The 61,437-nt window shown below is 42.2% G+C and overlaps 1 protein-coding gene across 1 annotated transcript; it reads right to left on the reverse strand.

The window, feature by feature from the left end:
- Window positions 1-33,000: 33,000 nt before the first annotated feature.
- RSPH3 (radial spoke head 3) lies at window positions 33,001-52,621 on the reverse strand. The gene is made up of 9 exons (XM_040238756.1): window positions 52,535-52,621; window positions 45,985-46,694; window positions 43,303-43,390; window positions 40,502-40,643; window positions 38,206-38,351; window positions 36,950-37,153; window positions 34,791-34,953; window positions 34,013-34,099; window positions 33,001-33,496 (listed from the first exon to the last, which is right to left on the reverse strand). Exons 1-9 carry the CDS (start codon window positions 52,619-52,621, stop codon window positions 33,186-33,188), a joined length of 1,938 nt encoding a protein of 645 aa, XP_040094690.1. The 3' UTR covers window positions 33,001-33,185.
- Between the last annotated feature and the right edge of the window lie 8,816 nt (window positions 52,622-61,437).

Here is a 61,437-nt window from a genome sequence, read left to right on the forward strand (position 1 = left end):
TTAGCAGCATTAAATTAACTGTGAGTCAGAAGAGAGAAAAAAAAAATAGCCCTCGTTTTTTTGTGTGTCCTGTTAAAAGCTCAGTGCCTCTACGGTATAAAATTCATAAAAGTTTAATTTCCTTGTATAGTAAAACCATTGGATTTTCCAGGAAAATCCCCTTTAAAAATACTGTGTCATATTGTCTGACCACCCAGTGGAGAATGTGATCATGGAAGGTACGTAATCTTTTTTTTTTTTTTTTAGTTTTCCTCCATGTATTATAGCTGATTATAGTCAATAGCATTTTGCATTAACAATTCAGAAGGACAAAATGTGATTTTCCATTAGTATTCAGAGTCCTCCGCTGACATCATTGCCCAAGAATGTGCTCTGCCACTAATGACAGGAGAAGGACAGGCAGTTGGAAGTGTTCAAACTTCAAGTCTAAAGAATGGACTGAAAACCTCATTTATATTTCTGCACTTCACTTTTGGTTTCAGTTACGAATACAAGAGCAGCAACCTTCTTTACCAAAAGTCTATTGACTATTTTTATTCCTTACCAGAAACAGCAAGAACTCAAACTTTTTTCTTTAATGGTATATTTATAAAATTCCTGTAAAACAAAGTCAAGGATTAGACTGTCTTATTGGTAGGTCCGTAAAATTGATTCTATTATTTTTTAAATCTGGAGAGGCTCAAGTATTTATCAGAGCTTTATTACATCATTTCAGAACCCAATGCTGGCAGCAGTAAGGCTCACTTATCTGCGTTCCTTAAGCTGCCACGCCCTGGGACCCTTTGTCTAACATCCTAGGTCCTCTGACTAGGATCTCTGTGATGAAGCGGGTAACTTACACTATTTCTTTTGTTAACCTTGCTCTGTACACGAAATTGAATTCAACTGAATAATCCATCTGAGGCTTCCTTCTCAGAATCTGCTAATGGGTTCTGGGCTCTGCTAATGGGTCCAGGGCTGAACAGTTTATGGCGTCAGCCTGCTGCTCTGCTTCCGGACACTGTTGGGTCCACCGGAGGCAGTCTCTTGGGTCTGAAAGAGCTAATGAGTCGATCTTAGCACCCTGTTCCCAGTGAGTGTTTGGTGCAGTCTTAAGTGACTTTCAGAACATTTTAGCAGGCAGTTTACAGCATCTCTTAACACTGGTTTTTGAGTCAGTGAACCCACTGAAACTGATGAACATGGGTGAAACACGATGTCTCCTCTCACTAAGCTCCAGGGAGTATCGGGTTGTGGGTAATGCCATCAACATCCACAATATTTCTAAACACCATAAAGAACGCTCTCCTACTCCTGCTTATCTCCTAAACAGCACAGTGGCTCAAAGAACCAACCTCCCCTCCCTTTCTAAGTGCCGTTCAATTCAGTTCAGATCAGTTAGTTTCAGCTATTTAAACAGTGTAGTTTGAATTTTACAGTCTTTCCATTTGTTTGACCCCAGATGGACAATACTGCCAAATTAAAACTCTCTCCATTGTTACTTCATTTCTCCAGGCTAGACATTGGTTAAATCCCTGTCTGGACCCTGTTTCTGGTGTTGCTGGGCACACTGGCATACTCTCTTCTGCAGGAAAACAAAACTGAAGTAGTCTAAGCTCGGGAATGGAAGGGAGGGACCCTATCTGTCTTGTTCATCCTTGTACCTCACAAACCCAGGAGGGTGATAAATGTCTGCTGAAGGAATGAATGAATGAGGAAGAGGTATTAGTGTTCTCTGACAAATCCTAACAGATTCTAGAGGTTTTTATTGACTCATATTCTCCCTTTTGCTCACCCAGGCAGCAACTAAAATGTAAACTCAGTTTTGCGTCATTTGGAAGCTCTTGGAGTGTAGGGACTCTATTTTTATTAAAAAAATTTTTTTCCCCCGTTCTTTGGTTGCATGAAGCATGTGGGATCCTAGTTCCTCAACCAGAGACCAAACCCTTGCCCCTTGCGGTAGAAGCATGATGTCCCAACCACGGGACTGCCAGGGAAGTCCCAAGATTCTATTTTTAAAAGTACTGTATGGGCTTCCCTCACTGCTCAGCTGGTAAAGAATCTGCCTGCGATGGAGGAGACCCCAGTTCGATCCCTGGGTCGGGAAGATCCGCTGGAGAAGGGATAGGACACCCACTCCAGTATTCTTGGGCTTCCCTTGTGGCTCAGCTGGTAAAGAATCTGCCTGCAATGTGGGAGACCTGGACTTGATCCCTGGGTTTGGAAGATCCCCTGGAGAAGGGAAGGGAAGGGTACCCACTCCAGTACTCTGGCCTGGAGAATTCCATGGACCGGATAGTCCATGGGGTCCCAAAGAGTTGGACACGACTCTGTGACTTTCATTTCACTTCACATGCTTCATGGAGTATGTCCTGGGGCTTATAGCTTTAAGAGAACATGATAATAAGTTTTCAGTCAATAAGTTACATGTCAGGATTTTGAGACCACACTACGCTTACTGTGAAGCTTTCCCACCCTTCGAGGTTTATCACAGTTTACGGTATATCATCAACCTAAACCATAAGCCACCGTTAATTAAATTATATTGTCAACCAAAGCTAGTTACAGGACATGAAAGCACTGTAAGAATTATATATATGTGTGTGTGTGTGTAATCACACCAAGTAACTGATCAATTTAAACAGATAACCCCGATTTAAACTTGAAATGTTACTACTTCATTGATTTTTATTATGTAATGCTATTTTAATATTGTAGTATTCACTCTGGCCAATAGTCCCTGAACATAAATCCCTATGTTCTTTAAACCTAGATACCAGATACCTAGATACTACCTAAATTTCTGAGTAAAAGGCAATAGATGGTTTTTACATAATTTTGTAAGTTGCTTTTGCCACTCACCAAAGTAAGCAGGATACAATTTGGTTATGCTCATTTAATTATATGACAGACAGATTTTTGGCATTTCCCCCCAGCGGGCCTGGATTCTCACCTACGCTTCTAACTGAACCATATACCAGGTGGCTCAGGAGGGCGGCTGGGGTCAGTGATAGCCGTATCCCCACAGCACTGTGATTATGGCCCGCACCCCTCGCCCCCCTCAGCTGCTGTTCCCTGGGGGCTGAGAGGCTGGCCAGCATGGTGGGAGTCTAGTCATGCCATAATTCACTGGCTCCAACTCTACTTTTTCTGGAACATTGGGAAGTATATTCTGGGTCAAATGAGATAAAGAAACCACCGCTGAGGCAAGAACCCAGGGAAGAAACAATGGGGAGAGGTTTTCAACTTTTCAGCAGGGCATGTGGCTATACATCCCACTAACTTTGGGGAGCTTTAAAAAAAATGATACCCCCCCCCAAAAAAAGATACCCAGGCCCCACCCAGACCAGCTGAATCACAATGTACATTCACTGAAGAAAGTGCCGTTTGAAAACGTGCTTTGAGGTGTATCTCAGAATGATCATAGTGGGGCTGGTGGTGTTGCTGACAGAGGCTGGGGGTGGAGGGGCGTGGACAGAATTTTCCAGGAGATTCAAGAGTTGGGGTAGCCACTTTCTCTGATTGCTCACCATTGTGTTCCTCGTCACAAAGAAAGAGCCTGATACACAGTAGGGACTGGATAAATATTTGCTGAATAAATAAATGACACAGTAGAAAGATTAACTCTGTTTTCTCCCCGTGGTACAGCCGTGCACTCTCAATTCTTCCTTCAAATGTGCAGCTGAATCCTCTCTGATCATTCTACAAACAAGCTGTCATCTGTCTGACAGGCCATACTTACGCCTTTTCTTATTGAATCCTATCTTTTTATGTTGGCTTTTTGTTTACAGGGGAAAGGAGTAGACAGTGGTTTCTGTTTTTTTTCTGACTCACTAGAGAAAACAACAGTGTTAAGAAAAGGGTTTTATGAATAATTTATATTGAAGAGATGAACCAACCACAAAATAGAAATGTTCATATTTTCATTTATCCCTTCTTCCTCCATCCAAAAAATGAAAACAGATGATTCAAAATGTTGTGGCCAAAATCTTCTTGATGCAAAGGATGAAGCGGGATCTTGGATAAAGATCTGTGAAATTACATATACATATTACATACAAATACATAAAAATCACACTTAATATAAGACAGTTCTCTCACTGAAAAAACCCAGAACCCTCGTCCAACAATATGATTTTCCATGGGGCCCATTTTTCAGGAGAAGGAAGCATGACCCAAGTGACAGAGTCCAGAGGAGACTGTTAGCTGACATGGCCCCCGACAGAAAGCAATGCACGATGCTTTAAGGATTTACATGAATGTTATTAAAGGAATGACCAACACTTTATACATGAATAATGCTGAAGCATCTGTTAACACTGTAATCTCTAGATCTACTGAAATTACCTTATAATTTATGTAGCTATACCACCTAAACATATTTCACTTACTTTGACTTTGTTAGGAATCATTTTAGAGTGCATACAACACAAGAAAGAAAAAGTATTAGAAAAGAACAAACTTGTATATTTATAAGTCCTCTGTATAGTCTGTTCATAAGGTGCCTTAGACAGCTTTTGTTTGCCATTAAACTTTAAAAATTTTTCCTAAATAGAAGAAGTAAGATTTTTGAAACATTGACTAGAAGTAAGACGAGTCATTTCATTTCAGGGATATTTTGTTGTCCGTAGTAACTGAAGAAGGGGAGCCTGAATCTTAAAAAAAAATTAAACAATAACTTTTCATTAGAATTGGGGGCATGTTTGTTTACAAATATCTCTAGGGAAAAAACCCCATGCATAGCAACTTATTGGACACTCCAAAAAGAAAAAGAAGAAAAGCAGCAGCACGCACAGATTAACCAAACTGTTCCCTCCTGACTTCTTGGGAGACTACGCTATTTCAGCGTCATGTAAACTGTTCCTCCATTGTCCTCGTTTACGTGGAACTAGCTCTGTCATTAAGTAAATCCTGTGCGCAATGTGAAGACAGTCACTTTTTTAAAGTGATGCAAACTTTCTGAGCTTCTATATGGTCTAAATATGGCCAGAAAAGTAGCACTGGATTAATCTGAAAATGCAGCTGCTAATATACCTTTTTTTTTAAAAAGCAACATCAGGTCTCTCTGGAAAGTCAGCGTGTAAACTGAGCTTCTAGAGGTAGCCTCCTATTTGCTAATTCACTTACACGGTTAACTGTGGAGCTGGAACTGCCCAGCCTAGTGGAGGCGGTGTGGGAGAGGGGGCCTCTGGAGCCAGCTGGCTGGGTGTGAGTCCCAGCCAAATTCCTCAGCATCAGTGGTCTTACTTCCCCCTGGATCAAGGGAACAATGACAGGGCTCACTGGGTCTGGGGCGGCTGGGGGCTGCAGCTCCATGTTCAGTGCGGGGAGCTCAGCGTGGCTCTGAGTCTTACCCACCAGCTCTTAGTCTCCATGCTGACAAAGCCTCACATGCTCTTGGTTGTCTTTTTCTCGGAGCACTTGGTGCCCTTAAATGTCTGTTACAAATGTCTATGACTGCAGCAGCCAGGAGTCGACTCTAAGGAAAGCTGAGTGTCGAAGAATTGATGCTTTTGAACTGTGGTGTTGGAGAAGACTCTTGAGAGTCCCTTGGACTGCAAGGAGATCCAACCAGTCCATCCTAAAGGAGATCAGTTCTGCATATTCATTGGACGGACTGATGCTGAAGCTGAAACTCCAATACTTGGCCACCTCATGCAAGGAGCTGACTCATTGGAAAAGACTCTGATGCTGGGAGGGATTGGGGGCAGGAGGAGAAGGGGATGACAGAGGATGAGATGGCTGGATGGCATCGCCGACTCTATGGACATGAGTTTGGGGTAACTCCGGGAGTTGGTGATGGACAGGGAGGCCTGGCGTGCTGCGATTCATGGGGTCGCAGAGTCGGACATGACTGAGTGACTGAACTGAACTAAACTGATGCTGTGGCTGGAGCCCTGTTGCATGGCTTGTCCAAGCCCTGCAAAAAAGGCTCCTTGGAGAATGTTCAGGAGGCTCCAGGGAGATGACATTTGTACTGACTTTAAAAGTGGGCGCTGGCGGGAGGATTGTGATGAAAGTGGTGGAGGATTTTTGAGACAGTTCTTTTCCATCCCCCACTGCCTATGAGGAGTAAATGAGATGTGACGTAAGTAAGTGAGTGTGATGCTGGCATTTCACAGTCATCAGCAATTCAGAAGAGGCTTTGATAGATCGTCCAGCCAAAGCCCTTGGTGGACAGATGAAGAGAGTGAGATGAGAGACCTGAAGGGCTTTCCCCTTCCACGGCCACCAAGCAGGGGCCAGGACAAGAGCCGGTCCTTCTGTCGGGGCCTCGTACTGCTCATTTATTCAACGGATACCTACTGAGCACCCACTCACTGCCTGCAAGGCTGTCTGGACAAGTTGGGATGGCCCAGGGAGCAACCACTGACCTGGTGCTCGCTGGTATCCAGCATTTTCTACATTATAATGGGTCAAGTTCTTCCATAGTGATTGAATGTGGCAAAAGAAAAGGCATCCTATGAATCTGACAAAATGTGAAAAATAAAAAAAGTGTCATAAGTGTACAAAATTCTCCGGGAGAGGACTTGATGGTGGCCAGCATTATGCCATCAATAACAGCAGGACAGCAGGCAGGTCAATTATCAGTGCACTCCGGAGCACAGGTTTGTCTTGGCTTTTAGACAGTTTACTCAAGCCATCTCTGGAGTGTGAGGAATTTTGAAAATTTACTCATCTGACTGCTTTTCCACTAACGACATTTACTGAGTGTATTTGTTTCCTATTGCTGCCGTAACAGATGACCACGTAGCAACTCCAGAACAGCACACGTTTATTATCTCAGTTCTGAGCCATTGGCAGGGCTGGTTCCTAATGGAGGCTCCACAGAAGAAATTTTTTTCCCCCAGCTTTTAGAGGCTGTCCACATTCCTTGGCTTGTGGCCGCTCATCACTACTTCTATTGTCACATCACTTCTCTGACCCTGCTCAATACTGCTAATTACTAGAAAAATGCAAATCAAAACTACAGTGAGGCACCCCCTCACACCACTCAGGATGGCCATCACTAAAAAGTCTACAAACAACAAATGCTGGGGAGATTGTGGAGAAAAGGGAACCCTCCTATCCTATTGGTGGGAATGAGAATCTGTAGATAACAGTAAGAAGTTGTTTCAAAAAACTAGAATTGTCATATGATCTAGCAATCCCACTCCTGGGCATATATTCAGACAAAACTATAACTTGAAAAGATATGTGCACCTCTATTTTTGCACTAATTATGACAGCCAAGACATGGAGACAACCTAGATGTCCATCAACAGATGAGTGGATAGAGAAGCAGTGGTGGATATACACAACGGAACATCCAGTTCAGTTCAGCAGCTCAGTCGTGTCCGACCCTCCACGACCCCATGAATCGCAGCACGCCAGGCCTCCCTGTCCATCAACAACTCCCGGAGTTCACTCAGACTCACGTCCATCAAGTCAGTGATGCCATCCAGCCATCTCATCCTCGGTCATCCCTTCTCCTCCTGCCCCCAATCCCTCTCAGCATCAGAGTCTTTTCCAATGAGTCAACTCTTCTCATGAGGTGGCCAAAGTACTGGAGTTTCAGCTTTAGCATCATTCCCTCCAAAGAAATCCCAGGGCTGATCTCCTTCAGAATGGACTGGTTGGATTTCCTTACAGTCCAAGGAACTCTCAAGAGTCTTCTCCAACACCACAGTTCAAAGGCATCAATTCTTCGGCGCTCAGCCTTCTTCACAGTCCAACTCTCACATCCATATTTGACCACAGGAAAAACCATAGCCTTGACTAGATGGACCTTAGTCGGCAAAGTAATGTCTCTGCTTTTGAATATGCTATCTAGGTTGGTCATGACTTTTCTTCTAAGGAGTAAGCGTCTTTTACTTTCATGGCTGCAGTCACCATCTGCAGTGATTTTGGAACCCAAAAAAATAAAGTCTGACACTGTTTCCCCATCTATTTCCCAGGAAGTGATGGGACCGGATGCCATGATCTTCGTTTTCTGAATGTTGAGCTTTAAGCTCAACTTTTTCACTCTCCACTTTCACTTTCATCAAGAGGCGTTTTAGTTCCTCTTCATTTTCTGCCATAAGGGTGGTGTCATCTGCATATCTGAGGTGACTGATATTTCTCTCGGCAATCTTGATTCCAGCTTGTGCTTCTTCCAGTACAGCATTTCTCATGATGTATTCTGCATATAAGTTAAATAAGCACGGTGAAAATATACAGCCTTGACATACTCCTTTTCCTATTTGGAATCAGTCTGTTTTTCCATGTCCAGTTCTAACTGTTGCTTCCTGACCTGCATACTCAGCCACAAAAACAGTGAAAGAATGCCATTTGTGCCTACATGGATAGACCTAGAAATTGTCATATAAGTGCAGTAAGTCAGAGAGAAACACAAGTGTCATCTGAGATCACTCCTATGGAAATCTAACATGCAAGACGAATGAACCTGTCTATGAAGCGCAAACAGACTCACAGACAAACTTATGGTCGCCAAAGGAGATGGGCAGAGATAAATGAGGAGTTTGGGATTAAAATATACACACTACTATATATAAAACAGATAACCAACCAGGACCTACTGTACAGAACAGAGAACTATACTTAGTATCTTGCAACTACCTATAATGGAAGAGAACGTAATAAAAGAAGATATGTATACATGCATAACTTAGTCATTTTGTTGTACACCTGAAACTAACACAACATAGTAAATCAAGTATATTTCAAAAAAAATTTTTTAAACTCCATTTAAATTTTCTGATAGACTTAAAAACACAGGTAACTGGATATATCTCTTTGAAGATAAATATCAAGAGCTTTTTTGAGCTCTCTCAAAAAAGTTGATTCAGTTTAGCATTGTGCAACAGGGTATGGATTCTGTCATTACAAAAAAACTTTTAAAAGAACTCTTCTTAAAGGAATCAGAATAAAAGATGTGAAGTCACTACCTGATACCTTCTACTGATTACAGTGGCTTCCCTTACAATTCAGGCACCTGCTGAAACCCTGCCGGCAGGGCAAACCCTTGGTAAACTACCCAGTTTACCAAGGCGAGATGGCAACCTGGTTTACGTCTGCTTAGAAACACAATCGGCTATAAATGTGTGTGTTTGCATTCCCTTTGTATTACGTTTAGAGAAAGATAAATGGTTGTGAAACAGAACAAAAGAACCTATACAGGGCGGCAGTGTCTGAGAAGTTGACCTTCATAGCAGGTAATGAATGCCTTCTACTCCTACACAGTGTAAGCGGATGATTGAGCAAGCTGGTCTCGAGGCGGGGCAGGCAGAACACAAGCTCATTCTCCTTCCACTGGCTGGTTAAGCCCACGCTGTGGACTCCTGTGTGAAAAGCTTCTTGGATGAAATCTTGGGCAGATTTTAGACCTTTTCTGGTCACTCTTAATATACTTAAACCTCCAGAATAATTAACAATTGGGACTTCCCAAGGGCTTCCCTGAGAGCTCAGTTCTGGTTCGATTCCTGGGTCAGGAAGCTCCCCTGGAGAAGGGATAGGCTACCCACTCTAGTATTCTTGCGCTTCCCTTGTGGCTCAGCTGGTGAAGAATCCACCTGCAATGTGGGAGCCCTGGGTTTGATCCCTGGGTTGGGAAGATCCTGTGGAGAAGGGAAAGGGTACCCACTCTAGTATTCTGGCCTGGAGAATTCCATGGACTCTACAGGCCATGGGGTGGCAAAGAGTCCAACGTGACTGAGTGACTTTCACTTTGGTAGTCCAGCGGTTAAGATTCCAAGCTCCCAAAGCAGGGGGCCTGGGTTCAAACCCTGGTCAGGGAACTAAGATCCTACATATCACAACTAAGTCCTGGTGCAGCAAAAAAAAAAAAAAAATCTAAGAAATGAAAGTTTAATAATTGAGTCTTACTGTTGTTCAACGCTAACTTGTGTCCAACTCTCATCTGGGAGGAAGCTCTTTCCCTTCTGAGACTCCGCCAACTTTAGGTTTGGTGGTTTGCGGTGGGGTGGCAGAGGGCTGGGGCTGGTGTGCCAGGCTCTTCCTCTCTTTTCCCAATTCCCCCAACTTGCCGCGAATGCCTGTTTCTGACCCCTCAGAGCTGGGTCAGGGCGAGGGCGGCCCTGCCAAGGCAGGCGGCTGCCATAAGGGGGGCCCCTGGACCATGAGTGTAAGACCGTGGCTCTTTCTTTCAAAAAGGACTTTTGGGAGTTCCTCAAAGACCCCAAGAGGGAGGTGGCTGCGGTTCCTGTGACCTACACACTGATGAAAAATTGTGTGCGCTGACCTCAGCCACCAGGGAGGCTCTGAGGGATGGTAGGGAAGCCGCCGGATGCTCAAGTCACCGGGCTGTTGACCAGTAGGGCAGATGGGCACAAGGGGCAGGTAGGTCCTGCCCTGAAATGTCCTGAAGGGACTCTGAATGCACCTGTCATTTCTGACAGGCTGTGTAAATCCATTCTTATTTGGTGACACTTCTTTAAAGTTTGCTACAAACTCTTCAGCTCAGTTCAGTCACTCAGTCATGTCCAACTCTTTGCGACCCCATGGAGGGGTAGCACACCAGGCTTCCCTGTCCATCACCAACTCCTGAAGCTTGATGAAACTCATGTCGATCTAGTCGGTGATGCCATCCAACCATCTCATCCTCTGTCATCCCCTTCTCCTCCCACCTTCAGTCTTTCCCAGCATCAGGGACTTTTCCAGTGAGTCAGTTCTTCCCATCAGGTGGCCAGAGTACTGGAGCTTCAGCTTCAGCATCAGTCCTTCCACTGAATTATATTCAGGGTTGATTTCATTTAGGATGGACTGGTTGGATCTCCTTGCGGTCCAAGGGACTCTCAAGAGTCTTCTCCAACACCACAGTTCAGAAGCACCACAGTTCATAAATGCTTCAGAGGCAATTAACTCCAACTCTGGGGATCACACGTCAAACTCCTACATGGTTCCCTGGGAGTGTCTTTACTGCCTAGACACCACACAGTGCACCCGTCGCCCCCACAGGAGCCTCCCTCTGAGGTACTTGGCTCCCTGGAAACTTGAAGGGCGGTGGCAGCCCCTCTGAGCCCTGCACCGGGCGCCTCCTGCCTCCTCCTCAGTGGCCTCAGCTGAACTGCTGAGAAAGGACCCTGTTTTCCATCCTGCGGGGTGGCTGTATTACAGAGAACACAGACACCCAACCACGTGGATGCTTCAGTTTACCTTTAAAGCACTGAACTCCTTAGGTTTATCCAACAAGGTAACTAACAAAAATGAGGTGCTTAATTAACTTAACTACCAAAATTACTTCTGAAATGAGTTTTTGAGGTGATGTTAGTAACAGCAACTGAAATAATATATTTTAATGATTCATCTTATTTAAAAAAGGGATCAGATATTAGAAATTTAGGAGAAAAAAAACAAAGTCATGGGAGGCACGAAAACTAGGTTGATAACAAAAATATCACTAGCTATATGGAAAAGCGAACAAAGCATGGGTTATTCGGGCAAGCACTGTTTATACACTACAAGCATGATGACTGCATGGAGGTGAACTAGAATAGCTACTGGCAAACCAGGAGGTCAGAAAACCACAGAAAACAATGAAACGAATTGAGCTTGATGTAATAGCTTTGTTCAACTTTAAGCCAGATGAATGCTGGCTTGGCTTTGTTCACGCGGTGGACACTGGTTGATGCCCACAAGGTGGACAATGAAAATTCAAACACAAAGCACATCTCGGTCCTCGGGCAGCTCAGTCTGGTGGTAGAAACTGGCTGATGAACAGGGGTAATGCTGTGTAACTGGGGCTAGGTCTGAGGTAGGACTACCAGCAGCAATGGACCTTAGTTCCTGGGGCTGAGCAGGCCAGGCTCCATCTGCCAGGAAGACAGCAGTGCCATGGGGGGGTGCTGGAGAGCAATGCTGCCGAACGTGGTGTCTGTCCTCACGGCATCGTTGTGATCACCGCTGGCGAAAGCGGCCCCTGACTGACTGACCCCTGGGACCACACGTGGCATCGTCCAGACCGTCATTCTTCAGCCCCAGGGTGAGTGAGCTATCTTCCTGGGATGCTGGAATAGGCCGGTGGGAGCTCGGAGACACAATTTCTCAAGTGGCTTCATTCTTGGCTGGGGGTAACTGAACCGACAATGATTCCGGTCTGTCAGCTGTGCTGGTGAAAGAGCCAGTGAGATTTCCCAAGGCACAGAGATTCAGCAGACTGGCCTGCCTCCTTGGCCAGGGGGGGTCTAGATAAGAGGACCATGCCTGACTTTCTGCTGGCTCGCCAGTACACCGTGTTGTATGTGGTTCAACATGGATGGTGAGTTATAAGAGTCAGTCTCTCATATACAAGGATGAGAAGGATGGTTGTTTACGATAGGCCTGGCTACATCAATTTGTGGGCTTGTGCAAAATAAAAACGTGGGGTCCTTGTTCAAAAATTATTAAAAATTTCAAGATAGTGACAATAGAACATTAAATCAAGCTTGAGCCCCATAAAAGCTGTAGGACACAGGGCCACACCCGTGATGCTGGCTCTGATCCTGTGACCTCTTTTCCCTGGATCGGATCTGACGGCCTCTAGTCTGTTCTGCAATGCCTCTTCAGAGTCCGTCAAGGACTGGCCTCTTGGTCCTCATGGGTGAAAAGTGAAAGTGAAAGTGAAGATTGCTCAGTCGTGTCCGACTCTTTGAGACCCCATGGACTATACAGTTCGTGAAATTTTCCAGGCCAGAATACTGGAGTGGGTAGCCATGGGGGAGAGGTCTGACAGACGTGGTCCACTAGAGAAAGGAATGGCAAGCCACTTCAGTATTCTTGCCTTGAGAACCCCATGAACAGTATGAAAAGGCAATATGATAGGACACCAAAAGAGGAACTCCCCAGGTCATTAAGGTGCCCAATATGCTACTGGAGATCAGAGGAGAAATAACTACAGAAAGAACGAAGGGATGGAGCCAAAGCAAAAACAATACCCAGTTGTGGATGTGACTGGTGATAGAAGCAAGATCCGATGTTGTAAAGAGCAATATTGCATCAGTCAGTTCAGTTCAGTCGCTCAGTCGTGTCCGACTCTTTGCGACTCCATGAATCGCAGCACGCCAGGCCTCCCTGTTCATCACCATCTCCCGGAATTCACTCAGACTCATATCCATCGAGTCCATGATGCCATCCAGCCATCTCATCCATGGTCGTCCCTTTCTCCTCCTGCCCCCAATCCCTCCCAGCATCAGAGTCTTTTCCAATGAGTCAACTCTTTGCATGAGGTGGCCAAAGTATTGGAGTTTCAGCTTTAGCATCATTCCTTCCAAAGAAATCCCAGGGTTGATCTCCTTCAGAATGGACTGGTTGGATCTCCTTACAGTCCAAGGGACTCTCAAGAGTCTTCTCCAATACCACAGTTCAAAAGCATCAATTCTTCGGCACTCAGCCTTCTTCACAGTCCAACTCTCACATCCATACTTGACCACAGGAAAAACCATAGCCTTGACTAGATGGACCTTAGTCGGCAAAGTAATGTCTCTGCTTTTGAATATGCTATCTAGGTTGGTCATAACTTTTCTTCCAAGGAGTAAGCGTCTTTTAATTTCATGGCTGCAGTCACCATCTGCAGTGATTTTGGAGCCCCCAAAAATAAAGTCTGACAGTTTCCACTGTTTCCCCAACTATTTCCCATGAAGTGATGGGACCGGATGCCATGATCTTCGTTTTCTGAATGTTGAGCTTTAAGCCAACTTTTTCGCTCTCTTCTTTCACTTTCATCAAGAGGCTTTTTAGCTCCTCTTCACATTCTGCCATAAGGGTGGTGTCATCTGCATATCTGAGATGATTGATATTTCTTCCGGCAATCTTGATTCCAGCTTGTGCTTCTTCCAGTACAGCATTTCTCATGATGTATTCTGCATATAAATTAAATAAGCAGGGTGACAATATACAGCCTTGATGTACTCCTTTTCCTATTTGGAACCAGTCTGTTGTTCCATGTCCAGTTCTCACTGTTGCTTCCTAACCTGCATACAGATTTCTCAGGAGGCAGGTCAGGTGGTCTGGTATTCCCGTCTCTTTCAGAATTTTCCACAGTTTATTGTGATCCACACAGTCAAAGGCTTTGGCATAGTCAATAAAGCAGAAATAGATGTGTTTCTGGAACTCTCTTGCTTTTTCCATGATCCAGCGGATGTTGGCAATTTGGAACCTGGAATGTCAGGTCCATGAATCAAGGCAAATTGGAAGTGGTCAAACAAGAGAGGGCAAGGGTGAATGTCGACATTCTAGGAATCAGCGAACTAAAATGGACTGGAATGGGTAAATTTAACTCAGATGACCATTATATCTACTACTGCGGGCAGGAATCCCTCAGAAGAAATGGAGTAGCCATCATGGTCAACAAAAGAGTCCGAAATGCAGTACTTGGATGCAATCTTAAAAATGACAGAATGATCTCTGTTTGTCTCCAAGGCAAACCATTCAATATCACAGTTATCCAAGTCTATGCCTCAACCAGTAATGCTGAAGAAGCTGAAGTTGAACAGTTTTATGAAGACCTACAAGACCTTTTAGAACTAACACCCAAAAAAGATGTCCTTTTCATTATAGGGGACTGGAATGCAAAAGTAGGAAGTCAAGAAACACCTGGAGTAACAGGCAAATTTGGCCTTGGAATGCGGAATGAAGCAGAGCAAAGACTAATAAGAGTTTTGCTAAGAAAATGCACTGGTCATAGCAAACACCCTCTTCCAACAACACAAGAGAAGACTCTACATATGGACATCACCAGATGGTCAACACCGAAATCAGACTGATTATATTCTATGCAGCCAAAGATGGAGAAGCTGTATACAGTCAACAAAAACAAGACCAGGAGCTGACTGTGGCTCAGATCATGAACTCTTTATTACCAAATTCAGACTTAAATTGAAGAAAGTAGGGAAAACCGCTAGACCATTCAGGTATGACCTAAATCAAATCCCTTATGATTATACAGTGGAAGTGAGAAATAGATTTAAGGGCCTAGATCTGATAGGTAGAGTGCCTCATGAACTATGGAATGAAGTTCGTGACACTGTGCAGGAGACAGGGATCAAGACCATCCCTATGGAAAAGAAATGCAAAAAGGCAAAATGGCTGTTTGGGGAGGCCTTACAAATAGCTGTGAAGAGAAGAGAGGTGAAAAGCAAAGGAGAAAAGGAAAGATATAGGCATCTAAATGCAGAGTTCCAAAGAATAGCAAGAAGAGATAAAAAAGCCTTCTTCAGCAATCAGTGCAAAGAAATAGAGGAAAACAACAGATTGGGAAAGACTAGAGATCTCTTCAAGAAAATTAGAGATACCAAGGGAACATTTTATGCAAAGATGGGCTCGATAAAGGACAGAAATGGTATGGACCTAACAGAAGCAGAAGATATTAAGAAGAGGTGGCAAGAATACACGGAAGAACTGTACAAAAAAGATCTTCACGACCCAGATAGTCATGATGATGTGATCACTAATCTAGAGCCAGACATCTTGGAATGTGAAGTCAAGTGGGCCTTAGAAAGCATCACTACGAACAAAGCTAGTGGAGGTGATGGAATTCCAATTGAGCTGTTTCAAATCCTGAAAGATGGTGCTGTGAAAGTGCTGCACTCAATATGCCAGCAAATTTGGAAAACTCAGCAGTGGCCACAGGACTGGAAAAGGTCAGTTTTCATTCCAATCCCAAAGAAAGGCAATGCCAAAGAATGTTCAAATTATTGCACAATTGCACTCATCTCACATGCTAGTAAAGTAATGCTCAAAATTCTCCAAGCCAGACTTCAGCAATATGTGAACCGTGAACTCCCTGACGTTCAAGCTGGTTTTAGAAAAGGCAGAGGAACCAGAGATCAAATTGCCAACATCTGCTGGATCATGGAAAAAGCAAGAGAGTTCCGGAAAAACATCTATTTCTGCCTTATTGACTATGCCAAAGCCTTTGACTGTGTGAATCACAATAAACTGTGGAAAATTCTGAAAGAGATGGGAATACCAGACCACCTGACCTGCCTCTTGAGAAATCTGTATGCAGGTCAGGAAGCAACAGTGAGAACTGGACATGGAACAACAGACTGGTTCCAAATAGGAAAAGGAGTACATCAAGGCTGTATATTGTCACCCTGCTTATTTAACTTATATGCAGAGTACATCATGAGAAACGCTGTACTGGAAGAAGCACAAGCTGGAATCAAGATTGCCGGAAGAAATATCAATCATCTCAGATATGCAGATGACACCACCCTTATGGCAGAAAGTGAAGAGGAGCTAAAAAGCCTCTTGATGAAAGTGAAAGAGGAGAGCGAAAAAGTTGGCCTAAAGCTCAACATTCAGAAAACGAAGATCATGGCACCTGGTCCCATCACTTCGTGGAAAACAGATGGGGAAACAGTGGAAACAGTGTCAGACTTTATTTTTGGGGGCTCCAAAATCAATGCAGATGGTGACTGCAGCCATGAAAGTAAAAGACACTTACTCCTTGGAAGAAAAGTCATGACCAACCTAGATAGCATATTCAAAAGCAGAGACATTACTTTGCCGACTAAGGTCCATCTAGTCAAGGCTATGGATTTTCCTGTGGTCAAATATGGATGTGAGAGTTGGACTGTGAAGAAGGCTGAGCGCCGAAGAATTGATGCTTTTGAACTGTGGTGTTGGAGAAGGCTCTTGAGAGTCCCTTGGACTGTAAGGAGATCCAACCAGTCCATTCTGAAGGAGATCAACCCTGGGATTTCTTTTGAAGGAATGATGCTAAAGCTGAAACTCCAGTACTTTGGCCACCTCATGCAAAGAGTTGACTCATTGAAAAAGACTCTGATGCTGGGAGGGATTGGGGGGAGGAGGAGAAGGGGGCAACCGAGGATGAGATGGCTGGATGGCATCACGGACTCAATGGACGTGAGTCTGAGTGAACTCCGGGAGATGGTGATGAACAGGGAGGCCTGGCGTGCTGCGATTCATGGGGTCGTAAAGAGTCGGACGCGACTGAGTGACTGAACTGAACTGAGCCTTTCCCTTCTCCAGGGGGATCTTCCTGACTCAGGGACTGAACCCAGGTCTCCTACATTGCAGGCAGATTCTTTACCAGCTGAGCCACAAGGGAAGCCCAAGAATACTGGAGTGGGTAGCCTATCCCTTCTCCAGGGGATCTTCCCGACCCGGGGATCAAACCAGGGCCTCCTGCATTGCAGACAGATTCTTTACCAACTGAGCTGTGAGGGAAGCCCCCATGGGGGAAAGGGCATGAGATACTGATGGAACAGGGCTTCCCAGGTGGCTTAGCAGTAAAGAATCATCTGTCAATGCGGGAGATGTGGGTCTGATCGCTGGAGCAGGAAATGACAACCCACTCCAGCATTCTTGCCTGGAAAAATCCCATGGACAGAGGAGCCTGGCGGGCTACAGTCCATGCAGTTGCAAAGAGTCAGACACGACTGAGCATGCACGCACTGCTCACTTACTGCCTACCAATGGAACAAGGAGCGGGGCAGCCTTTGGATGAAGGAAGGTGGACCGTGAAGTAGGGGTCAACCTGCCCAGGGCACCTCGGCAGCACTGGCCTTTCAGAGCTGGAGCTACCTTTCCATGGAACGGGACCTGGGGCCTTCCGTCTGCTGTAAGGAAATGGATCATCGCCGAGTGCTTAAGGCTGTGTAGTCAGGCCTGACGGAATGCTGAGTGGCAGATCAGAGCTGGAAATCATGGGTCCCCCACATTACTCAGCTGCTATTACCACGCCTGGTTCCTAGACCCTGACTGTGCTACAGGAGGGCCTGGGACTCGCCCTGTTGTGCAGCTGATCATTGGCACATCATGACACAGGGCTGAGGGTTCTCTCCTGGAGTCAAATTCTAGCTCTGCTCAGCCCTGGTCAGCGGCCCCTGCCCAGCACCTGTGATGGAGAATGGGGAAATGGCTCGTCCCTGCTCCTGTTTCTAAGGTTTCCTCCCATGAGTACTATTCAGGCCTGGTACGTGCGCTACCACTGGCATCCCAAGGAAGGCCAAGTGGGAACATTTTAGCTGAGAACTGAAGGATGAGAAGTTTGCTAAATGGGCAAATGGTGTGTGTGTGTGTGTCTGTGTATATGTGGTGCAGTGGTTGGAGGAGGTTCATAGGCAAGATGAACAACAGGTGCAAAAGCAGAGAAGCCAACCAGAGGAAATAAAAATCAGGAAACCGTTAGTAATTTGGTTTGGTGAGAACAAAGGGTGTGTACGAGAGTCACAGGAAATGTGCCTGGACAGTTAGGGGCAGATCACAGAGAGCCTTCACCTCTATTAAGGAGTCTGGACTTTACACTTTGTACACAGTCGTAAGACAATGAAGGATTTTCAGGAGGAAAGTGATACAATCAGATCTAAAGTTCTGATGGACTGCCAGAGTAAAAGTGAGAGGACGGGAGGACTGGAGGCAGGTGGTTGCAATGGTCTAGAAGATGACAGAACAGGAAACCTTGCTGAATCAAAGGACTTCATGTACGATTAAGCCAAGGAGACCCTGAAGCCACAGGATCACGGGGCTACAAGACAGGAACAGCCTGGATATTTATTTTTTTGCTAGGGAGCTTCTTAGGAGAGTCACCATCCCAGGAACATCTGAACTGGGTTTTATATGAGCGTAACATAAAGTTTTGTTGTGCTTAAGCCATCGAGATTTTTGCATTTCTTTTACAAGTATTTTTTCAGCTTTTAAGCCCATATTGATGCACGGAAGTCAGGAAATCAATGGTGGGTAGCACTATTAATTCAATATAGTGAAGACAGAAAGGAAACAGTTCAGAAAATGATGATGGATTTGTTTAACGATGTCTCGAATTTGAGACGCCAGTGTGATAGCAAAATGAAACTTGAAACAACTCTCCAAGGGTTTCTGCCCATCTTGACAGCACGGCATGAACTGCCCTTTGTCTCATACTTTCTTTTCAGGGATGTTTGTATAGCAAACAGTCTTTGACGAAAACCTGAATAATCTCTGAAGAAAGACAGTGTCTCCCTCTGGAGCCAAGAGCAGGCATGCTTGCTGCCCACTACGAAAGACTGGAGCTCTCTGAGCTCAGGGTTCCTCTCCCCTACGGCCACTCACCACATGGGCAAGTTCCGTCTGGTCTTCTTCACTTTGCCTTGACGCAACGAGGGCTCCAGAACCAGCACAAAAATGCTGATATTCTGGGTACTGCTACCGCGGTGAGTTACACATAACCCCATGTCTCTGACTCAGGAGTCTTATGTCAAAATTTACCGGCACTCATGAATCTCTGGAGGCTAACTTGATAACTTGGAGGTAGATAAAATCTGAGGCTCTTCATAGTTCTGGACAGAGCGGTCCAGAGATGATTAGAGATAACAGATTTAGAGCCCAGGGCTGAGTCTCACCAGAGTGTGAGGGCGTTGAGTAGTGGGCAATGATGAGATGACCTAGGGGTGGGGGGTGCGGTTTCCGAGCACTAAGTGAGAGCCGAGCAAGATGAGGAAGAAGAGAGCCTGACGACTAAGGGAGAACGCTGACGACCAGCAGAGAAAGGAAGGAAGAAGAGCACACGGGACAGACCAAGACAGACAGCTTCGGAGAGACAGCTTTGGCTTCACCCAGGAGGGGTGAGGAATGTTAATTACTGCGAAAGTCAGTGAGATAAGCAGGTCTGGATCTGCAACTTGAGAAGTCACTGGAGACTTTCGAATGACCAGTTTCAGGGGAGTGAGGAAGACAAAATCCAGACTACCAAGCAAGGGTTTGAAAACAGTAGGAGGTTTAAGAATGGAAGGACAATGCAGTCCATGTCTTAAGAAGTAGGTGTGCAGGGGACTTCTCTGGTGGCTCAGGGTTGTAAAGAATCTGACTGCTGATGCAGGGACACGGGTTTGATCCCTGATCTGGGAAGATCCCATATGCTGAGGAGTGACTTTAAGTCTGTGCGCCACAACTACTGAGCCTGTGCTCTGGAGCCTGGGGGCTGAAACTACTGAGGCCCGTGTGCCCTAGAGCCTGCGTTCCCCAAGAAAAGCTACTGTGATGAGAAGCCTGAGCACCGCAACTAGAGTAGCCCCCACTCACCGCAACTAGACAAAAGCCTCTGCGGCGATGAAGACCCACCACGGCCAAAAATAAATACATAAAATGTTTTTTAAAAAGTCATGCCCACCACCTAGATAGCCACATCCCATTAAAGAAAAAAGAGAAGTATGAAGGAGAGAAGATTATACTAGTGAGGTGTCTAAGGTTTTAAAAAATGCCTCTGATATGATTTTATACATACGTATAATACACACACGACTATACCTTAATCCTGCTAAATCTAAGCTTTTCCATCCTTTTAAAGTGTACAAATCAGTGCAACAATGACCACTACTTAAATTTTAGAACATTTTCATTACTTAATACCCATTAGCAGGTATTTCCATTACACCCTCTTCAGCCTCTGGCACCTGGACATTTCATATAAATAAACTGATATAATGTGATTTATGACTGGGTTCTTTCCACAGTATAACTTATTTTCAAGGCTCATCCATGTCATAGCACATAAATAGCACCTCATTCTTTTTATTGTCAAATAATATTGCATTGTTAGGACAGACTAGTTTTTACTTATTCTTTGATGGGTATTTAGATTCTTTCTATTTTTTGGCTTTTATGGATAATGTTGCTATGAACATTCATGTACACATTTCTGTATGGATGTGTTTTTATCTCTCCTGGGTGGAGAAATGGAATACCTAGGAGTGGAATTGCGGGATAAACATGTAATTGTATTCTTGCTGGGACAATCCCATGGACAGAGAAGCCTGGTGTGCTAGTCCATAGGGTCCATAGAGTTGGAAATAACGGAAGTGACTTATGAAACTGTATGTTTAACATTTTAAGAAACTGCCAAACTGTTTTCCAAAGTGGCTGTACCATCTTACAATCCCATCAGTAGTGGATGAGATTTCTCTTTCCAACTTCTCTTTATCCTCATCATCTTTTGCTCCTGTCTGACTTTGATTTTAACCATCTTGGTAGTGGGTATGAAGTAGTGTAATAATGTGACTTTGATTTGTGTTTCCTTGTTGACTAATAATGTGGAATACATTTCATGTGCTCATTGGCCGTTTAAAAAAAATGTCTATTCAAATCCTTTGCTGATTTTAAAACTGGGTTGTTGTTTTATTGTTGTTTGGGAAAAACCTGAATGAACTTTTTGGCCAACCCACTATTTAAGTCTTTATTTTATCAGTTTTGTTGTTTTCATTATGTAAGTTTTGCACCTCTTTGATCAAGTTAGTACTTAAGTATTTTATCCAATTAGTCCATCCTAAAGGAGATCAGTCCTGGGTGTTCACTGGAAGGACTGATGTTGAAGCTGAAACTCCAATACTTTGGCCACCTGATGGGAAGAGCTGATTCATCTGAAAAGACTCGGATGCTGGGAAAGATTGAGGGCAGAAGGGGACAACAGAAGATGAGATAGTTGGATGGCATCACAGACTCAATGGACATGGGTTTGGGTGGACTCTGGGAGCTGGTGATGGACAGGGAGGCCTGGCGTGCTGCGGTTCATGGAGTGCAAAGAGTCAGACATGACTGAGCGACTGAACTGAACTAAGTATTTTATCCCTTTTGGTGCTATTATAAATAAAATTACTTTAATTCCCTTTCAGACTGTTAACTGTTAATATGTAGAAATATAATTGACTTTTGCATACTATTGATTTTATAGGCTGAAAAATTGTTGAACTCTGTTAATTCTAGTATTCTTTTTGTCAATTTTAAAGTTTCTAGGTGGCACCATGGTAAAGAATCTACCTGCCAAGACACGTAGGAGATTCAGGTTTGATCCCTGGGTCGGGAAGATCCCCTGGAGGAGGAAATGCCAATCCACTCTGATAGTCATGCCTGGGAAATCCCATGGACAGAGGAGCCTGGAAGGCTACAGTCTGTGGGGTCTCAAAGAGTCAGACACGACTAAGGAAGCATGAATGAATACACAAGGCATTGTCTTCTGCAGTTGAGAGTTTTACTTTTCGTTTCTAATCTGGATGTTAGACGTATTTTTTTCTGCCAAATTGCCATTGCCAGAACTTCCAGTACAATGTTGAATAGAAGTGGCAACAATAGATATTTTTGTTTTGTTTCTGATCTTAGGGGGAAAAAGCATTCAGTCTTTCACATTAGGCTATGATGCTAGCTGTGGGGTTTTCCTGAATGCCTTTTATAGGGCTGAGGGAGGTCTCTGCTTTCCCAGTGTGGTTGGCTTGCTGCTGCTGTTCAGTTGCTCAGTCATATCTGACTCTTTGAGACCCCATGAACTACAGCACGCCAGGCCTCCCTGTCCATCACCACCTTCCGGAGCTTGCTCAAACTCATGTCCGTCAAGTCGGTGATGCCATCCAACCATCTCATCCTCTGTCGTCCCCTTCTCCTCCTGCCTTCTATCTTTCCCAGCATCAGGGTCTTTTCCAATGAGTCGGCTCTTCACATCAGGTGGCCAAAGTATCGGAGTTTCAGCCTCAGCATCAGTCCTTCCAATGAACACCCAGGACTGATTTCCTTTAGGATGGACTGGTTTGATCTCCTTGCTGTCCAAGGGACTCTCAAGAGTCTTCTCCAGCACCACTGTTCAAAAGCATCAGTTCTTTGGTGCTCAGCCTTCTTTATGGTCCAATCCTTGCAAAATCCCCACTTTGTTTTGACCCTTCAATATTGTGTTGGCTCTTCTGGGTCTTTTGCCTCTCCACATCATCAGTTTGTTGATATCTGTAAGCTCACTAGCTGGGATTTTGATTGGGATTGCATTGAATCTATTGCCAATCTTGAGTTGCCCTATTCATCAACATGAAATGTTTCTCCACTTAGTTTGATTTCTTTCATCAGTTTTGTAGTTTTCCTCATATAAATCTTACATACATTTTGTTAGACTTACAACTAAGTATTTCATTTTGGGGAGGTTCTAATGTTAGTGATTTTCATTTTAAATTCCTTTGTCAATTGCTGGTATATATAGGAAAGTGATAAATTTTTATATTAATCTTCCATTCTGCCACCTTACTATTAGTTTCAGGAATCTTTTTGGTGATTCTTTGGGATTTTCTACAGCAACAAGCATGTCATCTGCAAACTAATAGTTTTATTTCTTCATTGTCAATCTATATACTTGTTATTTCCTTGTTTTATTGCATTACCTGGGACTCAGTATATTGAAAAGGAATGGTCAGAGAGGACATCCTTGCTTTATAACTGATCCTAGTGGGAAAGCTTCTAGTTTGTCACCATGGTGTTAGCCCTAACATGTCTTTTTTTTTTTTGGTAGCTATTCCTTATAAAATTACCCTCATTTCTACTTACTAAGGGATTTTTCTTTTTCCAAATCATGAATGGGTGTTGAATTTTGTCAAGTGCTATTCCTGCATCTATTGATATGATCATGTGGGATTTCTTTTTAAGCCTGTTTCTGTAATGGATTACATTAATTGAATTTGAAATGTTAAACCAATCTGGCATTCCTGGGATAAATCTACTAAGTCATGGTATATAATTTCTATTATACATCGTTGAATTCAATATCCTAGTATTTTGCTGTAGATTTTTCCAACTAGGTTCACGAGAGATACTGGTCTATAATTTTCTTGCAATGTCTAATTTTTATATTTAATGTTGGTCTAATAGAGTAGGTTAGGAAGTATTCCTTCTATTTTTATCATGTGAAAGAAACTGTAGAGAACGGGTATAATTTGTTAAATGGTGTTCGGTAGAATTCACTAGAGAACTCATGTGGACCTGGTGTTTTCTGTTTTGTAAGGTTATTAATTCAATATATTTAATAAAGGCTACAGATGGTGATTGCAGACATGAAATTAAAAGATGCTTACTCCTTGGCAGGAAAGTTATGACCAACCTAGACAGCATATTGAAAAGCAGAGATATTACTTTGCCAACAAAGGTCTGTCTAGTCAAGGTTATGGTTTTCCCAGTGGTTGTGTATGGATGTGAGAGTTGGACTGTGAAGAAAGCTGAGTGCCGAAGAACTGATGCTTTTGAACTGTGGTGTTGGAGAAGACTCTTGAGAGTCCGTTGGACTGCAAGGAGATCCAACCAGTCCATCCTAAAGGAGATCAGTCCTGGGTGTTCATTGGAAGGACTGATGCTGAGGCCGAAACTCTGATACTTTGGCCACCTCATGCAAAGAGTTGATTCACTGGAAAAGACCCTGATGCTGGGAGGGATTGGGGGCAAGAGGAGAAGGGGACGACAGAGGATGAGATGGCTGGATGGCATCACTGACTCGATGGACATGAGTTTGAGTGAACTCCGGGAGTTGGTGATGGACAGGGAGGCCTGGCGTGCTGTGATTCATGGTGTTGCAAAGAGTCGGACATGACTGAGTGACTGAACTAAACTGAACTGAATAGATATAGGCTTATTCAGATTGCCTACTTCCTCCTGCATTTTTAAGAACAGTTTTGTTGGATATAAAATTCCTGAATAGCATCTTTTTCTTTTAGCACTTCTGAGTATATCATTTCATTGTCTTCTGATCTCTATGGTGTCTGAATAAAAATAAGTTGCTAATATTGAGGAGTCTTTGTATATGATGAGCTACTTTTGTGTTACTGCTGTTGAGGCCCAAGGCATGCTGCACCCATATATGCCTCGGTGGCATACTGATGATTTTGAATTAAAGTTACTTGAGAAACAGTCAGTGAAAAAAAAAAAACCCACTGTGCCCCCAACTCCTTACTTCTTAAGAGTGGGAAATCAATCTCCCATATGAAGAAGGTATTCTCCCTACACTAGGAGGGTAGAAAGCATGCTTCACAACACAGTTAGGGATTCAAAGCTAAGTTGTGTGAAGAAATACTGTTACTTCATTTCTTTGCTGTTCTAAGCACAAGCCCCTTTGTTTTGTTAACATTTACAAATAATTGTTTGTAATAATTGTCTAAAAATGATATTCAAACAATTTGTTTTGGTGACTTTGGGGGTCCTAGTTCTATGAGACCTCTGTGCATACAAATTCAATTGATTTTTTTTTTCCTCCTGTTAATCTGTCCTGTGGCAATTTAATGATTAGACCAGCCAGAAGAACTCAAGATGGGTGGGGTGGAATATCCCCCTCCCCAACACTGTCTCAGAACTATCTTTGTTTCTCAGCATTGTGGATCTCTTTGAGTTTATCATATATGAAATTCACTGAACTTCTTGGGTGTAAATATTAACTTTTTTTTTTTTTGCATCCCATTGACGTTTTCAGTCATGGTTTCTTCAAATGTTCTTTTTATTCTTTTCTTTCCCCTCCTTCTGGGATTTGTACTGTGTGCCTGTTGGTATTCCTATAGTGTCTCACAGGTCTCTGAGGCTTTCATTTTTCTTCATTTCAGAGTGGATAATCTCAGTTTGATTTAACTTCATGGCTTCTTTCTTCTAACAGTTCACACCTGAGACCCTCTGGTTAATTGTTCATTTCAGTTATATTTTTCAACACCAGAATTTCTATTTGGTTCCTTTTTATGATTTCTATCTCTTGATGTTCACTTTTTGGTGAGAATCATTCTCATACTCTATTTATACATGGTTTCCTTTAGTTCTTTGTACATATTTACAATTGCTAATTAATGTCTGTCAAGTAGGTTCAAAATCTGAACTTTCTCAGGGACAGTTTCTATCAACTGTTTTTTTTTTTTTCTTCTGCACAGGCCGTATTTTATTTTTTGCATGTCTTGTATTTTTTTGGCTGAAATCCAGACATTGCGGAGAGTCAAAATGTGGTAACTCTGGATATCAAATTCTTGCTCTACCTCTTCAACTTAGGTTTTTGTTGGTGTTTGTTTGTTTGATGGCCTTCATGAACAAAATCTGTAACGCCTGTATTCTTTGTGCTGCCACTGAAGTCTGCTCAGCTAGCTTAGTGGGTAGCTAATGATTAAAGAGATTTCTTAAATGTCCTGAATCAGTAAGTCTTACACTTTGCCCTGAGGGGTTCTCTGTGTGTTAAGACATGGCTCCAATATTTTAGCAGTTTACAACTCTGACTTTGCTCTCAGCTTCTGCTTGTGTAGATCCTCGATGTCAGCCTGAGATGAGAGATGAGGGTCTTCCCAGGTCTTTCCTGGGCTGTAAACAGCCCTACAAAGTACCCTATACTTACAGATTCCCGGGAATATGTTGAAACTTTTCAAAACCCCCTACGGACCTCTCATTCCTCAGATTTCCTTTTCAAGTATTCTGGTCAGCCTCCTGTTTGCTTCAACTCGCATTTCCACCCCGGGTAGCTGTGATGTTAGACTATTGCTGCTGATTGCTGATTTTCTATTTTTAAACAAATGCCCTGCTGCTGGGACTTTCCTCACCGGGCAAGCTCTGAGTCAGGTCAAATAAAGATAAGCCCTTAAAAGAACTTATCCAGGGAGCTGCCAGACAGGTCACATACTGACAGTTTCTGGGGATGTGGCTTTTCTGGGGAGCTCTAGGCATGTTTTAGTCCCTCCCGTGGCTGACAGGCTGCTGGTTTTCTCAGTTACCATGGTTTTGAGTCTATTGGTGTTCAAGGTTATTGTGGAGCTGGGAAGAATGGGATGGGAATAGGGCAAATTAAAAGGCCACAAAGCTGAGTCTGGAGATTCAGCCGCTTTGTTTGAATAAAGGCTCTTCACTGTTCCAAGTCTTTGGTTAATTTCCAGAATTTTAAAAATGTTATTTTTTGACAATTTTTTTTTTTTGGCCTGTGTTCTTATTGTTTTTATGGAGGAACTGATTTTCAGAGGTCCCTACTCTACCAATTCCAGAGTCCCTCTTCCATAAACACTAATTTCTGTCCTGTGTTGTAAAGTAATCATGTATTCAAGACCTGCTGAGGGATATTCAACTTTGGTCCCAGACTGCTATGCCTTTTGAGCTATCTATTTTCCCCTGCTTTTCCATGTACCTTTTTTCCCTAATAAGTTTTAGCCTACAGTCTTCCTATAGTGGTCCCTATCTCCTTGTTAATATGCTACTTCTAATATGCTGTGGGGCTAAAAAACAGCCAAATTGGGTAGCAATGTTGGAATAGCTTTGGATGGTCCATGGCAAAATGGCAACTCAGAAGTCACTTTGGTCTTCTCTCTCTTATGCTCTAAAAATGAGGTTTCTAGACATCTGAATTTAGAGGAAGTGAGTTGGTAATATCCAAATCAGGGGAGACAATGTTTCACAATACTCCTTGCTAAGTTTGATTATATCTATAGTAGTATACCTAATTCTAGGAAACATGTTTTAAGATGGCTTTGACCAAACATAAATTTCAAGGTAATAGTAACCAGGATGGAGAGTGGGAAAGTTCTGAAACTATTCTCTATGAGGAATAATTGGGATGAGTGGTGGTTCTTCATTGGGAGAAAGAAAAATCTGGGGAAAAAAAAAAAACCAACAAAGAACTATTGGAGTATAGGATAGGGCTGGTATGTAAATAAAATCATTCTGTCTCTCTCTACCATAATCATGCCAATTGATTATAGGTTATAAAGCAAAAGGCACAGGTTATAATGGGACAGGGGCCTCCCAGGTGGCACTTTTCCAGGTGGCAGGAGGTAAAGAACCCTTCTGCCAATGCAGGGGACATAAGAGATATGGGTTTGATCCCTGGGTTGGGAAGATCCCCTGGAGCGAGGGCATGGCAATCCACTTTAGTATACTTGCCTGGAGGATCCTATGGACAGAGGAGCCTGGTGGGCTACAGTCCGTAAGGTTGCAAACAGTTGGATGTGATTGAGGAGACTTGGCACGCATAATGGGACAGATTTTGACTCAGTGTAAAAGAAATTTCTAATAATGAGAATTGTGCAACAATGTACTCGAGTAAGTATTTACCATGTCTTGAGCCTGGGGAGACAAAACTATGTGAGAATTGCTGTTCTAGGGCAGCTTATAAAGGGAAAGCCCCATCCTCAGTGACTAAACAAAGACCAAGTGACCACCTGTTACGGATACCGCACTGGTTAGGAGGCTGGACTATATGACAGCTGAAGTCTACACTGACACCACCATTTTGAGGGTCTGAGATACAGGACGAAGGCCACTGCCACCCCTATAGAGTTGGCAGATAACTTGGGGGCAAGATAAAATACTCAGCGTGAGCCTAGCTTCTCCAAGGAATACAATATATGTTTGAACTCTTCTCTACCAAGGTCTCTTTATGGTCATTAAATTATGTTTGAAGTTGGAAGCAGGTTAATTTTGCTTTAGGGATTTACTGACACCTAGTGGTAAAAAAATAGGTATCAATATAATCCAAAATGTTAGAAGACCATCATATATAATCATTATCAAAAATAAAAATATGTAACAATAAAATATATAATTTGTGTTATAAATGCATATGGTAATAAAATGTATTAGTATTTCAAATTTTATTTTCAAAAAGAATTTAAAATTCTTTAAATGTTATATTTTTATATGGAAATTTCAAATTTCAATATCTTGACTGATTTTGTTTATAAGCAAACCTATAACCATTACTGTATCTTTTGTATGTGTGCCTGTGTGCTCAGTTGTATCTGACTCTTTGCAGCCTCACAGACTGTAGCCTGGCAGGCTCTTCTCTCCATGGAATTTTCTAGGCAAGAATACAGGAGCAGGTGGCCATTTCCTCCTCCAGGGGATTTCCAGACCCAGGGATCGAATCCACATCTCTTGTGTCTCCTGATTGGCAGGTGGATTCTTTACCACTAGCCACCACCTGGGAAACCAGTAATACCATATCTTTTAAGTCATATATTTCATTAATTATATTTTTAAGATTTAAGAAAAACAAAAAGTATCATCTAAACTATCAGTTTATTAAATTTTAATTTGTAAGTTGAAAGCACTGAAACAAAAAGGTAAATATGTTCCAATTCAAAGGGAGAATTATAGACATCAAGCCAACGGCATTAACAGCAGTTGTTCATGATAGTGACACCTGATCTGTAACATTTTTGTTTGGGTCTCTGACTGTGAACAAACTTGGAAAAGGTTGGTTCTGGTTAGATCTTGGAGCTATGGCAAAAAAACAATAGGTACTAATTGGTCTATGGGGAAATTAAATGCATATTTGGGCTTTTTCAGAATGCCTTTATTTTTAAAATTTTATTTTTTTGGCCACATTGTGTGCCATATGGGATCTTAGTTCTCCAACCAGGGATAGAACCTATGGCCCTGCACTGGGAGCTTGGAGTCTTAACCACTGGACTGCAAGGGAAGCCCCCAGAATGCTTTTATACTAAATAAACTGAGATAAATGGCTATCACTATTGAGCTCTGCTGCTGCTGCTAAATCGCTTCAGTCGTGTCCAACTCTGTGTGACCCCATAGACGGCAGCCCACCAGGCTCCCCGTCCCCGGGATTCTCCAGGCAAGAACACTGGAGTGGGTTGCCATTTCCTTCTCCAATGCATGAAAGTGAAAAGTGAAAGTGAAGTCGCTCAGTTGTGTCCGACCCTCAGCGACCCCATGGACTGCAGCCTACTAGGCTCCTCTGTCCATGGGATTCTCCAGGCAAGAGTACTGGAGTGGGGTGCCATTGCCTTCTCCAACTGAGCTCTAGAACACATTAAAAATTATAAAAATTTATAGCAATTTATAAAAATTGCTGTGATTCACCTACAAACAAAAGGGAAAAGCAGAATGTATCAGATTTTGCATAGTAAATAAAGCATATGAAAGCTATATCTAAAAGTTGTAGATTAAAAATTTAGCTGATATGATTGATACGTTTTAACAACATTGACAAGTAAATGAAAGTTTTAAGGTGAGAATAAATGAGCACGATTAACCTTCTGATAATTATGATACCATAGTGTTTTACTACGCTATGCCACTTCTCCCACACCCGTTACAAGTTTTAGAGGAATTATCATCTCCAAATACGACTTCTTTCTGCAAGACCTCCGCTCTCCCATCTGCTTTCAAAATAAACCAGTTCCTTTCCCTAACTAAAGGGGCAACCTCCTTGCGTGTGGTGAACTCAAGACCAGCCGGTCTGGCTCTGGTGTCTGCTGTTGACCACGCTGTACTGCTGAGTGATGTCCCAGGCCACGCAGCATTCCTCAGCTCAGCCCAAGTCAGAATGGCTTACACACCACGAGGCCTGCACTGGAGGAAATGACTCTACCTGTCTCGTCTAGTTCAGTGATCTGGGAATTGATGTTGGGGGAAGACAATCTCTAGAAATTTATCACATATTACCATTTTATTACTATTCGGCTTCTCTTAGCTTAGTGTTAGCTGGAAACAGAAAGGACCAGAACTCCTAAGAAGAGCATGAGCAAATGTGAGCACAGATAATTCAGTTTCCACTCAATATTTTTCTTTTTCTCCAGATAATGTATCACCAGCTTCTCCACGTTTTTTCACAGGGACAGTGTCCTAACCTCTTGATTATTTCTGTTTCTCTCTAGGATGGAATAGGTGGTTAAGCTTAACCAGCTTCAGTATGGGGTCTACAGACTTAGGTTTCTTTAATAAACTGAATTAACTTATGGAATTATGGAACTCAGAATGAGAAGTTTAGCGAAGTATCTGCAAAGTGTTACTGTGAAGGAGGATTAGAATTGTAGAAGATAATCAACCTTCACTCCATTTTGAAAGCATTCTTAAAATTAAAACAAACAAAAAAAATTCCTGGTCTCATCACCAAAATTAGTATCTTGTAAATTTTATGGTCATTGAGGCCTCCCTGGTGGCTTAGAGGTAAAGAATCCACCTGCCAATGCGGGAGATGCAGATTGGATCCCTGGACTGGGAAGACCCCCTGGAGGAGGGCAGGGCAACTCACTCCAGTATTCTTGCCTGGGAAATCCATGGACAGAGGAGCCTGGTGGGCTCCAGTCCAAAGAGTTGGACACGACTGAGCAACTAAACAACAGCAGCAACAAATTCTAGGATAATCAGAGACTGTTTAAGAAGACGGAACTAACTCAGCAATCAAAGGGGACAGACTTCATTTTTGTAAATGCTGTTGATTCAATAATTTATTCATTCTTTGTACCTCACAAAAAGTGCAAGGTTGTTGAGAAGAAAAGGATAATACATTGGAAGGAAGGGGATCTGGGCTCCAGCTTTCATCCCATTACTTGCTAGGCTAGTCACTTAACCGAAAATCCCTTAGAATCCCTGAGCTGTGGTTTCTTCTCTCACCGCTGCTTCGTTCAGCTCCACTGGGAGGCTGTAACTGCAGCCTCCTCATGGTGCTCAGCACTCAGCAGGCATTCAGTTAACACCTGCTGACTGAACAGACCAATGACTGATTGAGAACGAAAATAAAAATGTGGTCACATCTACCCCAGAAGGGCTGCTCTGATGTTAAAATGATGTACGGATATAAAATGTGCGAAATTAGTTTGAGAGTCATGAAAAGTGCTTCCGAGACATACAGCGCAGTTCTTTTCACAAATGGAGAAAGATGTTCTTATGTATTTTTAATGTCACATTTAAAAAGAAACTAAGGTAAATGTGTTAATAACTGCAAGCTATTTCAAACCACTGACAGCTCATATATTTATAAATATTCTGAGAAAAATAGACTATATCTATCTGAAGCCTCAGAAGACATCACTGATTAGAGATTAATATAACTTTCAGTTTAGTTCAGTCGCTCGGTCGTGTCTGACTCTTTGTGACCCCATGGACTGCAGCATGCCAGGCCTCCCTGTCCATCAACACCTCCCAGAGCTTGCTCAAACACATGTCCATTGAGTTGGTGATGCCATCCAACCATCTCATCCTCTGTCGTTGTCCCCCCTTCTCCTCCTGCCTTCAATCTCTCCCAGCATCAGGGTCTTTTCCAATGAGGCAGTTCTTTGCATCAGGTGGCCAAAGTATTGGAGCTTCAGCTTCAGCATCAGTCCTTCCAATGAATATTCAGGACTGATTTCCTTTAGGATTGACTAGTTAGATCTCCTTGCAGTCCAAGGGACTCTCAAGAGTCTTCATCATCACAGTTAAAAAGCATCAGTTCTTCGGCACTCAGCTTTCTTTACGGTCCAACTCTCACATCCTTATGTGACTAATGGAAAAACCAGAGCTTTGACTAGACAGACCTTTGTTGGCAAAGTAATATCTCTGCTTTTTAATACACCATCTAGGTTGGTCATAGCTTTTCTTCCAAAGAGCAAGTGTCTGTTAATTTCCTGGCTGCAGTCACCATCTGCAGTGATTTTGGAGCCCAAGAAAATAAAGTCTGTCACTGTTTCCATTGTTTCCCCATCTATTTGCCATGAAGTGATGGGATCGGATGCCATGATCTTAGTTTTTTGAACGTTGAGTTTTACGCCAGAGTTTTATATCTCTAATATAACTTTAGAGGTAAAAAATATCTATGATTTTCAGTTCACCAAACAAGTTCAGATTAAAAAGTCAAATGGCAATTACCTATAATACAGTTGTATCTGACCACATTAAAAAAAAAAATTTATATGTCCTGATGTTGAAAAGTCTAAGATAAACTGTTAGGTGAAAATGCAAGTACTATAACCCATATTTTGCCAGACGTTCAAATGTTTATCTACAGAAATATCTTAGAAAAGGCCTGGATGGTACATAGAATGGATGGATGGATGACACAGGCTATCTGAGGAGGGACCTTTAGCTTCATTGGTATTGCCTGAAATTTTTTAATAGCAGGAATGTGAACAAATAGATGAGAGCTTTACTTGAATATTGACGATGAAATGGGTAACTGTTTAACTTTATACAGATAAGGGTATATTTCTTGGTATTTGGAAGAAGAGAGCCCTGTGGCTTTTAGGAACCCAACCTTGAGGGATTCCTGCTTGGGATAAATTAAAGAGTTTTTCTACAGAGAAGAAAAGCTCAGTGGCTAACAGAACTGGTATCTAACATTAAATATCATACTTACTAAAAAAAGAGAAAGAAACTACAAAACTAAAGAAAAATGTATTAGCGATATGTAGTGGTCATGGGACAAATAAGGAAAAATATATTGGTTATATAGTGGTGATGGAAGGAGTAAGGAAACAAATATTAGTTATATATACTGGTAATAGGAAGCTTGAAATTAGACATAATTCTCATTCGAGTTACAGTATAGCTCCTAAAGAGTCTACTATTAAATAAATAAGGTTTCATTTAAAAAATTAGCTTTATTATTTCAACATATTTGATTTGCCCAGCCCATGAGACAAAAAGACACACTGACTAAACACAACGTAACTTCCATGAGTTGAGGGGACTCATGCATCGTTACCTGATTGGTTGCAGTGCTGACTGGCTGCTGACCCGCTCCACGGCGCTGAGGCTCCCCTCTATCACAACAGCTCTTCCCTCTTGGAGGATTTCCTCATTTCTGTCAGTTCGTCATCTTCTTCAGCAAGCCTCCTTTCCCGGGACAACACTCTCTCCACGTACCTTGCGTCGTATGGCGTTCTCTGTAGGGAGTCTCTGTCTGGAAGGGGTCTCTGGGCCTGGGATGCACCCTGATCCCGGGATTCAAAACCCACCAGGGGCTCTCTTGTTCCTCCGGGACCACCAAGTCCGTACTCAGCCATCACAGGGGCGTGCCTGCCCTCCTTCTGCTCATAGAGATTCAGTCTTCTCTCAACCACCTCACGAATCAACACTGAAAATTGTATGTACAGAAATCACTATGACTTTTCATATTTTAGTAGTTATAACGCTCACTTATAGATGAGTATAAAATATTCACTAGGCCTTGTGCCTTCCCTGTATCATGACCAAAGCAATACGTACCTTCTGTGCCACTTAATATGAATTCTATTCAATGCCTGTTTTAACAGAATATGATTTATAAAGTAATGACAGAAGATGTTAATCCTGATCAAATTATACAAGAACCAAAAATAATACTGAAGGTAAAAATAGGTGCCTTTGTTAAATGGCAACCCACTCCAGTACCCTTGCCTGGAAAATCCCATGGATGGAGGAGCCTGGTATGCTACAGTCCATGGGGTCGCAAAGAGTCGGACATGACTGAGCGACTTCAGTTCACTTTGTGAATAGAATTGATATACTGAAAATTTAAGAACCAAAACTGTAAAATTAACATCCTTTTTCTCTATGTTCTGTTTACTGAAAAATTTCAGAGATGACTTTTCAATAACATAAAAGAACTTACTGTCAAGCACTGTTCTTCCCACCATGCTGTACTCCATGGTTTTGTCAACTTCATTCATTAGCCATGGGAGGAATCCTATCTCAATATCTGTAATTTAAAAACTTAATTTCATTAAGTGATTTTTATGAATCATTACAAACTGGAAGAACCTGTGCTTTTCCCCTAATGTTACAGATATATCAGCCTTGTTTTCTTATTATAAAATGTCAAATAGACTTGTATAGTCTCACTTTTGCTGTATAGTATTCTCTATGTGGTCTGCTCCATTACCTTTCTATTGAAGTATAAATGGTATTTGCAAAATTATGAGGCCTTCCCTGGAGTCAAAGCCTTCAGAACTGACTTTACAGGCACTATGTGAGATGAAACAAGGAGCTGGGGTTATGGGGGACATCCGGTCCATATTTCTTTCTACTCTCAAATGTTGTTTCTCAGTAAACATTCTAAAATCTTTGTAACACACCTCTTATTAGTAACGGTACTTTCTTAAAACAACTATAATTGATTTTAAAATTTGGCCCAGAGATAGAAAGATTCCCTGATAGCTCAATTGGGAAAGAATCTGCCTGCGAAGCAGGAGATCCTAGTTTGATTCCTGGGTAGGGAAGTTCCACTGGAGAAGGGATAGGCTACCCACTCCAGTATTCTTGGGCTTCCTGTTTGGCTCAGCTGGTAAAGAAAGATTCCAATTCAAAATAAAAATGGGCACAACATGAACTCAAACCATTAGCAGGATGCTTACTGTAACAGTTAATCTAACAAAAGACCTCCAACAAACCTCTTTCAATGGGATCATAAAAGTAGCCACCATCCCGAAGGCTGTCAAAAACTGACGGAAGGAGGTCGGCCAGGTAACGCTGTGCAAACGCTCGAGCCGCGATCTTCTGTGAAGTCTCGTTATGCTTGTGAACCACCTGCCATTGCTGCTGCTTCCGACGTTCCTGCCCAGAGGAAAACACCATCACAGGTGGCTATTCTGCTATTAGGTCTTCCCCCGATACCGACTCTCATGAGTGTGAGAATTTGTACTTATATTTGTGTCCAAAAATGGACAGCAAGGTGTCTATGATCAGTTCATATTTTTCACTAAGATTTTAATGAATTTCAACAGCTAAGTAGGTACTGACTTCAGAGGAGATGATGCTTAAGGTAAAATTCATTTCCTGATCCATTTTCAAGTAAAGTAATTTCAGGATATACATGTCTGACTGAAATCAAAGAATAATAATAGTTACCTGTATTTTTAATTAGTATTATAAAGTATCGCTGATATGAAAATTATAGTTGCTTAGACATCTTTGATTAAAAAACTCAGGCCAATAAATTGTCTCGTTTATAATGATTCTTTGAATTTGTAAAGTTCTGAAAATGATAAAACCTTTTTGTTGCTGTTACTATTTATAGATCATATGAAATCTGTGAAGCTTATGAACTATCTTCTCTATTCCCATGCAGAAATGGGAACATTAATATATTTTCTAATTAGTCTATTTTCAAAGTTGAAGTAAATATAAATCTAGATGACTTGTATTCTTTGTTTTTTCATATTTCCTAATAGTAAATAATACATATTATAAAAAACGAAGAATACAAGTCATCCAGGTTTATATTTGCTTAAACTTTGAAAACATTTCCTAATAGTAAATAAGAGCTTCCCAGGTGGCTCAGGGGTAAAGAATCTAACTGCTCGGCAGGAGACATGGGTTCAATTCCTGGGTCAGAAAGGTCCCCTGGAGGAGGAAATGGCAACCCACCCCAGTACTCTTGCCTGAGATATTCCGTGGACAAAGGACCCTGACAGGCTGCAGTCCAAGTCAGACATGACTGAGCATGCACACACCACCAAACAGTAAATAAACAAATTTAACTATTCTTTGATAAAAACTTCACCAATTATTTCAACAATGCTGACTGTTAGGATTCATCTTATACTTGTGAACATATAATCGTGCATTTGCACAATCCTTATCAACAGACCTATGCTCTTTACAAAGTCACTCATTCTGGAGGAAAACTGAAAGTCCAGTTTGGAGTAGAATGTTCCAACAACTCAGCTATTCATGTGGGAAGCTAGACTCTGAGCCCTTTCAGGTGTTTGGAAACTCTTTATCCATCCAGTGTTTAACACAGGGTGAGTTATTATAATACCCAGACTCATTAAACTGCACTGAGCCTAGTGCTTCCTAACTAGAGGTTTGTGGTGTATTTAATGATTGGATTCTACAACTTTTCTTATTAAAGGTTCTAAAAACCTTATAATCTGAAGAAATATTCTGTAAAGACTCAGATAGTAGGTGTATCTGTAAGGGTGTGGAGCAGAGCTAGCCACTGAGAAAAAGACCCAGAATTCTTTCCAGATCCTCTTTCTTACTCCGCATCTACCCAAATAGACTCCACTTTTTCCTGCCACATTTTCTGCCACTGATTTTTGGCAAACTAATGTTATTTCTTCTCTAGGACTCTTGATATTTAAGAGTGCCTTTCATTGGGACATATGTAATTTAAATTGTAACCTGCAAGAATTTTGGGGAACTCTATTTAGGTTGTTGGTATTATTTAGTCCAACTCTTTGCAACCCCATAGACTGTAGCCTGCCAGGCCTCCTCTCTCCATGGGATTTCCCAGGGAAGAATATTGGAGCGGGCTGCCATTTCCTTCTCCAGGAATAGAACCTGGGTTGCCTGCACTGGCAGGTAGATTCTTTACTGTTGAGCCACCTGGGAAGTCCATCTCTCTTTAGGTACATCTATGTAAACTGGAACTTTAAAAATGTAACTGTTCATGAAAGATCGGTGATCTATAGGAGAGACCTAAACAATAAATACTACAGGTCTTTTCTAACATGTTTGCCAAGACCTGTTAGCTCTACATGGGATTTTGAACATAATCAGTTAAGTAACCGAAATCTGTCTGAGAGAGAAAACGAAAATTCTCTACTTTTTCCTCCCGGTGTCGCCTCTCCTGCTCTTCAAGTCGCTGGACTTCAGCAAGCTCGACGTTGCGAAGCTCTTCATATGCGTACTGACTGGCCCGCAGGTTCGCCAACTCTTCTTCTTCCATCACTTCCAGAAGAGACTGCTCGATGGTCTTTCCCACCAAAACTTCTAACATTGGTTTAACTTCAAGATCAAAGTCAAACAGCTTAAGCACACAAAACAAATTTAAAATTTTAATCATGGACCAAAGGCTCAGTGAAAAAAAAATCCATAAAAGCAGCAATAAATAACAGTATCCTACTTATTGAGAGTCTTCTGTGTGCCAGACATTGAGCTGGTAATTTACCGTTTCTAATCTTCAAAACAGCCCAAAAGGCACAAGGGGCTCTTTACAGGCAAAAACTGGTAAGAGTCGAAGTTATAAAAAGATCTATTCAATCATCAGAATAAACCTTCATTCTCAATAATTTTCCAATAAAACTCTAAAACCCAAGGGAAATATCTTTGTCTGTCTTGTTCTCCATCTTTTCTGCTTGATTTTTATTGGTCGTTTTGATAACAGTTTGAAGAACAAAGGAACAAGAATAATGGATACTTTGGTGATTTATCTCTAGGATTTAGAGGCAAATATAGTCTTCTGTATAGATTATGAAGACTTATTTTATTTCCTAATTCAATGACAATATTTTCGAATTCCTTCGAGTTTTAAATCTCACTTAAGTCATTAGGAGCACTGCCTTCTCTTCTTCAGTTTCAGAAACTGGCCTGTATTTGTGTACTCCACACTGATATAAAAATTAATTATTTTAGGACTTTTTTCCTAGTACAGAGAATTATCTTCATAAAACTTATATAATCAACCAGCAACTAGCAATGGAACCTTTCATACCAGAGATATTATTTTTCCTCATTTGGTACAAATCTACCTTATGTTCATCCATTAAGCAAGTATGCAAACACACAAAAATTAAATATGTAAATATTCTAAACACATTTCTAAAATTTTTTATTTCTGATCAGCAGAGGGGGAAAATCAGATCATGGTATTTAAATTTTTTAAAGACTAAAAAGTAAAAGATCATGATATTTAAAAACATTTCTGGGCAGCTCAGGATAAAATCATACACCATTTGGAAGGAAATGCAGTAAGTATTTAGAATCTTCCTGACTGTGAAGTGGTTTGCACTTATGTTAAGGTTTTAATTAAATCTAACTCTTTATAAAGAAGACAGAGGGAAGTCTAATAATGTACTATACCTCTCCTTCTAGAATTTCGGTGGCCACATCTTTGCCAGTTTTGGCAGGAATAAAGAGTGGTGTTGGTGGTTTGTCCAAAAACGCATCTGTTTGGCACTCCATATCAACTTCTATTATGCGGTCAGCAATTTCTTCAAGGTATAATTCTAAGAGAATACCATATACATTGAGTTTGAAATTCTGGTCTTTTTCAAGAATTTGAAACTACAGCCCCTTCAAAACAGAAATGAATGGATCAGAATATAAGTCTTGAAATAAAGGTGTTCAAATGTGGGGTTCAATCCACATAGTGTACTAAGCATTTTTATGTACTTGGAAGACCACAGAGTCAGTCAGGCTAGAATATTTACTACATGTTGAGAGATCACTGAGCTTTGTATTTAAAATGGGCTTCCCTTGTGGCTCAGCCGGTGAAGAATCTGCCTGCAATGAGGGAGACCTGGGTTTGATCCCTGGGTTGGAAAGATCCCCTGGAGAAGGGAAAGACTACCCACTCCAGTATTCTGGCCTGGAAAACTCCATGGACAGCCCATGGGGTCGCAAAGAGTCAGACATGACTGAGCGACTTTAACTTTGTATTTGAAAACAGAACTAAAGAACATGAACCTATAGATGTATATAAGACACAAAATATAACACGGGATGGAAAGTTAATGATCCATCCATGTAACAAAGTCTTAAGACAGTCGATGTTCAAAGGTTTGAAAATTCCTGGACATGTAAAAAAAACTATGCATCACATCATTGTGTTATGGACGTTCTCTCTAGCCTACATATCATAAACAGATATATGAAAACAAATTTCACCTTAGGAATAATTTATGTGAGGCCTGGGAAGTATGGCATCATGCAAACGACATGAGAACTGGAGTCAGGTGTTGAACATAGGACCTAGCAATTACATCCTCTTTGGGTCTTGGTTTCTTTATCTGCAAAAGGGATCATGGTTATCAGCCCCCTGCAGTCTTCATAATGATAAAGGAGACACAGGTAAAGGACCTGGTATAGTCTCTGAGACACAGGAAGTACTCAACAAGAAGTGGCTGCTATTCTATCACTTCATATTCTGATGGTATAAGTAAAGACTAAAATTCAGCTCTTATAGAATTACAACTATATTGGCTAATCACAGACATATACTTATTCTAGACTTGGTCGCAAGGTAGGAAACAGCTTGGAATGGTCCTCAACCTTTTGTCCTTACTATCCAGAAATATCTCTGGTGAATCCACTCACCATCTTGGCAGGGTGAATCTTAGGTAGTTACATTTTATGTCCAAGGAAAGCATCGAGTATTGCTTGACTACCAAGATTCTGTCAACAACACAGCTGGACCCCATGGGTCCAGGTAAACCCCCACAGCTGACAACAGTCAGATAAGTAGGAAAAGCCTGGCACTAGCCTAGGAGAGCCTATGTGGCCCCGGGGAGGAAGCAAGGGAATGGAGAGCAAAAGGAGCTAGAAGAAGAGGCCCTGGTGAGAGAGATGGGGGACTCAGATCTAAACAGGTTTGTGCTGTGCTGTGCTTAGTCGCTCAGTCGTGTCCGACTCTTTGAGACCATGGACTGTAGCCCACCAGGCTCCTCTGTCCATGGGGATTTTCCAGGCAGGAATGCTGGAGTGGGTTGCCATGCCCTCCTCCAGGGGATCTTCCCAACCCAGGTATGAAACCCAGGTCTCCCACGTTGCAGGTGGATTCTTTACCATTTGAGCCACCAGCAAAGCCCAAGAATACTGGAGTGGGTAGCCTATTCCCTTTCCAGGGGAACTTCCAGATCCAGGAATAGAACTGGAGTCTCCTGCTTTGCAGGCGGATTCTTTACCAGCTGAGCTACCCGGGAAGCCCTGGGATTAGTAAAGCCTGGACTAATAACCCACATTTTCAGATATGAAGTTTTCAGATATTCAGTAAACGGGTTTACTTCTCTCAAAAGACAAAATACCAAAATAAAACTATACTGCTCTCCACCTTCCACGAGTCCAAAAGTGATTCATCTTGGGCTACAAAAAGCAGGAAATACTCCCAGTTGGAGAACAGCATATGTGTAAAGGACTGAGAGAATTAATTTGGTCCTTATATTCTTTTTTAAAAAAATCGCCATGTCACATTTTCAGCCATATCCAATATAATAACAATATTCAGTCTATGAGTTTGTTTACTGAACAGACTTCTTCTACCACATGACAGGGAAATACTAGATGGCATAACAGATACGTTAATATGAAAGTCAAACAAAATGAACTGACTCAGAAAACCATACACTCTCAGGAGTCACCAAGCCATGGGCCCACATACCGGTCTGCACATCCACGTGTTTTCTGCCTTCCACGGGTTCGGGCGTACGTGGTCTGAGCTGTTCTTGGGCTCGTTTTCTGGCAAAAGCCCTCCTCCTAGCCTGCTGCTGTCTCTGAATTTCTACAGGATCGGGCTGCCCAGGCTGAATGACAGAAAAGGCTTATAAAATTTAGAAAATATTTCTCAAAGTGTATAGGAGTGCTGCTCCAAAGCAATTCCTGGCTGGCATAAAACCATCTGTTATAGAATACGTCCTGCTTATCAGTGACTTGGTGATTAAAAATTTATCTGAAATTTGTCAGGCAATTACAAAGGTATCTGGTAAAACACAAAAAAGTAACTTCAAAGTATGACTGTTATCCAGAATGAAATGGGTACAGAATCCCAAATAATACACTGTTTTTCCTCATTCAAGGATTTTTCACCATGAACTCCTCTGATGCCTAGTAAACTGAGGTAACCATTCAGCCAAAATAGATTTTAATGTGTAGTTAAGAAATTGAAAACCACTTGAATTTTCTTTTAGCCTAATTTCACGACAGAATTTCCATAAAAAATACATTAGCTCACAAAGAAAACAACTTCAGTCCAAACAAAGCCTGTTCAAGTACACAAACAATAGATGACTAACGGATTAAGGAGGCAAAAGGCAAAGGAGAAAAGGAAAGATATACCCACTGGAATGCAGAGTTCCAAAGAATAGCAAGGAGAAATAAGAAAGTCTTCCTCGGTGATCAACGCAAAGAAACAGAGGAAAACAATAGAATGGGAAAGGCAGAGATCTCTTCAAGAAATTAGAGATACCAACAGAACATTTCATGCAAAGATGGGCACAATAACGGACAGAAAAGGTTTGGACCTAACAGAAGCAGAGACATTAAGAGGTGGCAAGAATACACAGAACTATACAAAAAAGATTTTCATGACCCAGATAACCACGATGGTGTGATCACTCACCTAGAGCCAGACATCTTGGAATGCGAAGTCAAGTGGACCTTAGGAAGCATCACTACAAAGCTAGTGGAGGTGATGGAATTCCAGTTGAGCTAATTCAAATCCTAAAAGATGATGCTGTGAAAGTGCTGCACTCAATATGCCAGCAAATTTGGAAAACTCAGCAGTGGCCACAGGACTGGAAAAGGTCAGTTTTCATTGCAATCCCAAAGAAAGGCAATACCAAAGAATGTTCAAACTACTGCACAATTACACTTATCTCACGCTAGCAAATGCTCAAAACTCTCCAAGCCAGGCTTCAAAAGTACATGAACCGTGAACTTCCAGATGTTCAAGTTGGATTCAGAAAAGGCAGAGGAACCAGAGATCAAATTGCCAACATCCACTGGATCATCAAAAAAGCAAGAGAGTTCCAGAAAAACATCTACTTCTGCTTTACTGACTATGCCAAAGCCTTTGACTGTGTGGTTCACAACAAACTGTGGAAAATTCTTAAAGAGATGGGAATACCAGACCACCTTACCTGATTCCTGAGAAATCTGTATGCAGGTCAAGAAACAACAGTTAGAACTGGACATGGAACAACAGACTGGTTCCAAATCGGGAAAGGAGTACGTCAAAGTTGTATATTGTCACCCTGCTAATTTAACTTATATGCAAAGTACATCATGAGAAATGCCGGGCTGGATGAAGCACAAGCTGGAATCAAGACTGCTAGGAGAAATATCAATCACCTCAGATATGCAGATGACACTACCCTTATGGCAGAAAGTGAAAATGAACTAAAGAGCCTTTTGATGAAAGTGAAAGAGGAGAGTGAAAAAGTTTGCTTAAAACTCAACATTCAGAAAACTAAGATCATGGCATCCAGTCCCATCACTTCATGGCAAATAGATGGAGAAACAATGGAAACAGTGACAGACTTTATTTTCTTGGGCTCCAAAATCACTGCAGATGGTGACTGCAGCCATGAAATTAAAAGACACTTGCTCCTTGGAAGAAAAGCTATGAACAACCTAGACAGTATATTAAAAAGCAGAGACATTACTTTGCCAAAAAAGGTCCATCTAGTTAAAGCTATGGTTTTTCCAATAGTCATGTGTATGGATGTGAGTTGGACTATAAAGAAAGCTGAGCAAAAAGAATTGATACTTTTGAACTGTGGTGCTGGAGAAGACTCTTGAGAGTCCCAAGGAGATCCAAGCAGTCAATCCTGAAGGAAATCAGTCCTAAATATTCACTGGAAGGGCTGATGCTAGAGCTGAAGCTCCAATACTTTGGCCACCTAATGCAAAGAACTGACTTATTGGAAAAGACCCTGATGATGGGAAAGATTGAAGGCGGGAGGAGTAGGGGACGACAGAGGATGAGATGGTTGGATGGCATCACCAACTCTATGGACACGAGTTTGAGTAAGCTCCGGGATTTGGTGATGGATAGGTAAGCCTCGCATGGTGCAGTCCATGGGATTGCAATGAGTTGGACATGACTGAGTGACTGAACCGAACCAAACCATTTTTCAGTGCACAGCTCAGGGGCATTAAGTACATTCACACAGTGCAACCACTACCACCGTTCATCTCCAGAACTTTTTTCACTCTGTGAAACTGAAACTCCATACTCATTAAATAACACTTCTCTATTCCCCCATTCCCTGCCAACCACTATCTGGCTTATACTTTGCATACATTTTTTTCCCTTTCATTTTTCTAGCAATCCATCCTTATTTTATTTCATAAATGTTTTAGTCTGTAAAAGATTAGAAATTTAAAGACAGAAACAAAAATTGGTCCTTCACCACAGGTAGTTTGGAGTACTCTGTGTCAGACAATTCAAACTGTACTTACCAGTGGTACTGACTGTAGAGCGTAAGTGTTGCCTCGGATCACCCTTCTGTCATACATTATGTTTCCGTGATGCACAGGTTCTTCAGGTCTATAAAAAAGTAAATTCTAAATTATGAGTGTAATACAGCATTGGTATCTAAAAGTCAATTTTTCATTTTCAAAAATTAAAGTATATTTGATTTACAATATTGAGTTGGTTTCAAGTATACAGCAAAGTGTATCAATTATACATATATATTTTTTTCAGATTCTTTTCCACTATAAGTTATTATAAGATACTGAAAGTATCTGTGCTATATACTAGGTCCTTGCTATCTATCTATTTTATATATAGTAGTGTCAATGGCAACCCACTCCAGTACTCTTGCCTGGCAAATCCCATGGACAGAGGAGCCTGGTAGGCTGCAGTCCATGGGGTCGCTAGGAGTCAGACACAACCGAGCAACTTCACTTTCACTTTTCACTTTCATGCATTGGAGAAGGAAATGGCAACCCACTCCAGTGTTCTTGCCTGGAGAATCCCAGGGATGGGGGAGCTTAGTGGGCTGCCATCTCTGGGGTCGCACAGAGTTGGACATGACTGAAGTGACTTAGCAGCAGCAGTGTGTATCTGTTTAAACTCAAATTTTCACTGTATTCCTCATCCCCTTTCTTCTTTGGTAACCATAAGTTACTATGTCTGTGAATCTATTTCCATTTTGTAAATAAGTTCAATTCTATCACTTTTGTAGATTCCACATGTAAGTGATATCATATGATATTTGTCTTTGAGGTCAACTCATTTTTAATAGGATTTAGAGTAAGGTGAAAATATTTTAAGAAAATAGATTTTTTTTTAATAGCACTGTTGATTAAGGAAGTTCCACAGTTAGGTGAGGGAAGGAAGATGTTGAGAATTATGTATGCTACATTGTTTTGAAGTAGACAAAGGCCATGTAGATGTGTATCTGTATGTATATATTTGTATTTATACATGTGCACATAAACATGGGTGTCTGGAGAAAAGTACCAAAGTATTCATTCAAAGTCATTAATGTGGTTTGGAGGCAGGAGAGGGACAGCAGGTTTGCAAGAGAAGGGGCTAGAGAATAAGGCTGTACTAAGAATGCCCACAGGCATGAATGAGTACATATATTAAAGAATTAAATATGTGTGTGCATGTATACAGAAAGAAATTTGGGGAAAAAAGGAATTAGAGTTTATAAAAACATGGAGGAGAAAAAAAGTAGAGGGAGCCGAGCGCAGATTAATATGTGTAGAATGATTCCATTTTGGAAATAAAACCTTCCATATACACGTACATATGCTCCTCTTTGTGTGCACAAGCAAGGTGTGGAAGAGTAAGACTGTTAAGTTTGCTTACAACAGGGAACTGGGAGTAGAGATGGGTGAGAGATAATTAACTTTGCCTTTATTACTCCTTATTTGTAATTTCCATTTGCTTCACAAGAATGTATTACTTTTATAAATTTGTAAACTGAAAAATCAAAAAGACACATCTAAAAGAACTCCTCTCAAAGGCTTGATTCAGATTGCTTCAATATACCAATCAACTAATTCTATAAAAAGAGAAATTATTTCTAAGGAACCACCAATGATTCTTATTTCATCTCTTGGTGTGATTTAATAGGAAGGATTTGTAAGCAACCACTTCAAGGCACTAGGACATATTTCTCCAAGGAGTCCCTTTTAAACCTGAATCCTTTTATAATTTAAACGTTCTTATTTTGGTTTTCTTAAAGTGATAGACATTTCTTATTAACAAATGTCTTTATTGTCAGAATAAGATAATTATGATTTTAGACTCTGCTTGAAATAAGCATCAAGAACTCATGTTCAGTCTTTAATTCAACAGTCCATGTTGAGTGCTAACTATCGGTCAGGCAGATCTTTAGTGAACAGAAGTCATAAAGGGTCTTGCTTCCATGGAGCCTGCATTCTTGGAAAGTTCTGCTGATTCCAAAAACTGAAGCGTACAGAAAGAACTTTAAGAGAACCATAATATTTAACGCTTTTCCAAATATGGATACCTGAATATGTGCAATACTGATGAAGTAAAAGTACAATTCACAGTCCAACACAGAAGGAGAACCTGACTCCTGTGAAAAGAGATTTATGTGGTCTCCATTATGGACAGGCTATTGTGAGGTACACCTTTGTATCCCAGTTTCTTTATATGCATAATACATAATATAAAACCAACTTCACAGCACTGAAGACTAGATAAGAAAATGTATGTTGGTGCTCCTAGAAGGTGCCTGCTTGGCACACAGTCGGCCAATAAACATCTGTTGACTCAATAAGTCGTTTCCCTGCACATGTTATCAATCATGCCAGCACCATGATCACTAAAAAGTTAACTAATTCCCTTTATTGCTTCAGCCCTCCACAACACAGGAGAGTTTCTTGCTGCTGCTGCTAAGTCGCTTCAGTTGTGTCCGACTCTGTGCGACCCCCTAGACGGCAGCCCACCAGGCTCCTCTGTCCCTGGGATCCTCCAGGCAAGAATACTGGAGTGGGTTGCCATTTCCTTCTCCAGTAGAATTCCTTAGGGAGGGAATTTATTTCTCAGAGAGCAGGGAAGCGAAAGCAGCATAGGCAGGTTCTGCCAGGGCCAAAGAGCCAAGATCCCGCGGCCCCAGGATTGGGAGACACCCTACAGGGGCCGGTGCGCTCACTCACTGCTGAATCAGGTCGTCCCGGTAACGGCGGCGCTGGCAGGGCAGGGCCCGGGGCCGGCTGGTGTAGGTGTAGGTGGCCATGGCCGGGGAGGCGCGCTCAGCCAACGTGGAGGTCGCGCCCGGGGTCGGCCCGCTTCCCTTTCGATGAAGCTTGGCTTCGAAGCAGGTGGGCACTAGAGTGTCGTGGGAGCCGGAGAGGTGCACGTAGTGCCAAGGGCAGGGATTCCGTGATGCGAGGAGGGGCGGCAAGAAGGTAGGCGAGCGGGCCGGGAGGTTGCCAGGGCAGGAAGTAGGAGCTACACAGAGACAGCTCCGTGCACCACCGAACCCTCCCGCAGCGCCCGCGCCGGTTGCCCAGCAACCCAGCGTTCCGTCGAGGGGCGGGGCCTCAGGGCTGTTCCGGCTGGCGGGCTTCCGGGGAAGGTTGCCGGTGCGCCCGGGCACTTCCGGTTCTTGACTCGGCCCTGTCGCGTCTTCCTGGTCAACGAGCCTGCGCATGAAGGAGGCGGGCCTGGTGGCCCCAGCAGAGGCCTGAGGACGGCGGCGACGGTCCGCGGCCTCACTCTCGAGGGGCGCTCGGCGGGGCCTGGGTTGCCGCCGTTCACTCAGAGTCCGCTCCTTGGGGACCGCCCTTGGCCTTTTCTCCCGCGCCTGCCGCCGCGCCTCTGATCCGGGCCATCCACGGACCGCACACGCATGGCGCCCAGCCTCCTATCTCTTGTTACGTGCCAGGGCCGGGCCTGGGGGCTTCCCCGTTGTCTCCAAGCACTGCCACCTCTCCCTCCCCAGAGTCCGCCTGCGTAGCTGGTCTGCCCTTTTCTGCTTTCCTTCCCTACTTAGCGCTCTGTTGCTAGTCCTTCAGGGGGCGGTCCTTGGGCGTGGAGGGCCGCCCCACAGACATCGCATTTTTGGTGAAGGGTGCGCGTCTTCTTGAGTCTTTTAGGCCCTCCTCTTGCCCTAAAAATGAAGCATCAAGGGATGGGTCTGTCCTTAGAAACAGCAAATGCACTGGTTTTAGTGTTGGCGATGTGAAAGGATTGGATTTGTGAAGTGAAGGTTATGCTTCCCTGAGTGAACTGTGGTGTTGCAGAAGACTCTTGAGAGTCCCTTGGATTGTAAGGAGACCCAACCAGTCCATCCTAAAGGAAATCAGTCCTGAATATTCAATGGAAGGACTGATGCTGAAGCTGAAACTCCAATACTTTGGCCACCTGATGCAAAGAACTGACTTAGAAAAGACCCTGATGCTGGGAAAGATTGAAGACAGGAAGAGAAGGGGAATGACAGAGGATGGGATGGTTGGATGGCATCACCGATGCAATGGGCATGAGTTTGAGTAAACTCCGGGAGTTGGTGATGGACAGGGAGGCCTGGCGTGCTGCAGTCCATGGGGTTGCAAAGAGTCGGACACGATTGAGTAACTGAACTGAGTGATAATAGTTGTTTGCCTTTGCGTTTGCATTCAGCTAAGTGCTGTGTGGATTTAAATCCGGGTTCTGCACTGTCCTAGCCCCATAGCTTCCAGCGAAGTAATGTTTTTGTGTTTCATATTGCAGATCTGCAAAATGGGGGGTAACTATCTTTAATGTCATTTATTGAGATGCAGCCGACTGGATAGAAGTTCTTGTGGGGATTTTTCATTCTGAAATGCTTGGAGTATCAAATGGACGTGTCATACTGCTGGTTTAGACGTGTGTCTGGAGTTGGGTGGAAAGGTTGGAGCTAGAGATAAGAATTTGGTACTGGTGAGAGTTCAGAGGGCTTTAGAGACATTAAAAGTAAAAAAGGAAAGACTGTGGTCTTGGTGAAACCAAAAGTTTCAGAAGGGGTGGAATCAGCCTGGTTATTATGTAAGAAGTTATGTAAGATGAGAACTGAGAAGTAACCATTGGGTTTGCCAGCATGGAAGTTGTCTGTGAACTTCACAAAAATAGCAGTTTCTGTGAAGTGGTGGGATCTGAGCCCAAGTGGAACAAAGAGAGGACAGTTTTAGTTGTGAGATGCAGAGTCTAACCACAGATTATTCTTTCCAGATGTTTTGCTATTGTTTTAACTACTTAGTGAAGTGCATGAGGCCTTTGGACGGTAGTAGCTCATGAATTAATAAGTTTTTGCCACAAGGTGTCACTAATTCATTAGCTTCTTCTGGCAAATAGAATAGTTGGAGCACAAGCATACCTGTATTAAGGAAACACTATTTTTTTTTAAATCACATTTTAAAAATAGACCTACTAGAAGGTAATTGTTTACATTGTAGAAAGTTTTCTGTTTAAGTTCTCTCTAGAATATTTGAATAACTGACTCATTGGAAAAGACCCTGATGCTGGGAAAGATTGAACGCAGGAGGAGAAGGGGACAACAGAGAATGAGAAGGCTGGATGGCATCACAGACTGGATGAACATGAGTTTGAGCAGGCGAGCTTCAGGAGTTGGTGATGGACAGGGAAGCCTGGCGTGCTGCAGTCCTGGGGTTGCAGAGAGTCGGACACAATTGAGCAACTAACTGAACCAAGAATATTTGACATCTGTGCACAGGCCTAAAAGGACATATTGAACGCAAGGCTGGGAATCAGTAGGCTAGGGTTCTGGATTTAGAGCTCTGGATTGGGCGTTAGAAGACTGGGGTTCAACTCCAGTATTATAGTCACTAGCTGTGTGACCTCGGGCAAAATTTAAGTGATTCTTCATCTTACTGATTTTTTAAAATCTTTCATTATTATTTTAAAGTAACAGTAAATGCCACTTTACTCATCTCACTCAATTATTTTTACATGTCAAAACAGTTGTGTATAACATGTTTAGAAAATAGTGAAGTGTGATGTAAATACAGGATTTAAAACAACTTTTATAAAAATCACTTATGCCCAAGTTTGTAGCAGTATAGATATAATATTAAGCAGCTGTATTAGTGAAGATTATCATTTGCAATGGTAAAAATCCTGTTTCTTGCTTGGCTAGAAGGGCATGTTTTGAAGTTTATAAGGGAAGTTCAGGTGACTTCAGGAATGGCAGTGCTACAGGATAGAAGGGCTATGATTGAAATTTGATTCAAATCCCTGGAATCAGGGATTTGAATGATAGCAAAGTGGGCACCCCTACTTCCCTCTGTTCTTCCATCTGATGTCTTTATCTCTTTGGTTCCAACTTGCTTTCTCCACCTAATAGGGAACATTGTGATATTATGAAGGTTGTAGGAATCCACATACAGCATTCTGTAGCTTGAGAAGGTGAGAAGATGGAGCTGAAGAAGATGCTATGAATTACCTTGATTTTGGTGAGGAGAATATGAATTTCAAATTGATGAAAGCCATTGTCAACTAATACTGACTTTCAAATTAAAAAAAAATAGCAAATGTTCTGGAACAGTCTAATATTTGGATCTGCATGTCTTTTTTTTTTAATTAGTCTTGCATTATTATTTTATCTTCAATAAGTTCACATTTTGAAGAGTTAAGATAGTGGGATCAAAGTACCTAATTTAAAGAAATTGAAAAACAAAATTTTTTTAATTACCAAAAAAAGAGATGGGTATAATTTTTAAAAAGAAATCTTCATTTTAAACATTTCAGAATGGTATTCTTTAAAAAGGCATTCTGATCTGGAATGAAATTAAAAGATGCTTACTCCTTGGAAGGAAAGTTATGACCAACCTAGACAGCATATTAAAAAGCAGAGACATTACTTTGCCGACAAAGGTCCGTCTAGTCAAGGCTATGGTTTTTCCAGTGGTCATGTGTGGATGTGAGAGTTGGACTATAAAGAAAGCAGAGTGCTGAAGAATTGATGCTTTTGAATTGTGTTGTTGGAGAAGACTCTTGAGAGTCCCTTGGACTGCAAGGAGATCCAAGGAGATCAGTCCTGGGTGTACGTTGGAGGGTCTGATGTTGAAGCTGAAACCCCAATACTTTGGCCACCTGATGTGAAGAGTTGACTCATTTGAAAAGACCCTGGTGCTGGGAAAGGTTGAGGGCAGTTGGAGGAGGGGATGACAGAGGATGAGATGGTTGGATGGCATCACCAACTCAATGGACATGAGTTTGGGTGGGCTCCGGGAGTTGATGTTGGACAGGGAGGCCTGGCATGCTGCAGTTCATGGGGTAGCAAAGAGTCAAACATGACTGAGCGACTGAACTGAACTGAACTGATCTGGAATATGTATTAATTAAAACCTAGTTTTACTTAACTCTTCAGGAACATATGTATCAATATTATGAGGTGCATTTGCTAGTCATATAATATTTACCCCCCCCAATAAGTGAATTGTTTTTAACCAAAAAATCTTGAATCATTAATGAATTTTTCCTTGCACATGTATTCATTATCAGAAGTCTCTTCAATTATCTGGCAGATTTGATCTGAAAAAAATTATCCTGACCTGAATTCTCTTAGAACCAGAAGCAAGTTTTATAAACTTTCCTATATAAAATGGATGGAATTTTATATATAATCTTTATATATAATCTGTTTAGAAGAGCACAGTGGATGTCAGTGAGGGGAGTGGGGCGAAAGTTGTGCAAAACAGTCTCTTTCAGCTTGAGAAGGAGATTTAAAATGCACCCAGGAGTGAGGCTGGGGGCAGTTATGATGATGTCGTTGGTCGGCAGACACCCAGTCTTAATTCCCTTATTTGAAGAGGAGCGGGAGGAGGAAAAGGAGAAAGCTAAAGCCTCTGGAAAAAGTGCTGTCAAACAAGGGAAAGAAATTATGCCTTCATTTTTCCCTTTTTAAAATGTTTCTCTTTTATTTTTTAAATTATGAAAGTGTGATAACACATTTACAGGAGTCTTGGAAAATACAGGACAAGGTTACATATAGTTCTGCTGTATATTGCAATTATTTTTAAAGTAGATAAATTAGGATTTTTAGTTGGAGTTTCAATATCAAACTCTCAAAAATTAATAGAATGACCATATGGAGAAGTAGAAGGATATAGTAGACCTGAAAAGCACTATGAACCAATTCAACATAATTAAGATTTATACAGTTTTCACACAATAGTAGGATAGAAATTCTATTCAAGTTCCTATAGACTGTAAACTGGGAGATGCTGGAACATATCCAGGGTCATAAGGTACAAAAATTTCATGGTCTATAGGGCATACATTGTCAACTTGGGAGCAATCCAGTTCATATAATAACTGTGGAAAGACTAGGGTTTTTCCACATCCCATTGGAACTATGTGAGAACTCACAGTGGGTGAGAAAATGTGTATCTGAGGTTTGAGAAAGCCGTCAGTGTACATGTAGCTCTCAACAAACAGGAGAACTTGGAGAGGGAACCCCTAACCTGGTATTTAATGTCAGGATGACTTTAGTACCACCTTGTACCTTCTGGGTACAAGAACAAGTTCATCCTGGAGGATCTCTGTAAATTCCATGACTGGACAAACCTTTTCTAGTCTGATTGTATCCCTCATGAGAGAAATCACACTAAAGAGAAAAATCTATGAAATAAAGACCATGGGGAAGCCAGTAACAGGTTGGCAAGCTATAGCCAGCTGTCTTGGAGAAGGCAATGGTAACCCACTCCAGTACTCTTGCCTGGAAAATCCCATGGACGGAGGAGCCTGGCAGGCTGCAGTCCATGGGGTCGCAAAGAGTTGGACACAATTGGAAAAGGCAATGGCAACCCACTCCTGTGTTCTTACCTGGAGAATCCCAGGGACAGGGGAGCCTGGTGGCCTGCAGTCTATGGGGTTGCACAGAGTTGGACATGACTGAAGCGACTTAGCAGCAGCAGCAGCAGCAGCAAAGGTATTGAAATCACAGAGTCTGTTATCACTGTGGAATTATGTTAGAAATCAATATCAAAAGATATTTGAAAATAACACATATTTTCAAGTGCATTGTGACATTTACTAAGATCTTTGACTTAACCATTGAAAGCCTCAATAAAGTTAGGAGACTCAGAAAACCCCGAAGGCGATTGCAGAGAAGAAAGCATTTAAGTGGAAAGTAATACCAAAATAAGAAAATGAAAGATACTTTTAAACATCCCATGTATTTGGAAATTAAATGCCCATTTTAAAATGATGGGTGTATCTAAGGAGCCATAACAGGGAAGATTAGAAAATGTAATAGAATAAAAATGGAAAGAGAATTTACCAGAATTTGTTACATGCAGCTGAAGCTGCTCAATGCAATTAAATACAATGTGGAGTCTTGAATAAGACATGAAATCAAATAATGGACACGAGCGTAAAATTTTGTGAAATTTGAACAAAATCTGTATTACATTAATTTCCTGTTTTGTTTTTTTTTTTTTTTGCAGCATAGTATTTCTTTATATTCTCAGAATTGGATTATATATGCCTTTGAACTATGCCTTTGAATAGTCAGAGGAAGCTGAATCTCTAGAAGTGAGACTGTTTGGCATCCCTAAAAACACTAGCACCACCTATGCACAAGACAGGAAACCACAAGAAAAAGCATACTTGAAAGACAGCTAGATGCGATTGAAAGGGAGTGATACGATAGGCAAAAATGCTTTCTGAGTGCCAGTGATTGTGCTGGGGTGCTGAGAAAAAGGCGATGGATAGAACTGTCCTCACGGGTCTAGTGGGGTAACCGTACTGTGTGAGATGCGTGATAACAGGGTGGGACAGGGTGCCGTAGGGGCACAGGGACCCCTCACCCATGCTGGGGGTCTTGGCAAGCTTCCTGCGTGAAAGGACGCTGGAGATCAGGTCATAAGAATTTGCCGGAGTTTGCTGGATGAAATGAAGGGGGAAATAATACGATGGGTGAAGCCCAAGAGGTGAGAGAACGCCTAGAACTTTGAGGCTCTGAGAGCTTGCTGTGTCTGAATCAACACAAAGTAGGGGGTATTAAGAAATATGTGATTCAAAGGAGATTGATGATGCAGTAACAATTCAAATCCACATTATGGAGAAGGTTGTTGAGTATCACATTAGTGATTTAGAGAACCATCCTGAGAAATGTTCCCGGTACTAGAGGAAAGGATTAAAAATGTTGACCCTATTGGGGCTTCCCAGATGGCTCAGACAGTAAAGAATCAACCTGCAATGCAGGAGACCTGGGTTTGATCCTGGGTCTTGAGGATCCCCTGGAGAAGGGAGTGGCTAGCCACTCCAGTATTCTTACCTGGGGAAATCCCATGGACAGAGGAGCCTGGTGGGTTATGGTCCATGGAGTCACAACTGAGTGACTACCACACACACATTGAGACAGATGATTGGTATATAGCAGAGCAGATAATTCAACCTAAGACTGCTATTCCTATGGTGCAATAGAAGGAACAACTAGACTTAATTGAACAACTGTTTCCTGAGCTAAGTATTAGTACTTGAATACACAGATCAAGAGGGTTCTCCACAATCCAAGAAAAACTAATGGCAATGTTTTTACATTACAGGGCTATAGAAGACAGATCTTATGAAAATTCAGGCAAAAAGAAGCAAATCCCCTTGCGAGAATGAAAATCCCACTGACAGGCTTTTCTGCAACACTCAAGATAAGAAGACAATTAAACAACATCTATTAGAGTTTCCAGGGGAAATGTGGGGAACAACCTCACACTCAAGAAGTCCATTATTTTTCAAGGCAATGGCATTTACTTTCAGATTTGCAGCCTTGCACCAGACATTCCTGAAAGAAGTGAAAGTGAAAGTCGCTCAGTCGTGCCTCTTTGCCACCCCATAGACTAGACAGTCCATAGAATTCTCCAGGCCAGAATACTGGAGTGAGTAACCTTTCCCTTCTCTAGGGGATCTTCCCAACCCAGGATCAAACCCAGGTCTCTCGCACTGCAGGCAGATTCTTTACCAACTAAGCTATCAGGTAAGCCCATTGACCATCCTGTCCCTCATTAAAAAAAAAAAAAAAAAACTCACAAAAACACTAACAAAAGAGAAGTCAAAATGAGAGCTCAGTAATGAGGGAACCATGATTCAGAAGGACTCATGAGACCAGCCTTACTTTGGACCACAGTGTAGCTACTTGGTTGACCTCCGTGTGGTCTGGTCAGTTCTGGGGGCTGATAGTGAAACTTGGCCTGCAAAGCTTCCTCTGGAGGTAACTTCCATTTCCCAGAAAATGTATTTCTCTTCCCACATGCTTTACCCCTTGTTTCAGAAGGAATATCAAGTTCGATGAATGCTTAAAACTGATTTGGTTTCCAATATCTGGTAATATTGTCTTAGCTACTTACCTGGTTGAGATACAGTGTTGAGAGGAACTGAACACTCCTTTTCTCAGAACAGGTCTGAACGCAGCGTACTGATCAGTTTCATGTCCAAGAGCCTCTCATGCTTTCTGCATCTTTCAAACTCGGATGCTTGCCTGGCTTGTGGTACTCTGAATTGGGCAAGACTAGCAAACCATGTATTAGCAGCCATCACAGCCTGAAGCTTTGCTTGATCTCATCTGGGACTTGTGAATGTCCCCTTGTTACCTGTGGTTGGAACCAGCACATTCATTATATACATATGATGCTGATGTTTAGAAATGTAGCTTATCTCTTTTTCTATTTATTGAAGAAAATCTCAGAAGCAGATACACAACTTATCATTTCCTTTTCATCAAGGAAGTTAGTGACTCAGTTCAGCAGGAGCGATATTCATAAAGGAACAGGAAAAAGGCTGAGACCATAACATTTCTAGTTACTATTGCTGTGTAACCAGTTCCCCTAGAAACAAGTGGCTTCAGTAATAATCATTTTCTCAGGCTCCCACATCCTTTGGGCTAGGAATTGGAACAGGGTGCAGTGGGGGTTGTTTGTGTTTATCCCATGAAGCCTGGAGCCTCAGTTGGTAAGACTCATATTGGGGATGATTTGATAGTTAGAGGCTGGAAACTTCTGGAAGTTCTTCCACTCTCCTGTCTGGTGCCTGGGTTGTGATGACTTGAGAATTAGGGCCACTGCTCAAAGCAGTTGCTAACTTGCCCAGACTCAAGGAAAGGGGTCATAGATCCTACTTTCAGTAGGAGGAATGTCAAACAATTTGTGGTGGTTGAAACTGCTAAACTGCTTCCCTCGGAGAAGGCGATGGCACCCTACTCTAGTACTCTCGCCTAGAAAATCCCATGGATGGAGGAGCCTCGTAGGCTGCAGCCCATGGGGTCGTGAAGAGTCGGATACGACTGAGCGACTTCCTTTTCACTTTTCATTTTCATGCATTGGAGAAGGAAATGGCAACCCACTCCAGTGTTCTTGCCTGGAGAATCCAGGGACAGGGGAGCCTGGTGGGCTGCCGTCTATGGGGTCACACAGAGTTGGACATGACTGAAGCGACTTAGCAGCAGCAGCAGCAGCAAACTGCTTCCCTGGTGGCTCAGACGTCTGCCTGCAATGTGGGAGACCCAGGTTCGTTCCCTGGGTCAGGAAGATCCCCTGGAGAAGGAAATGGCAACCCACTCCAGTACTCTTGCCTGGGAAAATCCCATGGATGGAGGAGCCTGGTAGGCTATAGTCCATGGGGTCGCAAAGAGTCGGACATGATTGAGAGACTTCACTTCAAACTGCTAACATTGGTTTTCTTTGGCTCATGGAATGGTGTTATGGATTGAATTTTCTCCCCCTGCCCCCAAATTCATGTTAAAGTCCTAACCTTCAGAACCTTGGAGATAGGGTCTTTGCAGGTATAGTTAGTTGAATTAGAACTATGTCATATTGGAATATAGTGGACTCCTAGTCCAATATGATTGGTGTCATTTTAAGAAGGGGAATTTAGGCACAGACCCCCATAGGCAGGAAGCCCCATGAAGATAAATACAGTGGTGTGGTGCTTCTGCAAGCCAAGGGAGCTACCAGAAGCTAGGGGAGAAGCCAGGAGAGCCTTCCTTACTGCCTCAGAAGGACCCAGCCTGAGTCACACCGTGATCTTGTACTTCCAGATCCCATAGCTTGGAGACCATCAATTCCTGGTGTGTAAGCCACCTGCTTCGTTATAGCAGTCCTAGAAAACTAATACAGATGTGTTTTAGTTTGTTTATAATTTTTAATATTTTTCATATTTTTGACAAGGAATGTATGTTTCTATAAAAATGGGGGAAATACATTTATTTAATATAAAAATTTCACTTTCTAGGTTCCATAAAACATGGAAATATACCAAAATCTTAACTACGGTTGCATCTGTGTAATACAAGTATTGTTGTTGTTCAGTCACTCAGTCGTGTCCAACTCTTTGCAACCACGTGGACTGCAGCCCACCAGCCTTCCCTGTTTGTCACGGTCTCCCAGAGTTGCTCAAACTCATGTCCATTAAGTCAGTGATGCTATCCAACCATCTCATCCTCTGCCGCCCTCTTCTCCTTTTGCCTTCAATCTTTCCCAGCATCAGAGTCTTTTCCAATGAGCTCCATCTTCGCATCATGTAGCCAAAGTACTGGAGCTTCAGCTTCAGCATCAATCCTTCCAATGAATATTCATGGTTGATTTCCTTTAGGATTGATGGGTTCGATCTCTCTGAAGTCCAAGGAACTCTCAAGAGTCTTCTCTAGCACCCCAGTTCAAAAGCATCAATTCTTCAGGACTCAGCCTTCTTTATGGCCCAGCTCTCACATCCATACATGACTACTGGAAAAATCATACCTTTGACTACGTGGACCTTTGTCAGCAAAATGATGTCTCTGCTTTTTAATACACTGACTAGGTTTGTCATAGCTTTTCTTCCAAGGAGCAAGCGTCTTTTAATTTCATTGCTTCAGTCACTGTAATTACAGTATAGGTATTTACAATTATAAACCATTACAAGTATAGGTAATTAAAAAAATTCCTTCTATTTCTCTGTGCTGAAAATGTTTTCTGTTATAAGTGTGTGTCACTTTGTTATGGGAGGGAAAAGAGACCTCAGGAAACAGCCATTATGGTAGAAAGAGTAAGGGCTTCAGGGAGCTGGGTCCTGCTCTGCTACTTAGTAATTCTGAGCCTGCTTCCTTATCTGAACATGGGAGGAATATTTCTGTGTTGCTGTGATGTGCCAATGAATGAACATACCTGAAGCCCCTGACGTGGTGCCTTATGAGCTCAGCCTTCACTCTCTATAACTTAACTGATAACTTCTGTGACTGTGATTATGGGGTGGGTGCAAGACTGAAGTAATTTAAGAGCCATGAATGATTTTCCTTAGTCTTTCTTAGTGAAAGACTAAGGGTGTGAAAAGCTAGGACACGGAGGTGTGGCCCTTACTGAGAAGCAAAGGACGTTTGAGCTAAGAGCCGCTACTTACCCAGGTTCCCCCTAAGGTTTTAGGAAGGGTCAGGGGCAAAAATGGATCAAATGGTCATGTGGCTTTGAAAAAATTTGCAAAAGATATTTTATTTTATTTTAAAATATAAATTTATTTAATTAGAGGTTAATTACTTTACAATATTGTATTGGTTTTGCCATACATCAACATGAATCCACCACAGGTATACACGTGTTCCCCATCCTGAACCCCCCTCCCTCCTCCCTCCCCGTACCATCCCTCTGGGTCGTCCCAGTGCACCAGCCCCAAGCATCCAGTATCATGCACTGAACCTGGGTTGGCGACTCGTTTCATATATGATATTATACATGTTTCCATGCCATTCTCCCAAATCATCCCACCTTCTCCCTCTCCCACAGAGTCCAAAAGACTGTTCTATACATCGGTGTCTCGCAAAAGATACTTTAAAATGCAATCAGTTAAGACTGCTGTCTCCTTCTACTCTGACCCCCACAACCACCCTGCCCTTGGATGGCTGTGGAGTGGCCATGGGGCTTTGGGGGTTGGGATATGGGAAAGTTGACTTATGGATACATTTACTTTGGGTTCAGTGAGATGTATTTATACAGGGTACTGTTACCTTCTTGAATAGATAAGCCATTGATAGCTGATCTGGGGTACTAGGGCCTTGCAGAGAATTCCCACTGACCACTATGCCTGCTCGCCCAGCTTGAGATGAATAAGAATACATATAAGAACAGTTAAAAAAATTGTTTATTTGAGTTTTGGCTATGCTGGGTCTTCATCCCTTTGCACGGGCTTTCTATTGTTGCAGTGCGGAGGGGCTACTCTTGGTTGTGGGGCTTGGTCTTCTCACTGCGGTGGCTTGTCTTGCTGTGGAGCACAGGCTCCAGGCACTCGGGTTCAGTAGTTGTGGCTCGCAGGCTGTAGAGCGTGGGCTCACTGGTTGTGGTGCACAGGCTTAGCTGCTCTGTGGCATGTGGGATCTTCTGGACCAGGCATTGAGCCCTGTCCCCTGCATTGGCAGGCAGAGTCTTATCCACTGAGTGATCAGGGAAGTCCCTGTAAGAACGCTTTTTACAGGGCCTTGTGCTGACAGTATGTGGGTCCCTGAGGAGAAAAAAGGTTTGAAATATACGGAGCCAGAAAGTGTCTGTGGAAAGATTTTCCAGATTTTCCAGCTTCTATGTGAAAGAAACAATAGAAATCTCTCTAAATTTGACAAAAATCTTAAAAATGTACTTGACATGACTGATGAGTTGAGAAGCTGAAAAAAGTATTCTAAACTATTAATGTTGATGAGAACACCATTTTAATTAAGTAAGCTAAAAAAAACCAGATATAACTTTTATTCTTTCTGCAGAAAATATTTATTTATTTTATATAAATGTTTATTTATTTTACAAAATCTTTATAGGAAGAAGCAATTTAAAAGGTTGTGTAGACAAAATCTTATTAAAAAGTGATTAAAAAGGGTATGCAGAAAAAGGAACATTAATGAAATGTGTCTAGAGGTTATTAATCAAAATATTATGTAATTTTGAGAGGGGGATTTTGTTTGTTGTCAAACAAACCACCGCTTCATTCAATTGATAACTTATCTAATGTGAACATTGAATTTATAATTCGTGATTTGTTTCTCTACATAGTTTTGTTTGCTTTTAAGTTTGTGTTTGTGAGCTTGCATCCTTGTTCTCCAAAATGACGGAAGGCCCCTCAATACCTGGGTCTGACTTAAGAGAGCCCAGCTTTCAGATTAATCCTTGTTCTTCTCAGAAGTTGTTATTGAATCTGATGCTAATACTGAGTATTTTAGCTTCTGCTTTTCCATCTCCTACAGAAGAACTGAGAATTGGAGCAGCTATTTACCGATCATTTCCTTTTGATCTGGAAGGTTTCAGTGGGTCTGTCTAGTAAGACCTTGAGGATGCTGTTCACCTAGTCAGAGTAAAACCATGACTCAGAGTGTGAGAAAATGGCTCTCAGTTTCCTAGGAAGTTTTAAATATAAAAACATGCTGGGCTTTTGAATAAAAAGTACAATTTAAAGCCAGTGGATGGAAATTTCCTATAAAAAGATATCAAAACCCCCCTCACTCTTCCTATTCTTAAAAACAAAAGTTGTTTTTGTCAGAGGATCTGAGACCCAAATACATTTTTTGAAATGAATTTGGCAGACTATGATAAGGCCCATGAGTCCAGATTTCTTGCCTTGGGGCAGCCCCTCCACCATGCTCCTTCTGTACCCACTGTGCTTGGGTGTCTTACAGTTTCAAAACACAGGGAAAAAATAGACTTGCATGACAAAATTGCTTTTACATATATGTGATTTTAATTTGAATCCAGGAATTACCCTGTGGTTCTAAAAGTATTTCAGGTCTGTGAAGCTCTACTACAGATTATTTATAGCAGGTTTATTACAGAAAGAACCAATGAGTCAGTATCTAACTTAGAGTATGTACTCCTCACCGCCTCACCAACACCCCCGCCCACCCCATGCTGGTATGAAGAAAAAGAGCATGTCTTCAGAATATCTGTGTTCAAATGCCAACTTCATTCTTCGGCAAATTACTTAATTTTCTTATCTATAAAATATAGATGCTGATATTCACCATGAACTTTCCCAATGGCTCAGCAGGTAAATGAACCCACCCCCAGTGCAGGAGATGCACAAGATGTAGGTTCAATCCCTGGGTCAGGAAGATCCCTTGGAGGAGTGCATGGCAACCCACTCCAGTATTCTTGCCTGGAGAATCCCCATGGACAGAGGAGCCTGGCGGGCTACAGTCCATGGGGTCTTAAATAGTATTGGACAAGACTTAAGGACTAAGCAATTTGAAGATTTAGCTCTCCAGGGCCAGTACCATGCTTTGCTCCGCCCTAAATGCCTTCTGGGTGCACCTTTGGGGATGGCTCCAGTGGCTACTGGCTTAGTGGCCGCAACATCCTTTGCTGAATGATATGGCAAGCAACGTTTTTTCATCTACAGAGGCAAGGGTACTAAATAAGATGACATTTTTAAAGCCTGGGCATTTGATAATATGAGCAGGGGCCAGCAGATGGTAGTTTAAATTTTGCCTATTTTCTGACTCTTTAATCTCTGGGAATGGCCAGAAATTTTGAAAAATTACTGTCTCTACCATGGGGTTGCATAGTCAGACATAAACGTTCATAAATTACACCAACATTCACAAATTAGATTCGAAAGAGGACTCAAACAATTTGTTTAAATGCCAATGTAACAAGAGGAATTGCATGCATGCAAATGAACACCTGTGAAAATTCTTAGGCAAGAGCTGTTAAGTTTAGCAACATTGGTTTAGCAATTTGAGAGCGGGAATTTCTTTTGGGGCCAGATGTCCAATGTTGAAAGCTGCACTGTGTCGGGCACCGGGCACTGGAGAAACAAAGAAGCCTCCTGACTGCTCCTCGTATGAGCACAAGAACCCAACGCAGCGAGCAGTGGCCTAAAGCAGGTCAGGCTCCTTTGTGGCTTGTGTGTGTGTGCCTGGTCAGTTGTGTCTGACTCTTTTCCACCCCATGGACTGTAGCCCATCAGGCTCCTTTGTCCTTGGGATTTTCTAGGCAAGATTACTGGAGTGGGTTGCCATTTTCTCCTCCAGGGCATCTTCCCAATGCAGGGATCGAACCTGTATCTCCTGCATTGACAGGTGGATTCTTTACCACTGAGTCACCTGGCAAGACCAGTTTTACAGATTGCTTTATTGCTTGGCTCTGATGGGATGTTTGTTGAACAGACAAACAATTCCTATCTTTAAAGGAGTTATTGAACTTTATAATTAAAAATCCCAGAAGGAATACATTAAGGTCGTGTGCATCTCAGTGTGCTTTGAGGACTGTGGATGTTTGCTGTAACTTTCAGGATTTAGACATTTAAATCTTGCCATAGAAAATGTTTCTGAGCAATTAAATGCATGCTATCCAAGTGTCGTATCACCTACAATTCTGCCAGAAACCAAGCTACGCTTTTTCTCATTTCCAATTACAATGAAAACTCTGTCACTTTTTGCGGAAATAAAAGGGAATACCTATATATCCACTAGGTGAGGACCTCGAGTTGTTTCTGGTTCCTTAAGACATTAATGTATTTTTCATAATGTTTGTTTGGGCCGCATTGCCTTTTTACAGGCTGCTCAATTTTTATGTGTGTAAATGCCTCCATATACTTTAAATATGGAACATGCCGAAAGATCACATCTTATTCCTTCAATAAGCCTACTGGGGAGTGCGGGGGGAGGTTGTCAGGGACATCAGCCTGAG

The sequence above is a fragment of the Oryx dammah genome, unplaced genomic scaffold (genome assembly GCF_014754425.2).
Source record: "Oryx dammah isolate SB20612 unplaced genomic scaffold, SCBI_Odam_1.1 HiC_scaffold_4, whole genome shotgun sequence".
Taxonomy (NCBI): domain Eukaryota; kingdom Metazoa; phylum Chordata; class Mammalia; order Artiodactyla; family Bovidae; genus Oryx; species Oryx dammah.

Bases quoted from the DNA above. Each gene is read 5' to 3' on its own strand.
- RSPH3 (XM_040238756.1), bottom strand. From the start codon at position 52,621: ATGGGTGAGGGGTCCCTGTGCCCCTACGGCACCCTGTCCCACCCTGTT. The intron at 40,644-43,302 runs GTAAGTACAGTT...TCTGTCATTCAG, and splicing joins CTCTACAGTCAGTACCACTG to CCTGGGCAGCCCGATCCTGT. The intron at 34,100-34,790 runs GTTTGTTGGAGG...TTTAAATTACAG, and splicing joins TTATGATCCCATTGAAAGAG to ATATTGAGATAGGATTCCTC.